Source organism: Borostomias antarcticus (genome assembly GCF_949987555.1).
Source record: "Borostomias antarcticus genome assembly, chromosome: 11".
NCBI lineage: Eukaryota > Metazoa > Chordata > Actinopteri > Stomiiformes > Stomiidae > Borostomias > Borostomias antarcticus.
Window position 1 is genome coordinate 19958407 of NC_140244.1, and position 70463 is coordinate 20028869.

At 42.7% G+C, this 70463-nt stretch overlaps 7 protein-coding genes across 10 annotated transcripts in view; 4 read left to right on the plus strand and 3 right to left on the minus strand.

The window, feature by feature from the left end:
• Positions 1 to 11182, plus strand: part of slc12a5b (solute carrier family 12 member 5b) — a gene marked incomplete at both ends in the record, with an annotated part of 58691 nt that extends 47509 nt beyond the window's left edge. The window contains 17 exons of one of the 2 annotated variants that reach the window (XM_084446010.1): positions 3907 to 4005; positions 4231 to 4288; positions 4458 to 4632; positions 5286 to 5404; positions 5529 to 5627; positions 5915 to 6034; positions 6480 to 6584; positions 6829 to 6997; positions 7416 to 7611; positions 7915 to 8084; positions 8602 to 8733; positions 8831 to 8938; positions 9384 to 9509; positions 10152 to 10369; positions 10596 to 10610; positions 10782 to 10915; positions 11091 to 11182. In XM_084446010.1, the coding sequence (XP_084302136.1) occupies positions 3907 to 4005; positions 4231 to 4288; positions 4458 to 4632; positions 5286 to 5404; positions 5529 to 5627; positions 5915 to 6034; positions 6480 to 6584; positions 6829 to 6997; positions 7416 to 7611; positions 7915 to 8084; positions 8602 to 8733; positions 8831 to 8938; positions 9384 to 9509; positions 10152 to 10369; positions 10596 to 10610; positions 10782 to 10915; positions 11091 to 11182 (2135 nt within the window). The remainder of the gene's footprint in view (positions 1 to 3906; positions 4006 to 4230; positions 4289 to 4457; positions 4633 to 5285; positions 5405 to 5528; positions 5628 to 5914; positions 6035 to 6479; positions 6585 to 6828; positions 6998 to 7415; positions 7612 to 7914; positions 8085 to 8601; positions 8734 to 8830; positions 8939 to 9383; positions 9510 to 10151; positions 10370 to 10595; positions 10611 to 10781; positions 10916 to 11090) is intronic. The other variant, XM_084446011.1, reaches the window with a different exon arrangement.
• Positions 11183 to 22043: 10861 nt separating this feature from the next.
• rh50 (Rh50-like protein) lies at positions 22044 to 23474 on the plus strand (the record flags this gene model as incomplete). The annotated part of the gene is made up of 1 exon (XM_084446135.1): positions 22044 to 23474. One exon carries the CDS (start codon positions 22044 to 22046, stop codon positions 23472 to 23474), a length of 1431 nt encoding a protein of 476 aa, XP_084302261.1.
• Positions 23475 to 24772: 1298 nt separating this feature from the next.
• On the plus strand, positions 24773 to 33985 carry LOC311315270 (RNA-binding protein 39-like). Its single transcript, XM_084445897.1, has 16 exons — positions 24773 to 25116; positions 25719 to 25773; positions 27314 to 27363; positions 27449 to 27634; positions 28382 to 28450; positions 28569 to 28622; positions 28905 to 29022; positions 29419 to 29571; positions 30227 to 30364; positions 30471 to 30536; positions 30656 to 30860; positions 31946 to 32035; positions 32150 to 32276; positions 32361 to 32466; positions 32882 to 32960; positions 33075 to 33985. Exons 2-16 carry the CDS (start codon positions 25723 to 25725, stop codon positions 33173 to 33175), a joined length of 1593 nt encoding a protein of 530 aa, XP_084302023.1. The 5' UTR covers positions 24773 to 25116; positions 25719 to 25722; the 3' UTR covers positions 33176 to 33985.
• Positions 33986 to 36908: 2923 nt separating this feature from the next.
• On the plus strand, positions 36909 to 37841 carry or90j1 (odorant receptor, family 90, subfamily J, member 1; the record flags this gene model as incomplete). The annotated part of the gene is made up of 1 exon (XM_084446136.1): positions 36909 to 37841. One exon carries the CDS (start codon positions 36909 to 36911, stop codon positions 37839 to 37841), a length of 933 nt encoding a protein of 310 aa, XP_084302262.1.
• A 1079-nt stretch (positions 37842 to 38920) lies between these two features.
• pabpc1l (poly(A) binding protein, cytoplasmic 1-like) lies at positions 38921 to 44843 on the minus strand (the record flags this gene model as incomplete). 2 transcript variants are annotated; one of them, XM_084445947.1, is made up of 14 exons in its annotated part: positions 38921 to 38983; positions 39187 to 39317; positions 39489 to 39585; positions 40382 to 40509; positions 40686 to 40805; positions 40902 to 40965; positions 41624 to 41887; positions 41979 to 42074; positions 42180 to 42317; positions 42447 to 42541; positions 42674 to 42813; positions 43964 to 44079; positions 44198 to 44391; positions 44648 to 44843. In XM_084445947.1, the coding sequence occupies 14 exons, from the start codon at positions 44841 to 44843 to the stop codon at positions 38921 to 38923; spliced, it is 1842 nt and encodes a 613-aa protein (XP_084302073.1). The 2 variants fall into 2 exon arrangements, with proteins under 2 accessions (XP_084302073.1, XP_084302072.1); XM_084445946.1 differs by having other exon boundaries at positions 39489 to 39597; positions 40902 to 40971.
• Positions 44844 to 46107: 1264 nt separating this feature from the next.
• Positions 46108 to 51226, minus strand: LOC311315226 (14-3-3 protein beta/alpha-2). Its single transcript, XM_084445843.1, has 6 exons — positions 51109 to 51226; positions 49060 to 49361; positions 48779 to 48902; positions 48502 to 48665; positions 48162 to 48257; positions 46108 to 47891 (listed from the first exon to the last, which is right to left on the minus strand). The coding sequence occupies exons 2-6, from the start codon at positions 49351 to 49353 to the stop codon at positions 47835 to 47837; spliced, it is 735 nt and encodes a 244-aa protein (XP_084301969.1). The 5' UTR covers positions 49354 to 49361; positions 51109 to 51226; the 3' UTR covers positions 46108 to 47834.
• Positions 51227 to 61460: 10234 nt separating this feature from the next.
• On the minus strand, positions 61461 to 70083 carry tp53inp2b (tumor protein p53 inducible nuclear protein 2b). Of its 2 annotated transcripts, none has more exons than XM_084445450.1 (4): positions 69846 to 70083; positions 65977 to 66324; positions 64789 to 64945; positions 61461 to 64610 (listed from the first exon to the last, which is right to left on the minus strand). In XM_084445450.1, the coding sequence occupies exons 2-4, from the start codon at positions 66098 to 66100 to the stop codon at positions 64343 to 64345; spliced, it is 549 nt and encodes a 182-aa protein (XP_084301576.1). In that variant the 5' UTR covers positions 66101 to 66324; positions 69846 to 70083; the 3' UTR covers positions 61461 to 64342. The 2 variants fall into 2 exon arrangements, with proteins under 2 accessions (XP_084301576.1, XP_084301575.1); XM_084445449.1 differs by having other exon boundaries at positions 64789 to 65359.
• Positions 70084 to 70463: the final 380 nt, after the last annotated feature.

A 70463-nucleotide genomic window follows, 5' to 3' on the forward strand; every position in this document is an offset into this window, starting at 1 on the left:
CTATCTACCTACCTACCTACCCACCCACCCTCCTACCTACCCACCCACGAACCCACCCAACTACCCACCCACTTACCTACCTACCTACCTACCTATACTAGGCCGGGAGCCAGGACCAGCCCTAAGGATGTTTTCTGTTTGGATGTTTTTTTCCACTGTTATTTCTTAGCCTATTCTATAGGCCATCACAAGTTGTTAACGAGCACTCCCAACTCGGCCCCGTTTGGTCAAAAAAAAACTTTGGGGACATGTTGCTGGTAAAATTATGTAAATGGTAATATGTATTACACTGGCATAAATAGTCACACAAGTATGATATTTGGCTGAGAGTCTCCTGATACATAGGGGACAGCAGGAAAATAAGATTCTGGGGCTTGCTGCAACTCTATTTTAAGATTGAAATAGCACTTACCCCCCCCAGGGCTAGTGACTGAAAATTCAATTTTCTTTGATCCGGAGTATAGAGAAGACTTTGGGCCACAGAAAGTGTAATCTTTGAGATAGAAAGGTCATCTTGGGCTCAAATTGACACTTATGAACTTCTACTAGGGAAGTGTTCTATACAGTAAGCCAGGCATAGATACTCACCATAAGGTGCTGAAAAATAATAATTCTCATGACAATTTGTCAGGCAGACTGTACTTTTTTTCTGTCTTTTTGAGGATGTTGTGGGTGATATCTTAAAATAGAGTTGCAATCCTCTTATTTTTTGCTTTCCCCTGTGTCAGGTTACTCTTTGCCAAATTTCATAATTGTATGACTATTTATGCCACTGTAGAATCTTAATATTTGCATTTACAGTGTTTTTGGGCCCCCTGAGACCAAACAGGAAGGACTTTAGAGTGCTTGTTATCACCTTGTGATGGCCCAAGATACAGGCTAACAAGAAGTAATGGTGGAAAAAAAGGTCACAGAAAACATCCCGAGGGCTGGTCCTGGCTCCTGGCCTGTTCCATAAACAGATACTATAGACACCTATCTACCTACCTACTGTATACCATATACTACATATGCTTTAAATGTGTGTGTGTGTGTGTGTGTGTGTGTGTGTGTGTGTGTGTGTGTGTGTGTGTGTGTATATATATATATATATATATATAGAGAGAGAGAGAGAGAGAGAGAGAGAGAGAGAGAGAGAGAGGCTATATATACACAGTTAGGTCCAGATGTATTTGTACATTGACACGTTTCATCATTTGGCCCTATACACCACCACAATGGATTTGAAATGAAACAAGATGTCCTGTAAATGCAGACTTACAGCCTTAATTTGAGAGTATTTCCATCCAACGGTGAAGCGGTGTAGGAATTACAAACAATTGTATATATTGTCCCCCCCTTTTAAGGGACCAAAGGTATTTGGACAGTTGGCTGCTCACCTGTTCCATGGCAAAGTGTGTGTTATTCCCTCATTATTTCATTTACAAGGAGCAGATAAAAGGTCTAGAGTTAATTTCAAGTATGGTACTTGCATTTGGAATCTGTTGCTGACAACTCTCAATAGGAAAGCCAAAGAGCTGTCACTATCATTGAAGCAAGCCATCATTAGGCTGTAAATAAAAACAACCCCATCAGAGAGACAGCAAAAACATTATGTGGCCAAATCTACTGTTTGGTACATCTTAAAAAAGGAAGAACGCACTGGTGAGCTCAGCAACACCAAAAGACCTGGAAAACCATGGAAAACAACTGTGTTGGATCACAGAAGAATTATTTCCCTGGTGAAGAAGGACCCCTTTACAACAGTTGGCCAGATCAAGAACACTCCACAGGAGGTACAGTAGGCATATCTGTGTCAAAGTCAACAATCAAGAGAAGATTTCATCAGAGTAAATACAGAGGGTTCACCGCAAGATGTACTGTGAGCCTCAAAAACAGGAAGACCAGATTAGAGTTTGCCAAAACACATCTAAAAAGCCTGTACAGTTCTGGAAAAACATCCTATGGGAAGATGAGATAAAGATCAACTTGTACCAGAATGATGAGAAGAGAAGAGTATGGAGAAGGGAAGGAACTGCTCATGATCCAAAGCACCACCTCATCAGTGAAGCATGATGGTGGTAGTGTTATGGCGTGGGCATGTATGGCTGCCAATGGAACTGGTTCCCTTGTATCTATTGATGATGTGAATGCTGACAAAAGCAGCAGGATGAATTCTGAAGTGTTTCAGGCAATATTATCTGTTCATATTCAGCCAAATGCTTCAGAATTCATTGGATGGTGCTTCACAGTGCAGATACACAATGACCTGAAGCATACTGCGAAAGCAACCAAAGAGTTTTTAAAGCGAAAGAAGTGGAATGTTCTGCAATGGCTCAAAGTCAATCACCTGACCTGACTGGCAGAGCATCACCAGGGACGAAACCTGGCGTCTTGTGGTCTATGGTTTCCAGACTTCAGGCTGTCATTGACTGCAAAGGATTTTATAACCAAATATTAAAAATTACAAATTGCTTTATGATTATGTCCAATTACTTTTGTTCCCTTAAAAAGAGGGGTGCCACATATAAAAGGTGTAATTCCTACACCGCTCACTTGATTTGGATGGAAATATCCTCAAATTAAAGCTGAAAGTCTGCGCTTAAAGCACATATTGAATGTTTCATTTCAAATCCATTGTGGTGGTGTACAGAGCCAAAATGATGAAAAGCGTGTCAATGTCCAAATATTTATGGACCTAACTGTATATATACTTGACTGGCGCACACAGAGCCCTGACCTCAACCCCATCGAACACGTTTGCGATGAACTAGAGCGGAGATTGCGAGCTAGGCCCTCTCGTCCAACATCAGTGTCTGACCTCACAAACACTCTTCTGGATGAATGGGCAAAAATTCCCATAGTCACACTACAAATCTTGTAAAAAGCCTTCCCAGAAGAGTGGAAGCTGTTATATCTGCAACCAACTCCATATTAATGCCTATGAATTTAGAATGGGATGTTATAAAAAATCCTTTAGGTGTAATGTGGTGTGCTGTGTAGGTGTCCCTATGCTTTTGTCCATATAGAGTGTGTGTATATATGTATATACATCTACCTACAGTTCCTACCTACCTACCTACCTACCTACCTACCTACCTACCTACCTACCTACCTACCTACCTACCTACCTACCTACAGTACCTACATATACTATATACAGATATTGTGTATAGATACTGTACCTAAGACTCACCTATACCATACAGATATAGACATCTACAGTATGCAGTTGACTGTATTGTACTGTAAGTGTTTTGTGGAGACCAGTGCGAATTGCTTTGGATGTACATTACAGTATATCCAATTGAAAATGTTTGTCTGATACGTTTGCACTCTGCAGTGACACGGAGGAAGGGGAGTGTCTCACCCTAGTGAGGAAGGATCCAAATATTTTCTCAAACTGATGACACAAGTGAAGTTGAGTGAGGCATAAGGAGAGGAAGTGGACATTTTGCCAAAAACACGTCAGCAGAAAATGTGGGGGAATACATGAGTCACATACCCACTATCAACCCACTGGCATAGCTGCTGAATAGTATCCATCTGTTTTGTAAGGCATTGCGCCATGTCATTATAGCAGTGCTGGTCTACCTTTAGCACAGTGGATGATCAAACCCTCTAGCAGGCATTTTGAATCATGTGGTATTTTGTGAAGCATGTTGTTGTTCACCAAAATTCTCTAGTTAAATTTGGAGACAGATGTTCTTGTTTAACCTGATACTGCAAAGTAACAGCTGTGTTGAGGGTGGAGTAATTAAAGCAAAGCGAAGCATTCTTAGTCAGATGTTGGGGTCTGTTCATCTTTCTCTATGTTATTGATCCTGGGGGGAGGCTGTAAATGTGTATAGATGTAAAATAAAATAAAAATGTACACATTAGGCTATAAACTATCTTCTGCTATCCCCCTGTGTGTTTACCTCACAGGTATCATGGCTGGATCCAACCGTTCTGGGGACCTCCGTGATGCCCAGAAGTCCATCCCCATCGGCACCATAGCTGCCATCACCACCACCTCCATTGTGTGTATCCTTGCCTATGGTCAGGAAGACCAGAAGAGCTGTCCATGGTTCTGAAACGGCTGATCTCTGAAAAGATTGAATAGAGCACATGTAACCTAATCACTCTTTTTCAAAAGCTTTCGTCTTGTAAAGTAGTTTTTGAGTCTTAAAGCTCCAGTGACTGTTTTCATTTTGTCATAATTTTGACCAAAGGTTATAGTTTTTTGTTTTCTTTAACTGTTCGTCCCAGACATGTCATCTGTAGTGCTCTTTGGAGCCTGTATTGAAGGAGTGGTCCTGAGGGACAAGTAAGTCATGTTTATATTACACACGACAAGTACATACACTGCCTCAGTTACTTCTGAGTTTTGAGCTACGTTTTAAAGACTTCTCTATTTACAAAATTAACAGTAGACATGGCTACATGCTGTCATAAAATGAGTATAATTTGCTAATCTGTCCACATCTTCCCCTCAGGTTTGGTGAAGGGGTCAACGGTAATCTGGTGATCGGTACCCTGGCATGGCCTTCCCCATGGGTCATTGTGTTTGGCTCCTTCTTCTCCACTTGTGGGGCGGGGCTTCAGAGTTTGACCGGAGCGCCACGTCTCCTACAGGCCATCTCTCGTGATGGCATCATTCCTTTCCTCAGGGTGAGTACACACACACACACACACACACACACACACACACACCACACATGAGCCAGACACACACATGCCCATGCATGTACAGTACACACACACTCACACGCAAAATATGAGTTCTCACGCTTACTCAACTCAAATAAGTTGATAGTGTTCAGGAGAAAGCAGTGATTACTTATGCACGGCCAGGCTGTGGACCAGCCTCAGGTTGACTGGCTGTGACGGGAGCTGTCTCTCGCCCACTGATTAAATGAGGACCAGCGGGCCAGCCGGAGCAGCAGACCTGTCTGCCCAGTGTGAGACAACAGTGATTAATGACCCTGTATGGGGGACCAATGTGACCTGAATGAGGGGAGGGACGCAGGGAGAAGGACTGAAAACTCCTGCAATCAACTTTTATTCCAGAGCTTTAGAAAGTAACCGGAGGGAGTGGTGTGTGTGACCGCTTGTTTGTGCTTTTGTGAACTTTGTGTGTGTGCGCGTGTGTGTGTGTGTTTGTGTGTGTGTGTGTGTGTGTGTGTGTGTTTGTGTGTGTGTGTGTGTGTGTGTGTGTGTGTGTGTGCGTGTGTGTGTGTGTGTTCGTGTGCGTGCGAGCGTGCATGCGGGCGTGCGTGCATTTGTCTTTATTACACACTGTGTGTGTCTGTTGTGTGTTTCAGGTGTTTGGCCATGGCAAGGCAAATGGGGAGCCCACCTGGGCCCTGCTCCTCACAGCCAGTATCTGTGAGATCGGCATCATCATTGCCTCCCTGGACGCTGTGGCTCCTATCCTCTCCATGTAAGGCCAGCAGATGGCTGCACCTGTCACTTCCCTCCCTGAGGGCTTTCTCAGGACACTGTACGCCTGCAAGACTACTGATGCTGGACGTCTTTCTCATCTTCATCCAACTCTCTCTCTGTAGGTTCTTCTTGATGTGCTACATGTTTGTCAACCTGGCTTGTGCCCTGCAGACTCTGCTGAGAACTCCCAACTGGAGACCTCGCTTCAAGTTCTACCACTGGTGAGTGGGCATGTGTGCATTCCGACATCCATGCTATCAGATTTTGGGATAGCTGTGAACTAGCCTAATAGCCGCCAAGAGAGAGTGTGAGATGAGGCAGGTGAGGTAACTGTTATTTATCTGTCTGCGGTTATATTTACAGTATACACAGCCGGCGTCAGCGCAATAGCTGCGGACTAAATATATACGATTTCCTGTTCGTCGAATCAGTGGTCATAATTATGATTCTCTCCCTCTGGTGTGAACGGAGCAACAGACTGAGAATGTGACTTCCTTCCCCCCTGTAGGGCGCTCTCCTTCCTGGGCATGAGCTTGTGTCTGTCGCTCATGTTCATCTGTTCCTGGTACTATGCCATCGTTGCCATGGTGATCGCCACCTGCATCTACAAATACATCGAGTTCTGCGGGTGAGTGAGCGATCTCCCGGTCCTCTGAGAATAACCTTGGGATGAGGAAATGAGGAAAACAAAGAGTATATTACTGAATCAGACTGTGGTGGGGGGGGGGGGCTTGGCTGGGTCAACAGAGAGACAGTCCTTCTCAGTTTTCTATCGTTTATCTTAATTCTGTTGGCAGCGGGTCAAGTTGTACTAATTTAGTGGTATAGATCAATTTCATTGCTTTAAGAGAAACACAGACTGGCTTCCCTTATCAGCGCACGCACACACACACACACACACACACACACACACACACACACACACACACACACACACACACACACACACACAGACTTAACACAGATTTACCAGCATGTTTAATTCTCCCAACTGAACATCAAGCGTTAGTTATTGCAGCGTGTGGTGATTGAAAGTCTCCTGCTCGTCGGCCTGACTGGTCTCTGTGTGGCAGGGCGGAGAAGGAGTGGGGTGATGGAATACGTGGCATCTCCCTCAGCGCTGCTCGCTTCGCCCTCATGAGGCTGGAGGAGGGACCGCCTCACACCAAGAACTGGAGGTTTGTCGGCCAGATACCAGCCTTATACCCTTGCTTTATCAATTTTGCGTACTTTCTGTACTTCTCCAGTATGCTCCCGCTATCTTTTTCAAGGGGGGGGGGGGGGGGGGGGGGGGGGTTTAAATCAACGAAATAAAGCATAAAAATCAATGGTGGTGAGTTCAGGTCCTGTGCAGTGCTGTGCAGGTTCTTCCTGTCCTGTAGTCAGCTTCAGTAGCAGAGTCGGTGTTCCTTCCTGTTCCAGACCTCAGATCCTGGTTATGGTGAGCGTGGACGCAGAGCAGAACGTGGAGCAGCCCCGCCTCCTGTCCCTGACCAATCAGCTAAAGGCAGGGAAGGGTCTGACCATCGTTGGTACGTCAGTGGAGGGCACCTTCCTCAACAACAGCGCAGAGGCCCAGAGGGCAGACCAGGTCAGTGTTAAGAGGGAAAGAAACAGACAGACAGACAGACAGACGGACAGACAGACGGACGGACGGACGGACGGACGGAGCGGCATGTAGCTCAGGAGGGGGTGGGGATCGCAAGGTCCCCGGTTCGATCCCAGCTTCCGGACTGTGCCGAAATGTCCTTGAGTGAGACACTGAACCCCAAAATCGCTCATGTGCGGCCAATGGCGCAGTACCTAGTACTGTCACCTCACGGCAAGAAGGTCTCTGGACCTTTCTGTGCGGAGTTTGCATGTCCTCCCCGTGTTCGCAAGGGTTTCCCCCAATATTGCCTACTGCAGCACCCTCATCCCAATACACTGACCACCGGCTTTCTCCCAACCATCTTCCCCAGTCTCTGACCAGACGATGACCACCTGCTTTCTCCCGCTGTCTCCCCCAGGCCCTGAGGAAGCTAATGGAGACAGAGAAGGTGAAGGGTTTCTCCCAGGTGGTCATCTCATCCAACCTGAGGGACGGCACATCCCACCTGATCCAGGTGGGGGGTCTGGGGGGCCTGAAGCACAACACTGTTCTGGTCAGCTGGCCGCGCACCTGGAAACAGGCCGAGGACAATCAACGCTTCAGGAACTTTGTTGGTGAGTCGGTGAGGTGGTCAGAGGTGATCTCAACTGTGAAATGCTTAGGTTCTGTGTATTGTTTGTTCATATTCCTAGTACTAATTCAATTGGAGATGAAAGACTCACACACACACACACACACACACACACAGACACACCCACACACTCACACACACAGGGATTTCAAATGATACTCTGGCTACCAGGGCATAGTGAAACACCATGACTGCACAGCGTTCAAAGAGCTTCGCTCAAACTCGAGCAAAGGTTCGAGATCGTTATTAATCGACGATCTCCTCCGTGCGTTCCCGCTCTGAGCAGAGGTGGTGAGGGAGACCACTGCGGCCAGCCTGGCCCTGATCGTCCCCAAGAACATCGCGGCCTACCCGTCCAACGGCGAGCGCTTCACCGAGGGACACATCGACGTGTGGTGGATCGTCCATGACGGGGGCATGCTGATGCTCCTCCCCTTCCTCCTGCGTCAGCACAAGGTGGGAACTGACCTCTGCAACGATGTTATGTTATGTTATTTTTATTTATAATGCGCCCCCCAACCAACTGTTACATCAGCCCGGGGCGCAGCCCGGGTACAGAAACAAACAAACAAGAACAGAGGACTGCAGAGACACAAAATAATCTAGAATCTACCGTTAAGACACACGACAAGGACATGAATTAGAAATCATCAGCGGCAAAGAGGTGAGTTTTAAGCTGTGCTCTAAAAGAGTCCAGGGTGGTGGCGGACTTGATGTTCAGAGGAAGCTTGTTCCATAGCCCAGGTGCCATCACTGAAAATGCAAATGAATCACAAACACACAGACGCATGCACACACATTTTGGGAAATAGATTAAGGCACAGTACTATTTTAATGACAATATGACACATGAAAGGAAAATCAAAATGTTTCAATTCTGGTCAAATAAGTGGAGGATGTGGAGAGCGATGGCAACTGTACATTTCAGCGTTTATAAATGAAGCGTTTGTCATGGACTTCCTTGTCTTGACAGGTGTGGAGGAAGTGCAAGATGCGCATCTTTACCGTGGCCCAAATGGACGACAACAGCATTCAGATGAAGAAAGACCTGATCACCTTCCTGTACCACCTGCGTATCGATGCCGAGGTGGAGGTGGTGGAGATGGTGGGCGGCTCTCATACCCGTCTATTGAAAAGACACGTCTCAAAAGCAACACGGATTTAACAACGGTTTATATTCTCCTATGTCCTCCCTTCCCTAGCATGACAGCGACATCTCGGCCTACACCTATGAGAAGACCTTAGTGATGGAGCAACGCTCGCAAATCCTCAAGCAGATGCACCTGACTAAGAATGAGATGGAAAGAGAGGTCAGACCAGACACCGTACAGTTCGGTTCAAGCCATGTCCTTACAGAAGCAATGTCCTTACAGTATGGTACACACAACTGTGTCGTTGCGTGAATGTATGATTTCATATGACTGTACATGGAACACTGATTGTAGCAAACCTACAAACCCTGTTTTCACTCAGTCATTATCACTCAATTTCAGGATGCCACCAACTAGGCAAGGTGGCAAGGAAATCATTTATAATTACTGAGCCAAGTTGAAAACTCCTTGCCTGCAATTGCCCAATGTGATCACTCTTAATAGTCAGAATAAAGAGTCTAAAAATACATAGAGCTGCCACAAGAGGCCTTTGCTCACATCTCTTTTTTTCCTTGAAGTGCTGTCAATTGCTGGATCACAAACATCCAAGTCGTTGTAGTTTAACCCCCCCCCCCCCCCCCCCTCGTATCGTTGACGATTCTAGATCCAGAGCATCACCGATTCGTCCCGTGGGTCTATCCGCCGTAAGAACCCGTCCACCCTGCGTTCTCAGCACAGCACCGGCGAGGAGCCCGCTGGGGTCAGCGTGGCCGAGAAGCCCGAGGAGGAGGTACTAAAACAACGACATGCGCCCAGTCAGTGGTCCGCCGCTCTGAAAAGAAGCCCGTACTCATCTTTCTTATCTTTCCATAAATAAACTGCTTACTAGCTATTCCATCCGTCTGTTCGTTCTCAGGCTCGGCATTCTTCCCTCTCTCTTATCTGTGTTCATGTTTTGTTGGCCCGTGTGGTTCAATTCTTTGTTTTCTGTGGAATGAGCCCATGCTTTGGCTGTGACAGTATCCTCTAGCTGCTGCAGTATTATTTGGAGACATACAGTGTCACTCCACAACAGATCGTTTGGTGTTTCACCCGTACTAACAAGTATCTCTTTCTTTTTTTTCTTTTTTTCTCTTTTTCTCTTTCTTTCTTTCTTTCTTTCTTTCTTTCTTTTTTTCTTTTTTCTTTAATTCTTTATATCTTCTTTCTTTTCTTTATATCTTCTTTCTTTTCTTTAATTCTTCATTGCTTTCTTTATTTTCTTTCTTTCTTTCTTTCTTTCTTTCTTTAATTCTTTCTATCTTCTTTCTTTTTTTTCTTTCTTTAATTCTTTCTTGCTTGCTTTTTTCTTTCTTTCTTTCTTTCTTTCTTTCTTTCTTTCTTTCTTTCACACTCTCTCTCTCGTGGCGTTGTGCGGTCCCTCCCTTCTTAGACTGTCCCTGTCTCCCGCCCCGAACAGGTTCAGCTGATCCACAATAAGAACGCCACCCCGACCGCTACCAGCCCCACCTCCCCCACCGGGCCCCCAGGGGGCGCTGGCACCCCGGGAGAGGAGATGCAGAGGAGCTGGACGGAAGAGAACGCCGACAAGGGGAAGAACCAGGCGGCGGCCCAGCCAGAGGGCATCAAAGACATCTTCAACATGAAGCCGTGAGTGCGCTGTCCCTTCCTGTTTCACTCATCACATCACTCATCAGTCCCCAGGCTGCGCAGACGTCAGTCTGACATGACTAGACAATTAGAACATCTTGTTGAAGTTCGTGTGCACGCCAGCTTTTTTTTTTATTCATGTAATATCAGAGCGGGCTATAAACAAGTAAAGCCAGACGTTCAATGTAAAGAGTCACTTTGTCCCTTTCTTCCAACTATGCTGCAGGGAATGGGAAAGCCTGTAAGTATTAAACATCATGACTTCTGCATTGTGCTGTAACAACGCCAACAAAGAGATGGCATACATTGAATGAGTATTGTTCAGGCATTCTGTGGAAAGGTTTAATAAAGGCGCCGAGCTTCCTGGCACTGCCTCTCCTGCCCCACGTCATAACTAGCGCTGTCTCACCAGGAACCAGTCCAATGTGAGGCGCATGCACACAGCGCTGAGACTCAACGAGGTTATCATGAAGAAGTCCAAGGAGGCCAAGCTGGTCCTGCTCAACATGCCCGGACCTCCCAAGAACCGCATGGGCGAAGAAAACTGTATCCTACCTCTAATTCTAGCATGTCTTCCGCATGACGTATTTGATAACTGCTCAAGTAGAAACATTTGTATTATCATATTTCTGTATGAAAGAGACAGAGCAATGCATGTAGATTTGGCAGGCAACGTCAATCAAACCCATATCTACATATTCCTTTATTAACTCTCTCTCAGATATGGAGTTCCTCGAGGTCCTGACCGAGGGTCTCAATCGGGTCCTCCTGGTTCGCGGGGGTGGACGTGAGGTCATCACCATCTACTCCTGAAGGGCCAGCCTCAAACACACACCAACCCGTTCCCTCACCCAGCATCTGCATAGATCGTCCCCACACAAACCCACCTGCCCACCCTCTCCTGGAAGATTATTCACACCACATCCACCATCACATATCATATCATATCACTATGTATCATGGTCATCCCCACTACACCACCCCTTAAGCACCAGCTATGTCCAGACCATTGGTGTTCACACACCCCAACCAGCATCATATACAGGCGTATCTGCTCTTGCCACAGTCTAGAGTAGAGATTCGTGCCATCATACCGTCTGTGTTCTTCACTTGTCAGCTGATAGATCACTGACCAATAGCAGAAGAGTTGGTTAATTTTACACCAGGCATCTGAGAAAGTATGATAGTTCCCACTGAGGAATGGACACATCCCAAAGACCAACTAACCCCAACCAAATGGTCATATCTGTTCATCTGACCGGGCTTTTATTTTCAACCCCTACCCCATCGTTGTACTGTATGTTCTATCCATCTTGTGGAAGTTATTTTCTTTCTTTTTACATGTGGGCCACTCAAAGAGAGGAACGGTCAGTCTCTCATTTTTGTTCTGTTTATTTTGTACTATATTTATCTGTTAATTCATTTTGCCAGTACAACTTAACTTGTGTTGTTGTGAGTTTTTTATGTAGCACTAATGAAGGGGTCAATAATTTATCAATCATCATGAACATGTCTTCCTATGGATTGTCACCTTGGGGACAAAGTCAGTTGAGGACTTGAGCATATCTCATATACGACCACGGGAAGCAACTACTGTACAAGGACAGCAATTTGAGGAGCAGAGATGAAACCAATCTTTTGACCAATCTACTTTTTGACCTTATTGTCCTTTACTTTCAGTGTTCAAGCTTGTCATTTAGTAACAAACCATAAGAAAAGTGAGCATGTCATACAATTAATTGTGCTAATTTTGTTCTCTACTGTCTGATGGAGTCAGCTCCTCTGACTTAAACATATTTGATATGCACTCACCATGTGTGATATGCAGTTGTATAATGTTTAATTTGCAGTGCTTTTCCCTTAGAAAAGGTTGGATTATTGAGGCCCCCTGGCTTTGATCCATGCCAAAGAGAGTAATGTTGACAGTTTAAATTGAGGCTTAGGGGGAGTGTACTTTTATCAGGGTTGGTTTTATCTTCATTTGAACTCTGTCAAGCAATTTACGCTTTGTCAAATAATCTAGGCCAATTCAAAAGGTTGCATGCTTGATCAAGTTTATCATCACACACTGTGTGTCAGACCAGTCGTGTGACAAAACTAGAGTTTTCATCAGATATTGTCAATTGTTGACCCCCAACCCTGGCTGTTATACTGTGATGCTATGAGCCTCTGTTGTTTTCACTTGCGTTGGAGATGAGAAAGTACTGTAGAATGACTGATATGCTGCGAGATACACCGTGACCTCAACCTTTGACCCCAGAGCTGACCACTGTAAATAGTGTGTATTGTCCAACCATTTGATATGTATTACTACCAGCGTTCTGCACTTACTGATTCACTTCATCAGGGCCTATTGACATCATTTCTAGGTAGCTACTGGTCCTCTCATGCCGAAAAGTGACCGGCTGCCCAAAACAATTGAATGCCGTAATGATGACGGCCGGTTGTTTTTTGCCAGCCAGTCACTTTTTGGCATGACAGTTCTTCTCTTTATTATAATTATTATACAGAGCTGTACGGTGAATGTCTCAAAAGTCTCTATATTACTTAAGTATATAGTAAGTACAGTATATCCATGCAAGATATTAATGATATTAAAATGCCATGTGGAAGTAATCTGAATACATTATCACAATATGTATCAAAAGCATAAATTGCTAACTGAGGAACACATTGGTGTGTTATTATTCAAAGAGTAATACATTTGTTTTGTTTTTTCCTAATTCCTAAAAATTAATTCCAGTCTAGAATTGTGAATTCTACAATTTTTTGCCAAATAAGAGATCGTGCCATATTAAAAGTAATGCTTTTTTAGTGCTAAAATGGAGCGATGGAGTTGACTATGATACTGTAAACTATGTTTAAAGTTGAATTCAACAGTGAATTTATATCTAATTTTGAATCTATACAAAACTTTTATTCAACCTTTTACTGTAATGGGAATTCCAGATGTTCAGAATGAGTTCAAGGTGGCACAGATTTCTGGTGGCAAAGTACTGTATGATAAATTCCCAAGTTATTCACACAATGTTCATCAACAGTAGATACATTTATTTGATATATATTGTATTTGGGAAGGGAACTGCCAAAAGCATAAACCCTGGACTAATACTTTAGTCATATTATTTTTGTAAACAAATATATATAGATACATATGTACATACAGGTAGAGCTCATATTTACAAGTGTTTCACGTATTAGATTTGTGCAATGGAGGGCACTGTAATTTATTATTGTGTATTAGAAATAGAGTATATGAGTAAAGATATCAATTATTTTTTGTATATTTGTTTTGGAAAAAATCTACTATTACAATTATTGAATTAATTTATTCATCGATAGATTGAAATATATTTAGTGCTTGGTGTTTTCTGTATTTATGTGAAGGTTATGTTTTAAAGATACATGTTATGAAATTTCAAATGCTGCTATACTAATTGATGTGTATATTGAGCCAAAAACGAAACCTGAAAGGAATCCATATCATGGGGGTGTAGAGAAGGTAGACAGGGTTAAGGTTACTTGAATAGCAAGCAGGGTCATTTGACACAAGTGGATACAGTATGTTTGCTGTTTGCTAGATTTTGCTCCAACAACACAAAAGAAAAAAACATGATCAATGGAGTTTACGATAGGAAACAATCTCCACTAGACATTACTTGGTGGGATAGATTGTACTTTTGTAAGAATGTTGAAAGAGCCCCTTCTCAATGTCAAATTTCTATTGGAGCCCCTTTGTAAAACAATACACTGCTGGAACTCGTCTAATCAGGACTGTACAAACAAGTCCTTTGTATGGTTCATTTGAGATGTTATCAAAGACCCATAGATTGCATATCTTGTTAGTACCTACATTATGTATATAGCAAGCTGACGTCAATGAGGAGCTCTGGCTCACGGTCTTCAGTGCAGACTGAATGATCTGTTATTCTATTCCCAGCCCCTGGTGGTAAGAAAGTATCAGGACACAGGCCTGCGATCCTCCCTATGCTTTTATCATGATATACACAGGATCAGTCAGCAAACTAGTTACAAACAAATTGTGTCACCCAAATACTACCTACACTCAAAAGAAGAATACAGTCTGAAAAAAAAGTTTAGCTACACAGACTGAACAAGTACAGTATATTTAAAGTAGAATCATATAATGTAAATAGACTAACTGGACATATGACTATGATATGACTTGTCAAAACGTTCAAAGTTAATAACTGTATTCATATTGTTGTTTGCATGGTATTTGTGACTGTTGACGCATATGGTGTCTACTTAGACAGCGGCTGGTTAGATGTCATGGAGGGCAAGACACTCTACCTTGTTGTTTCCTTAACCTTAAATGGCATTGCAATATCATACACCTATGTATTTTTGATGGCTAAAATTTTATGTGGATTGGTTAAAGAGTACACTATTATTCCAAATGAAATGTTTTGAAACACGGTACAGAAGGAGATTATTGTTTACACTGACCTTATTATTTTGTTGTTATTGCAATGTAGTCACTCCTTTGGTTTCCTTCTGTATATGCACTGCTCTTTCCTCACTTATTTCATTGTGAATATAAATTATGTTTATTGGATTAACATTTTTCTACATCAGTCCATATGATACAAACATGGTTTGGTTGCGGCACATATTTCAGAGAGCATTATGGGTAGTGAGTAAGCTAATTCTTAGTGTTGCTTAAAGTGACTTGTACATCACTTCATACTGTAGCTCCATGATGCAGGAAGAAGTCTGAGATTTTATTATGAGTTGAGAGGTTGGAATCAAAAACCTATGCAATTTGAACAAATTAAATCTATTCAAAGCATAATTAGTCTAAATTTCAGTATTGCTCAACAAGATTGTGATGTAGATAGAGACCACACAACAATGTTTAAGTACACTGTAGGGCCGTCCATTAATGTGGCTAAAAATACATCGCTGCAATCTATTGAGTGGATAGATAGATTTTATGTGTGAGGTTATTAGGTTTTAATGTGGAACATGAGTGTTTTTGTGGAAATATGAGTGTTTTATTTTTGTTTATGTATGGTATGCTGTTTCAGATAATGTGTGTGTTTGGCCACAATGTCACCCTTAGTGGCATTTCAATAGACATAGCATCCCTCAAAACGTGCTGATTCAGGAGCAGTGTGACTAGTTAGATATTATCAGTAATGATCAGTGACTATAAAGCAGGGCTTCCAGCATTGGTTAAGTTAGGCCTTTATGCATCGGTGGTATCAGTTTGATAACGTGAGATGACCGCTGAGAGGCCTGGCAGACTCACTGCCGGAAGCTGCCGTGCACTATTCAGGTGTTTCCAACAACCATGTCCGAAAAACAGTTCCAGTCAAAAAAGAGTTCCAGTCTATTGCAAAAAAAAAGAGATAAAAAAGATGTCAGATAATTGACATTAATTAACAGGGTTTGAAAAGGGCTCGTCAATGCATTTATCCTTACCCTGTGTCATTGGATTTGGCCTTGAGCTCGATACATTGAAGTTAAGTCAATTAAAATTGCACCTTTTTTTTTTGTTTAACCCTATTGAATAACATTAATTAACTTAGCCAATTTAATCACACCAGCGCTTCATCCATTTTACAATATTGCTGAGAAGCTTCATGTGTCAGTCCAAAGCAGGTTCAGGCTTTTCACTGTGATCGTTCTAGCACATACACACTATAGTATGTATGCAGTGCAATGTGAATTGTAATTCTTTTTTCATCCGTAATGCATGTGGATTATGTATTATGCTGTAGTTTCTTTATTACATGTGTTGTGTTTTGTCTGGCCACATGTACTGTATCTTAAATTTTGAAATTGATTGCAGCAGAACATGAACATGCCAACCTGTGTCTACATTGGCTTAAAGGGTGGAAATGGTTTGTATTGTGGTTCATCTTAAAAGGATAATGAAAAAGAATGGTATGTTATGTATGCATTTGATAGCTACTTCAGGTATGGTGTTATCATCTGAATTGGGAAATACTTTATAGCCTTCCCTAGTGATCAATTGTGAATGTTATTCAGTCTTTTTGAGACAAGACCATCAGCAGACCCTTCTTCCTAGTACTGTAGCTCCTGTTATATTGCATCCCAGGTTTATCACCCCTGCTGTGTCAAAAAGAGCACATTCTGCTCAAATAATAATACTTCATATTTACCAGTCCTTGATTGAGAGACAATGATTTTCTGTCTTATCTGAAGACATTGCATCAGAAGTTTTATTTTTTATTTTTTATTTTTTACAGAGAACAGCCTTTTGTTCACATATTATTCTGGTTCCCTCAGACTTTAGAACCTAGTATATGCATGTAGGTGTATTGTTTTCATTGCAGTCAAGTAAATCTCATTTCATTGTACTAATGCTCATTAAGTCTCCTTCTTTAAATGTTGAATTTTGTCATCACCCCAAGACGTGTGAGCACGTAATGCAAGCAAGAACAAAGAACAAGAGCTAGTGTTTCTAAGTCTTCACATACAATACAGTATTTATACTTCATACAAGCATTGTGATGCATTTTAAAGGTAGAAATTGATGTAGATCTAAAATAAATATCTCGCATAGTCATTAGAAGTTTGTGTTCTCAATTTTAAGTTCCCTTTCCCAGGAACAAATGATGTAGAATAAATAAAAGTGTTTTGAAAATGTGTGTGTGCGTGTGTGCATGTGTACATGCATGCATTTCTGTTTGTGTGTGTGCGCATGTGTGTGCATTTCTCTGTGTGTGGTATGCATGCATGTGTATCTGTGTGTGTGTGTATGTGTGTGTGTGTGTGTGTGGGGGGGGGGGGGGGGGGGGGTTTTGTGTGTGTGTGTGTGTGTGTGTGTGTACACGCACAGGCATGCCTATGTATCCATTCATGTGGGAGAGTGCTATGTATGCACATGTATGGGAAAGATTACATGGGACATCTGTAAATATACATAAATGATTATCAAATTAGAGCTTAGATGTTTACTTACTTTGTGTGTCAATGCAAGCTTAATATTTTACAGATATACACTTATAAATATGTATTCTCTATTGTGTTCAATAATGATACAGTATATATATATAAACTGTTGTTTTACCATGTTGTTTTACCATGTCAAACGCTTATACGTCTATGGCTAATGGTTTACCTAAACCATTTTATAGATTTGTCTGCACAAAATGCAATAAATTAAAGTCATTTTACAACAATGTCTTTGAATACATGTGATTTGTTTATTCTAAGCTACACTTAGCAACAAAAACACTGATGCTATTGTGGTATCAAATTTGAGTAATTAGCTCACGCAAAGTATCCTGTCAAAATTGTAAAGTCACCCTCAGGGATAGTGAGAAGCAGCTCTGGCTGTGGGTCAGGTTCCCCCATGGCCGCCGGCAGATCAGGCCGGGGTCCTCATTGTCCCCCATAGCAGCTCTGTCGTGACCACAGGCACTTCACCACAATGACACAGCAGGGCCCTAACACACAGCCCAGTGGTCTACCGACCACACCAACCAAGCGCATGCACTCTGCGTCGACTAGGCAAGGCAAGTTTATTTGTATAGCAAATTTCAGGAACAAGGCAATTCAAAGTGCTTTACATGAGACATTAAAAGCATTAAGACAAAGTGCAACACATAAAAGGTTATATAAAACCAAATGCAAAAAAGGACACTCTTTTCTTTATCACATACTGAAACCTTGTCTCTCTCCACTCACTTACGTACAATGTCCTTCTGTACAGTTGCTCGCTGGCTTTTCACCAGCGCCTCAAACATCCTTTCTGAGCAAGGGACCACATCAGCTGTCAGTGGCCTACTGTGTCACTAGGCACACCTTGCACCAAAAATCCAACTTCTCCATCCAACATACTTCCAACATACTTCTTTCTCTTCCTCCCTCAAGTCGTTCTACTAACATTCTCTTGTACTTTACAGAACATTTAAAACAAAATGCAGGAAAAATAAAATACAGGAATAAAAGTTACAGTGCAGTGTATGAATAAATAATTATTTGATTTAATTAAAAGCAGCGGCAAAAAGAGAAGTCTTCAGTCTTGATTTAAAAGAACTGAGAGTTGCAGCAGACCTGCAGTTTTCTGGAAGTTTGTTCCAGATATGTGGAGCATAAAAACTGAACGCTGCTTCTCCATGTTTTGTTTTAACTCTGGAGACAGAAAGCAGGCCTGTGTCAGACAACCTGAGAGGTCTGGATCTGAAGGCTGCCAACTACAGAGGGAACCCCTCCAAATCAGCGCTGCCTCGCTTATTCCAAGTGTGACACCCGGTCACCACACTGCACCTCCGGGTCACCACACTGCACCTACCGGCCACCACACTGCGCCTCCCGGTCACCACACTGCACCTCCCGGTCACCACACTGCGCCACCCGGTCACCACACTGCGCCTCCCGGTCACCACACTGCGCCTCCCGGTCACCACACTGCACCTCCCGGTCACCACACTGCACCTCCCGGTCACCACACTGCGCCTCCCGGTCACCACACTGCGCCTCCCGGTCACCACACTGCGCCTCCCGGTCACCACACTGCGCTACCCGGTCACCACACTGCGCCTCCCGGTCACCACACTGCACCTACCGGTCACCACACTGCACCTCCCGGTCACCACACTGCGCTACCCGGTCACCACACTGCACCTCCCGGTCACCACACTGCGCCACCCGGTCACCACACTGCGCTACCCGGTCACCACACTGCACCTACCGGTCACCACACTGCACCTCCCAGTCACCACACTGCGCTACCCGGTCACCACACTGCGCTACCCGGTCACCACACTGCGCCTCCCGGTCACCACACTGCACCTCCCGGTCACCACACTGCACCAACTAAAAGGCCGCGCCACAAGCAGGTGCCGTACAAACTTACAAAAATACGTATAACAAACAGACCAATTATGCCTATGTATGATGGTGTTTGGCATGTTGTTTTATAATGAGTAACCTACTAGTCTACCTCTGATATTTTTTTCAATTTACTACTTAAAGCATACAATAACCACTTATAGTTACTTACAACCAGTATAATGTATATCTGCCTATACCACAGGAATTTCCATTACTTTACTTAAAACACACAATGACCACTTAGATTATAATCACATTATAATGCATTAATATATAATGCATTATCACATAATAGTGATTATAATGCATTATAAAATGATGTTTTACAACTATGAGAATTATAATACACTATTATCCGTGCGGTAAAAAATATCTGAGTGACCAGCAATTATGATGTATCACTTGACCTTATATAAGTGATTATAAAATCCTTGTTTTTTAAGATTATTTGTGTGTTAAGATTATTTTTAAGTGTGCTTTAGAGTGCTTATAACTATAATTATACAGTGCTATAAGCAGATTATCATACATTATAAGTACATTTATAATGCGTTATAGACATTGGCTTCATAGAAAGTGTTTATCCATAATAACTAGCCTCGGATGCACTTAACAGTAGTGAAACAGTCACCATAGAGAATGAATGGGGAAATGTATTGTACCAACTGAATGGCGGCCAATACATCAGGTGGTTATTTGCATGCTTATAATAAAAGTAGTCGACTCCATACTGCTCAAAAGCAGATAGCTAGATTGTGTAGGCCAAGATGAATCCAATGATGTCCGCTTCTTGACATTTTGGTTGATTTTACAGAAAATCAATTCCATTAAAAACGTCTGGATCTGGTGGAAATATCCCTCTTTACCTCCGCCCCTGCGCACTGAGCCATGAAATGCATTCATGGGCGGAGGTCTGTGCTTTCTGAGCACCATTTCTATGAATTAATAGAGACAACAATATTGTATTGAGCATCTACAGTATGTTCCAAGATGTGAATGTTCTTCCCTGGGATTCCCACAAGGGGAATGCATTCTGTACACAATCTGAAGTCTGTCCACAGTCCAAACTATTCTCTGGGTAACAACAAAGTGATTATGCACCTAGTGGATAACTCCTCACCATGTTTTTATCATGAGGTCATATCATAACATCATGCTTTGTGAAAATCAAATCAAATCAAACTTTATTTATATAGCGCATTTCATACACAGAGGCAACACAATGCGCAATGGGAGGGTGGGCATAGGTCCCACCCCTACTGTACGTATTCCAGAGGGAAGCAAAAAAACACCTGGGGGCCAGAAAAGTGAGCTGTAAAAATTCTTCCCTGACCTCTCTCAATGATACAATCGAGCAAGCACCTGGAAAATGTTTGTCTATTGGCTAAGAACATATACAGAGCAGTGAACATGGGCTAGATATGTCATAATAGAGACATGACTAACAGGAGAGTGCACAAATAGTTACAGAGAAGTTCCCTGCATGGTAGGCCATTATGTGTTAGCTATCACTGTAGTCTCTAATATGATATTTGAGTGAATCATATAACAAAGCACAGAGCAGAACATGGCTCATAAAGAATGGCGCAAGGCAGAGGTGGGGAAACAGAAAGCAGAGAGCCAAAGGTTAAAAAAAGATGTGTAGGGCTGGCTGGGTAGGGACAAGGAGCTAGTCATGGGGAGGCAGGGGGCCTTTCCAGGAGCCATAGGGTGGACTTTAAGCTGAGGACGGGAGGGGGGGGGATTCTTCAGGGTGGCCTGCAGGATACAGGGAGGTGTCCACAGGACCTGTATAGAGTATAAGAGGGAGAGACATTAGGGAGGACGACAGGGTTAGTGGTTGTACTGGACATCCACAGCAGACACAGGGGTATCTATCGAACTCAGGGTGGTCTGCGGGTGACAGTGGGGCATCCACTGGACCTGGTTAGAAGGTAGGAGAGAGAGAGAGAGGCACTAGGGAGAGGGGAGGCAGAAAAGGGTTAGTAGTATGCAGAGCCATAAAAGCAACACAGATATTGAAACAGAACGTGCCAGTTGCAGGGCAACCAGCATCTGAATACGCATCTAAATATACATACAGTGCATAACAGGATATACACCAATGTATACAGAGGATTCACAGGCAGGCTGGAGGCTGCCTTTCTGTGTCTCTAGGTCCTGGCTAGTGATTGTAGGCTAGGCTGAAAAGGTACGTCTTGAGATCTCGCTTGAAGATTTCCATTGTTTCGGCCCTTCTTAGGTACTCTGGCAAGGTGTTCCAGAGGTTGGGGGGCATAGAAACTGAAAGCTGCCTCTCCGTGTTTCTTGGTCCTGGCTTTTGGAACTGTTAGGAGTTCAGTACCTGAGGACCTGAGGGGTCTGTTGGGCATGTACCTTACAAGCATGTCTGAAATGTATTCAGGGGTGTAACTGTGGAGAGATTTATAGACTAATAAAAGTATTTTAAAGTATATTCTAGAGTTGACAGGTAACCAGTGTAGTGATTTTAAGGCTGGTGTGATGTGTGCCCTCCGTATAGTCTTAGTGAGGACTCGTGCTGCAGCATTCTGTTTCAAAAGGCACACACATACAAAGATAAACACATGTGATCCCCCTACCGTTTAGCTCACAAAGACCATTCAGGAGTCAGGTGAGAGCCATCTTTGTTCCTTTGATACTATTTTATTGCTTGTTGCAAAATAGCTAAAGAATTGCTGACATCTCAGGGCTGTGAGAGGGCTTAAGGGTCAAAGTACTATGCAAGTAAGTGCAAGTCTGTGGTCCTTTCTTATCTATAGTATGGAGAGGTACTTTAAGGAAGACGAAAAATACTTGTTATTTGTCTGTAAGAGCTGTCAGCATGACTAACCATTCCAGCAGTCTACGGATCAGGCTTCCTGTTCTCCTGCTTGTCCTAGAGGTGCTTCTCCTGGCCCTCTTCTCTGCCTTTGTCACCTATGGTGACCATGCTAATGCCAAACTGCAGGGCAAGGAGACCAACCCTATGGATAATGCGCTGTACAAGGACTACCCCTTCTTCGCTGACATCCAGGTCATGATATTCCTGGGCTTTGGGTGCCTCCTGGCTTTCTTCAGACTCTATGGATTTGGAGGGATGGTCTTCAACTTTCTCATTGCTACATTTGCCATACAGTGGGCTATTCTAGTGCAGGGCTACTTCCAGTTTAACCACAATGGTAAGATCCACCTGGAGGTTATTAACCTGATCAATGCTGAGTTTGCTTGTGCTGTGGTGCTCATCTCTTTTGGGGCTGTGTTGGGGAAGACCAGCCCAGTGCAGCTGCTGGTCATGGCCCTTTTGGAGGTCCCCATCTTCTCTGTCACTGAATGGGCCGTGATTAAGTATCTAAGGATCAACGACGCAGGCGGCTCTATATTAATCCACCTGTTTGCCTGCTACTTTGGCCTGGGCGTCACATTTATGCTCTACAGGCCTCGTCTGAATGAGGGGCATGCCAAGGAGAGCACCAGCTACCAGTCGGACATTACGTCTGTGATGGGAACCCTGTTCCTGTGGGTGTTCTGGCCTTCTTTCAACTCAGCGCTGACCCTGAAGGGAGACGACCAGCACAGGGCTGTCCTGCACACGTTCATCGGCCTGAGCGCCTCCACGCTCACCGCCTTCGCCCTTTCTGCCATGCTCAACCAGAACGGCAAGATCACCATGGCCGACATCCAGAACGTGACCCTAGCCGGAGGGGTGACGGTGGGAGCATCTGTGGATATGATGATCTCCCCTGCAGCTGCGTATGCCCTGGGCGTGGTGGGCTGCACCGCATGTATGCTGGGGTACAAGTTCCTCAGCCCTTTCCTGGCACAACGTTTCAGGATACAGGACCAGTGTGGTATACATAACCTGCACGGCCTAACAGGGCTGATTTCCTGTTCTGCAGGCATAGCAGCTATACTGACAGCCTCGGAAGAGGTTTATGGCCCTAGTATGTATGAGACCTTTAGCCATAGGGCACCCATGGAGGGGGACCCTAAACTTCTGGAGCTCCAGGAGTTGATCCCTGGCTTACAGCCCGGCTTGGGTCGTAGCGCGAAGGAGCAGGCCCTCTACCAGGTGGCAGCTGTGTTTTCTACCATTGGAGTGTCAACACTGGGAGGCATCGTCACAGGCCTTGTGTTGAATCTGCCATATCTGGCATCACCGCCAGACGACCTCTGTTTTGATGATGAGCTGTTTTTTGATGTTCCACCTGATTATGACTCTCCAATGAACCTCAATAACACAATCAAAGCTGAAGACTCCATAGCATTGAATTAGACTATAGAAATGTTGGCTATATGCATTTCATTGTGATGCTAGTTCTGACTATATAATTCATATTTCATTTTGCTTTTTTGTTCTTTTTTTATACAAGTGTTCCGTTTGCTAGCTGTGTGAATGTATTACCTTTACCAGTAACAAGAAAGGTCTACCTCGCTGCAAGGCCCCTGCGGTCGATCGACACGGTCACGTCTCTTCTTTGTCCTGGCCCCGCAGTGGTAGAATGAACAGCCCACCGACGTCAGGACAGAAGATTTGCTGCCCATCTTTTGCTGCAGGCTCAAAACTCACCTCTTCAAGATGTACTATGATCCTCCCTCTTAAGCACCTACAGTATTTTTTGTTTGCTATCCTTGCTCTTTGCCTCCAGTACAAAATTATGCTATTAGTCATTTGTTTTAGAAAGGGGATGTACTTGTGAGTTCTGGCAAGTAGTAGTAGCCTACATTGGCTTTTCCTACGCTAAATTACTGTAAGTTGCTTTGGATAAAAGCGTCAGCTAAATGACTGTAATGACTGTATTAGGTAACCAATCTCAAGAGATGTTTATTAAACAAAACAAAAACAGATTGATTGAAGCAAAATGGTAGACGTTCCCAATAATTTAATCTATCCATCTTGCCTTCAGATAGACCATGTAGCCTATGTGCATTGATTTGCACTGAGAAAACTACAGGTAGCCCTTCTACTATCTCAGCAGTAGGTTGCAGTAAAGAGCAGTGGCCCTTTATAGGGAGGGAAAGTGAAAACGTGCGCCCCTAGCGGATTTGTTCCTATCGGAGAGGAGTTTCAATGTAAACTCCCATAGACCGGATTTTCTAATAATTACTACGAAGCCATTTCGGTGAAGTTATCAAAACAAAAACGTGTGAGTGTCTTTACATTAATAATCTACCAACTGTGAGAATTTCAAACAGTATTTCGCCTTTTTTCAAATTTCCTCCAGTCAAAGTCAATGGAATTTAAGAAAAATATTTTCATAATTCGGATTGTGATTGAAAATCAACTATGATCACCAGAATCAATAAAGTTTGTCTCCAAGTATTTGCCGTTTAAGGCATTCTACTAACTTTTCGGTGTCGACCAAGATATAATTTTTCAAAAGACGTGTCTATGAGAAATCCCATTCATTCTCTCGGCATTAGGAACGCTACCATTAGGGGGCGGTGAGATTACTTTCCCTCCCTATCGCTGAGACGGCGGCTGGTTCTCTGGTTCTCTGGTTCTCTCCACCTAATCTCGCGATATGAGAGGAAGAATGCTGCGCCATTTCGCGACTCGCGAGCCTTGCGCAAACAGGATATTGTTTATGTGAGACAACTTTGAACGTCTCATGTGGATTTGGGAAAAAATAACATTTAATTTATAATTGAGATAGATAATCACGCCCCAGAGATTACGAATGTGAATTTCGTCACATTAATAGTACGGAGAAAGCCATCGCAAAACTGAGGAGAGGACAGCAGCCGAACTAGTCCCGAGGTCAAATCGGGCCTAGCTAGCTAGCTAACTAACTCTGTCCATTTTGTAACGAGCTCACATTAGCTAGCCTAAACTGAATTCCTGTTGGTGACTGAAGAGGCAGTCGGTGAAGCGAATCCCCTTGGAACCAGTAGTCGTCACATCATATTCACAAAAGGTAACGTTAGCAACAATACGTTGCAAAAAAGGTAACGTTAGCTAGCTAGCTAACATTTGATGCAACGTTGTGCGAATTGTGTGAAGCAAGCCTGGTTGGAATTGGGAGCTAGCTTGCTAATGCTAGCGAGCGTGCTAGATAGCACAGCTAACGTTAGTTAAAGGGAATCTAGAAATATCGCAAGCTACTAACGTCAGCTAGCTAACTAACTAGCTTTATTTCAATATCCACTGGAATAACAGTTAGCTAAGCTAGCTAACGTTAGCCATCAGACGGAGTTAGCGAGTAGCTAGCTAAACTAGCTAACTACTACTTCCGTAGCTAGCTAGCTACACTGAATAAATAACTCCACTGACAAACATTTAATGAAAAATAGGGTTATGAAATCTTGCAATAAAACGATATAAAGTGCATTGGACATAGCCTAACGTTAGTACGGCTGTGTTCTCTCTAGCCAGCTAACGGTAGCTAGCACACGTTACATAACAAGTAGTTATAACGTTAGTCAAATATATGTAACATTTTGCTAGCTAGCTAATTCTGACTCACATCTGCTTTCATGATCGTGCTTGTAATACGATGTGTTGTGTACCCTCTCATAGGACCATGGCAGATGATTTTGATATCGAGGCCATGCTGGAGGCTCCTTATAGAAAGGTGGGTGGCTAGAAGTTTTAAAGTTTAATAACTATTATACCGTTGAGACCGTGAGACCTTTGTTTGTATTTTATCGGTAAATTACTCTTGTGTTGCTGCTGAACATGTATGGATGTGGTGTGGTGTGATTCTTTCAAACATAATCCAAAACTATGAATAAATGCCCATCTATCTCTCTTTATAGACTTGCCTAATGATATCTCACCTCTACTCCCATGAATTCACCTTTGATTCCAGTGTGAACTGTGAAAAAAAGTAAGGTAGTAATCGCGCAATGTATTGATGTACTGTGATCCCCCTAGGACTTTAAAGAGCCTCATCTTAGAACATCCAATCACCTGTTTGGTTGCAACAAGGTGAATGCAAAATGGATGATAAGCGCATTATACCAGACATGCAATGGAGGCAGTATTCACATTTTCTGCTGGAATGGTAAAGGAATAGTTCTACCATGTTAAACCTCACTATTTCATTTATATTTTTTCAATTGGAGCCAGTAGCTCTTTCCTGACAGAACTATAGTAGCCTGTTTAGCCTAACCTATAGCCTGAATGTAGCCTACACTGACATGACTCTTGCTTGCTTTTTATCTTTCAGTTTAGTGTATTTGTTCAATCTGGCTCCAACGGTATTCTGGTCTGTTCTTTACTATTATGTATCTTAGTATTTTGTATTCTGAAGGAATTGATTACTATGAAATATGAATACTGCCTCTTCACCAAACTATTGTAATTATTTTCAGATTCGTAAATCAGCATCTTGACTTTGCATGCTTCAACAACAGTGATATGTTACTTAATGTTATATGTAAAGTAGACAACATATTTTCCATGATACATACATTTCAAAGTTAATGATTTCACCAATAGGAGTAGTTTTTCCCGTCATGAAATGAAATCCTAAATGGTTTACCTCCATTCATCTGGCTCTGAAAAAAAGCCATGGACAGTTAACATGAGGATGAACTAGTGGATTTTTTCTTTTCAGTTTTTCTTGGGAGTCGATATTACTAAGCAGTGTGAATCCCTGTTTGCTTCAGGGCGAGATGTGTGACAGAGGTGGCATCGAGCTCTTACAGTCCAAGAACGAAAATGGGTGAAGATCACTGGACTGACACCAACCACACAGGATCTCTTTTAGTGGCTGTGGGCCATGCATGATGGCCTCAGTGGGCTTAGGCACAGATAGTGGTATATTGGTACGACTAATAAGAATGGATTGGGTTGAGATGACCAAAGTATTCCCCAAGAGTTACTGTTGTATGCCAAAATGTTATACTTTTCCCATAGATCTTGACTTGATGTTTGGTTGGACAGAGTACTGTACACTGTAGTTTATATGGGGGGAATGGGATGAAAGTCTAATGGGGTCGTTAAAATGCACCCTCTTTTTGTCCAAACATGAAAGTATTGTTAAAAGTATTACTACTAAATGAATATATTCTGTATTTTCTCTGCCCCATCCCCCTCCCCCTCTTATCCTGACGACTTGAAATGTTTCCTCTACGTCCTCATCATGTTCTTCTATCGACCCTGCTTAGGATGAGATCAAGTCATCTAGTGCAAATGGACATGAGGAGCGCAGTAAGAAGTAAGTGCTCTTGTCTTCTTTGAAGTAAAACATCTTGCCAGTCAGAAGGGGAGTCGTGGTGTTGTGACCTGTTTGTGTCCCCCAGGAAAAAGAGGAGCCGAAGTCGGAGCCAGAGCCCGGGCTCTGACAAGACAAGAAGCAAGGACAAGAAGAAGCACCGTGAGCGTAAGAGGAGCAGGAGCCGGGAGAAGAAACTTAACCGCAGCAAGGAGCACCGTCGCTCCCGCAGCAAGGAGCGGGCCGGGCGCTACCGAGGACGCCGCAGCCCCTTGTATGTAACTACTCAGTTGTGATTTCACGTTAGCCCTAAGAAATCTACCAACTGGTCACCGTTGTTTTGAGAAGCTGGGATATTGGCCTGTTACTGTAATGTCACGGTTGGATCTTAACTAGGGATGTCCCAATCCACGGCATCAGTATCGGGCCGATACTGGCCCAGAATGGTGGATCGGAGATCGGAGGGAAGAAAAAAGTCTCTGATCTGTGCTCCGCTACCCGCAGCCTGTCACTCACGTGATGACAGTAGTATCCAGTCACATGCATGAGCGTGTAGAGTGTCGGTACTCGGTTTAACACCGCAAATGTAATCGCGGAATTTGGAAAAATGCCACAAGGAGCAACACCAGGAATGCCTTATGATTTATATAGGACGACAGGCCAATCATTCGTTTTAGACCTAGGCTATTAACGTAGCTATTTGTTGAGCAGGGAAAGGATACTGAAGACTGACATAGCGGAGGGAGGAGAAGGCAGAACGGAACTGCTCTCCCCTCTGCTATGTGCTTCCCTAGATCAATTAAGATATCCACTGGATTTTTTTTTTTTTTCCCATAGACAGATTGAGCTCTAACATCCGCATAAATGCTCAGTGGAGGAGGCAAATTGTATTTGTAAAATTGCCCAACCCTAATGTAGGCTGTGGGAAACACTGCATTAAAACAAGGTGGCATTTTTATTATGCTGCCTGCAAGTTTGAGTTTAAAGTTTGAACATTGAGCTGAAACTTGTTTTTCATCAGCATGGGGCCGAAATTTAACGGCGGTCCAGGAGGGAAGATCGGCCTACCACATCACGCCAACAAACTAAGGTTTGTGGTGTTTGTTTGTTCGTTGTGTGTGGGTGCTTGCCTGTTGGATGTTTTGTCCTTGGAGCATGCGTTTGAAGCTTAGATCTGAACTAGGCTCAAGTGACTTGTGTTATTTCAGCCGCAGACGCTCCAGAAGTCGTAGCCCGTTCAGGAAAGACAAGAGTCCAGTAAGGTAGGACCCTAACGCTTTAAAAAAAAAAAAAAAAAAAAAAATCTCCTCACTATCAGTATCACTCTTTAGATGGATAGATCGATAGATAGGTACGTTATTTATCCCTGAGGGGTCGTTGTTGCGTTACAACAATAAGGACAACAAAAAGGCACAGTTAGGGACTCATTTCCAGTTTATTGTCTATATCACTCCTCACCACCAGTGGATGTCCCCCTAGCACTTTTTCATCTGTCTTTGGTGAAACATTACTATACAGATAATCCTTTATTTTTCTTTATGAAGGCAACCGATTGACAACTTAACCCCAGAGGAGAGGGATGCCCGGACTGTGTTCTGCATGCAGCTTGCAGCCAGAATAAGACCACGAGACCTGGAGGACTTCTTCTCAGCAGTGGGAAAAGTCAGTTTTTACAGCTTATCTATTATCATAATTATTCAACTTAGCATAACTCATCATGTTAAACATGTTTTTTGTATATCTGATGTACAAGGGCTTAGGAGTGAGTTAGGGGGGGAGGGGGTGCATTTTGCTAGGGGGGTCCAGGTTTATGGTCCCCTGGGAAGATTTGTTTTTGTAAAATTTCTATGCTCACCCGGGAAGATATTTTCAAAGGTACATTGTAAATTCCCCCGGTAGAAATATGAATGGGGACAATTCTGCTTCCTACTGAGATTAAATGGGCGATGTCCCTTTTCCCCGCCTTCTGCGCCCATGCTGATGTAAACTCAGATTTTCATGATTGAGTCCAGGAAGCTTGAACTCAATGTGTTCTTACTGTTTTTACCTTTTTTCTAGGTGAGAGATGTGAGGATGATCTCAGACAGAAACTCCAGGAGGTCAAAGGGCATAGCCTACATTGAGTTTCTGGAAGCCACCTCAGTTCCGCTGGCTATCGGTTTGACTGGGCAGAGGCTTCTAGGAGTGCCCATCATTGTCCAGGCCTCTCAGGTGAATAACTATTTTTTATTATACTTTTTACTAATTTAATTACATGTTTTACAAAAGAGAAACATCAGGTTGATTGATCATTATGGTAAGAAAGTTCAGACTGAGGCCGCTGAAGTTCTAGAGCAGATTCTGTTCTGTAGTCCGGTGGTTCTCAAACTTTTTCAACAATGCACCCCCTTTGAAATACTTTTTCAGCCAAGTACCCTCTGACCAGTCCAAAATATTTCGGTAGAGAAACAATTCTATAAAGATGTACAATACGCACTATCAGTGTATGATTTAAACAACAACCTTGTAACTGAAAAACACTATAATGCTACATTCCAAACGTTTAAAAATGTAACTGTTTTTAATTAATTTTTTATCCTTTTTTGATTGGTCTTATGTAATATTCTAATATTTTGGGATACTGAATTTGATTTTCATGAGCTGTAAGCCGTAATCATCAAGATTAAAATAAAAAAGGCTTGAAATATTTCACTTTGTGTAATGAATCTAGAATATATGAAAGTTAAACGTTTTGAATTAAATTATGGAAGAAAATGTACTTTTCCATGATATTCAAATTTTTTGAGATGCAGCCGTAATCATATCAGGTCACACCTGAACCAGCCTACAAAGCTCATCGCCTATTTGGTCCTGTATGTTCCTGTAGGCTGAGAAGAACAGGGCTGCAGCCATGGCCAACAATCTGCAGAAGGGCAATGCTGGGCCAATGAGGCTGTACGTGGGCTCTCTCCACTTCAACATCACCGAGGACATGCTGAGAGGAATCTTTGAGCCTTTTGGAAGGGTGAGCAACAAAACTCAATATGACTTAAAGACATTTGCAACTCCTGTATTGATTGATCGATTCCATTTTTTTTTTTTTGCAAAATGTAATGTTTGTTCCTCCACAGATTGAGAGTATCCAGCTGATGATGGACAGTGAAACTGGAAGATCCAAAGGATATGGTTTCATTTCAGTAAGGGTTTAAAAAAAAAAAAAAAAAAATCAGATACATAGTCATGATTAATGTAAGACGATTGACACTTTGGCAGTGATTGAATTGGCAGCAATGAGTGAGTGTTTGTTTGTCTGAAGTTTGCAGATGCAGAGTGTGCAAAGAAAGCCCTGGAGCAGCTCAACGGCTTCGAGCTGGCAGGGCGGCCCATGAAGGTGGGTCATGTGACCGAGCGCACCGACGCGTCCACGGCCAGCTCCTTCCTGGACAACGACGAACTGGAGAGGACTGGCATCGACCTGGGCACCACCGGTCGCCTGCAGCTCATGGCCAGGCTGGCAGAGGGTGAGCTGCTACTGTACCACTTAGACTAGTCTGTAGAATGTTGCAATACTAATAGACTTTGGCAGTAGGAATTTGGGAGGTTCACCCGCTTGTGAAATTCACATTAAGCCGGCCTTACACCAACCTAATTCTCACCCGATTTCACTGTCGCAGACAAGTTTCCAATGTTGGAATGAATTCATGCGGGTTTTGGTAGAGTCGTAGCGTGCTCCCGTCATCTCGATTTGGTGTAAGGTGTCACTCCGAGCTGTCTTAAAGGAGAATGTTATTTTTTGACAACCTGGACCTTATTTACGGCATATTATAAGACGTTTGACTGACAGAACTTTGGTGTAATTCGGAGGCCTGTAGAAGAAATTTAAAATCCAGCGCGAGCCAAGTATATCCATGTAATGGCGGCGGACGGGGCACTGAGAATGCAGCTTCTAACAATTTTCTGCCACGAAACGGTTTTCATCAATCTGTTTTTATAAATCGCTAGTTGTGCTTACATAGAGCGAGGGCTTGTTGTGGTTTTCACATGCCTCTAATATGATCTTTAGAAACTAAATATAGCTTCCCCACTTGCTCCAGCACGCATGCGCAGAGCGCGCAGACTGGCTATTCTCCGTCTGTAGGCTACACTCGCGGCTCACATTCTCTACGCTACGATCGGCTTCCATCATATTCTAAGTCATCTTCTATATCCTCAAAATCTGATAAATATTCAGCCATATTGCACACAATATTCCAGGCACCAACAAGCCGATCGTAGCGTTGAAAACAACCGTTTCGCGGCAGAAAATGTATTTTTTTGAAGCTGCATTCTCAGTGCCCTCTGCCTTTTTCTCATCTTGACGTTCCGATATTATCGCAATTTTTGTTGTCTTGGCTCATGCCTGATCCCCAGTCTTTGCAAAATCTTAGTCTGTGGCAAAAAAAACAACACATTATCTTTAGATGTGAGACTGTATCAGACTAGTCTTCTAAAAATATTTCCAGAGTATTCTAGTGTATGATAGGCATTCATTCAATTCCATCTAGAACAGACAAAACAGTCTTTTTGTATAATGAAAGGCTGACCGGGTGGTTGTGTGTCCTGTCAGGTACTGGTCTCCAGATCCCCCCTGCTGCACAGCAGGCCCTTCAGATGAGCGGCTCCATCCCCTTCGGAAACATGGCCGCTGCTGCTACAGGTAGGCCCACAGAATTACCTACAAACCTAGCCTACATTTATCAGTGAAAGAGTTCATGTAAATGTTCAAAAGTCTCGATGTAAAACCTGTTGAAATGTCAACTGTCATATTCAGCTGCTGCCGCTGCTGCTGCTGCCGCCGCCGCCGCCCCTTCGCTGAACATGGGCCCTAGCATGAACCTCCCAACCCAACCGCTGGCTACACACTGCCTACAGCTCTCCAACATGTTCAACCCACAGTCGTAAGTCTGGTATCACGATAAGATGGCGGGGTTGGTGACCGATCTGTTTGACATTGTGTAACACCACTTCTGCTGCTTTTCCAGGGAGAATGAGCCAGGCTGGGATGTTGAGATCCAAGATGATGTCATGGAAGAGTGCAACAAACATGGAGGAATTGTCCACATATATGTGGATAAGAACTCCCCTCAGGTGAGAACCTGGTTCAGGTCTCGTGTTAAACAAAACCGCAAGTTGGCTTGCCATTTAGTCAGTTCATCACCCAAAACATGTTGTTTTTTTCAGTGGCACCTTTGGTTATTAGATGGGTACTGACCCCAGGGGACATGACCTATTGTCACATCAGTATAGAAAGCATAAACAAAGCCGCACACAATCAAGAATAAGATACCCCAAAACAATCTAAAACAGATTATAATGCATCCAAAAGTAATCCACAACTCCCGTTAAAAGTGACCTTTTGGTTTTGTATGCATTTTGGAATGTAATACACCTTTAATTGTCATCGTAATAATCTTTCTTTATTTAAAACATGTATTTTGCATGTAAACTCGGTTTCATTCATCATTTCTACCCACGTTAATTATTTTCTTCCCACCTCCTGCAGGGCAACGTGTACGTAAAATGCCCCACAATACCAACAGCTATGGCTGCAGTGAACGCTCTCCACGGACGCTGGTTCGCAGGTGTGTATCAAAGCTCTGCTGCACTCGTAGTGCATCATGCTGAATTGTGACCATGAAGAATATTCTAGTTTGTTTATTGTCTATTGTAATGGATTGTTTCTTTCCCTCTAACAGGTAAAATGATCACTGCTGCATACGTCCCCCTACCTACCTATCACAACCTCTTCCCTGATTCAGTCACAGTAACTCAGCTACTCATGCCAGCTCGTCGATGAGGATATGGATAGGATGTTGCGGATCAGTTCAAGAATGTACATAATATGGAGAGGATGTCGTTTATCAATTCAAGAATGTACATATTTTGGGGTGTGTTAAACTCATTGAACTGACTAGTATAGATGCTAGTTGGTTCTGAGTAGCAAATTACAGCATCTGTCCATTTATCCAAATTGGGCAGGCAGAGGTGAAGGAGATTTCCTGTTTTCCTGTAATATCAATGCTCTTTTGTAGATTTCTGTAACTGTACTGCACTTGTACATTAGTTCATTACATTTGTGCTTTTGAAAATGCATTGTAACAAACTCAAAAACGAGACAACTGTTAAGAGTACCAGCTCTACCACCCTCTCCCCTGTTGAAAACTACCACGGAAAAGCAACCGGCTTTGAAGATGGTGTAGTTCCACCATCTATAATTCCGAAAAATACTGTTGTTGATTGTAGCTTCTTTTTTGTCTCAGCCCTTTTGGCCATTTTGTCATTATTTTACATTTAGAAATTCGGAATGTTGTACTTTATAGATTTCAGGGAGCAGGTACAGTATATTGATTCTCTAGTGTTGAAAGACAAAGCCTACAAACAGCCTACAAAAAGCTGATTTTTCCTGCCAGCTGTTTTGATTTAGTTTGACACCACTTCACATTTGTACATTTTTGTAAACATTGGACTTTGTACAGAACCTCTTTGATTAAATTAGGCTAAATTGTCCAAATATGTGATCTGGGTAGTCAATGTGATGTTCCGTTCCTTTGATGAATTGTTTCAATTGTAACAGGGAAATGACATGTATTTGTAATAAAAGCTTGGTTTGCGACAGCTGGACATCTATTTTTTTTATGGCGAGTGGCAGTCGCTGTAGCAACATGATCAACAGAGGTGCTGTATTTCTGAAAAAGGAAGTCATGTCAAGAGTTCAACCTTGACATGGCTTCACTCAAACCAGTCTTCAGTCAACCTTGATTGGCTCCGGGTAAGAACCAGAGTTCTTACTAATCATAACAATTCATGACCTTTCTTAGCATCTCATGAGAATAACGAAATACATATTTTGCTAACAGCCTATTTGTTGTTTGGAGTCGGACTCCGAGGACACATGAAATGTCACTGGATCCATAAAGCCCCATTATGTTTATCAAGTGAGTCTGTCTGTACTAGTCCCAGATTAGCATTGATCTGCAGAGAATGCACCATCAGACCATGGCATAATAATGTTGTTGATAACAGAATAGGCAAAGGTAAAGGAGTAGTAAAGGGAAAAATCATGTTTAGCCCTGTTTTAAGGTTACTTATGATCATATACAATGGTTCTTTTGAGAAAGTGATAACTGCTCTACCACCGTTTTGGTCATACAATGGATGTGGGTGGGCACCGTGAAAAATCATTCAAAAACATGTTAAACTCTCGATTTCAAAGACAAGAAACTCACCTAAGTGTTAGTTGGCGTTCTGACAATTTCGCCATAAAGTAAGATTCTAGTTCATCTGGAAAGGCTTTTTTAAATATTTAGCATAGAACTATTTATTCACAGCACATACGTGTGTAAACTTCCGCAAACTAGGTAGCCTAGCAACATAAACAATAACAATAGCTACCGTAAGTAGTTCCGCGTCCTGAATCCCCTCTGCGGATTGATCTACATATCTACAACGGTCGCATCAATACAAGTCAGTGTATTTCATAAAATGATCAATAAAACCCTACAGGATTCATACTTTGCGGCAAATTTGATGTCAGAACACCAATGGACACCAATTACCCCCTCGGTGAGCTTCTTGTCTTTGAAATCGAGAGTTTAACATGTTTTTGAATGATTTTTCAAGATGCCCATCCACATCCATTGTATGACCAGAACGGTGGTAGAGCAATTATCAACTTTCTCGAAAATGCTAGCTTTGTCAACGTTTTGATCTGAACCATTGTATATGATCATAAGTAACCTTAAAACAGGGCTAAAGATGCATTTTCCCTTTACTACTCCTTTAAGGTCAGGGGTAGGGGTCTCCCGGGCTGGGTCTGGGTTGGGGTTAGGGGACCCGGTCAGTCAGTAACATGGAGGTTTCATCAGTTTCCACAAAATGTTTGTTAAAGGAACCACAAGGGGTAAAAATTAAACCAAAGGCTAAACAATCAAACTAAAGTACACACCCAACAAGTGGAGAACAAAAGACAAAGCTTACAAACTTACAAGATGGCACAGGAAACACCAGGGACAATGCAGAGCTACAGCAAAATAAATGAAAAGACAAAGAACAAGAGGGGAACTACATGTAGGCCATACAGTATATACACAGACCAGGAAGACAGGTGGAAACCAATCAAACAATCGGTGGCAAAGGTGTCCTCCTAATCAGAGTCAATTTAGCCAGTTGTAGTCCTAGGGTCCGCTATTGGGGCGGGGTTGCCAACAACATCTCTGATTGGTGGAGACATTGCTGTTGCACTATAGGATTGTGGGTAGTGTATTTTTTCCTGCATGAACAGCAGTAGTTTGAGGGGACAAAATTAGGACATAAAAATACTGTCAAAAATTCAGTTTTTGAAATAAAATTCAGAAAAATGTGACACTACATCTACCATGTGGGACCTATGCCCACCTCCCTTGTTCTCTGTAAAGTACATTGTGTTGCCTCTGTGTGTGAAATGTGCTATACAAATAAAGCTTTGATTGATTGATTGAAATCTTGTCTTTTTTTCATGAACATTGGAGATTTATTGAGTATTTGCAGTAGCTGCATACAGTACTGTTTACAGTAAAACATCTCGATGTGCTGTGGGCTCAATTTTTGACATTTCAAAAATCTGTGAACATCATTTGTGGAGGACAGGATGTAGCGTAGCAATTGGGGTGTCAATTGACCAAAAAAAAATGTGGGAGCAGTAGGGTTCAATAGGTTTTACAGTTTTTGAGAAAATAAGAGTGGACTTCATAATTCCTGCCAGAACAAAGCATATGGAAGTTTCTGCTCACCTGGGCCTACATTTTGGTGGTAGTTGCAAAGTGATGGCACATATGGCTGATTTGTTACGATTTCTTTACGTTTTACATTTTAGATGGTTGCTGTAGCGCCACCATCAGGACTATTGGCCCACAATATCAGTTGAGGACTTCTGGCATAGGACTGGACCTATGTGCAAAGTTTGGTGATTTTTCATGCATGGGAAGTCAGGCTTCTTAGGAAGAAGAAGAAGATTCAAAATATTGGGAAACACAAGAAGAACCGGCAGCTGAGGCCCCTAAAAGGGGTAGGGTTGGCTGGATAGGGACAACTGGCGACAGAGTGGGAAGGAGCTGGAAACGAGGAAGGCAGGGGCCCTCTCCAGGAGCCATGGGGAGCCATTTGGAGGACCTTGGCCAGGGATGGGGGGAGGCTCTCCAGAACTTTGAAAATTTTTATTTTGTCAAATAAGATGTGTTTTTAGATGATCTAAAAAAGAGTAAAATCAAAATTCAAATCAACAGACAGTTTTATTCTGTGAAATGGTGTGAGGGAAATGTCCATGAAGTGCTGTTTGCATAAGTCTTTACCTCTGGGCCTTGACATTCAGGACATTCCCTTGTGGAAACATCATGTGTATGCACCTTCTATCATCAGAGAATTGCAAGATCTTTCTTCGCTGATCAGTGAGTATAAGAGAGCCTCTTCGGCCCCCACGAACCGAAGACAGCTCCCACCCACTCAGACAACACAGTGATGGGTGAATGGGACAGGTTAACAGTGAAGATACAGCTATGAGGAACTCATCAGAGTCAATTTGGCGGAAAGATTTCTTTGCGGAAGCGTTGTTCAAGAACCTCACAGCGGCTCTGTTAACCATCTTAATCAACTACATTAATGGGACTCTGCTGTACACCTACTTCACCAATCCAACATTCAACAGCAACTCCAGGTACATCCTGTACATCCAGCTGATCTTCAATGACATGATCATGCTATCAGTCTCTGAGCTCTTGTTAATCGCTGGCTATCTCTGTCCTTTCATGAATGTGTCTGTCTGTATCATTCTGCTTCTAATAGCCAACAACACTTTTAAGAACACTCCTGTGAACTTGGCAGGCATGGCTATTGAACGTTTTGTTGCCATTTGTTATCCCTTACAACATCCTCTGATCTGTACGGTACGCAGGACTTACATCCTGATAGCCTGCATTTGGATTGTAGGAGCCCTGCCCGGATTCATAGACGTCATTATGACATTTGTCTTTAATCCTTTGACATATTTTTCTACCGGTAAGCTGTGCTACCAATTAAACATTTTTAACTCAGTTTTCCATTACCATAACAGTTATGTAACCAACATAATTTACATGAGCACTGTGTGGATTACACTGATCTATACTTATTTTAGAGTGATGTTTTCAGCTAAAGCCGCTGCAGCAGATCCAGCTTTGGCCAGGAAGGCCCAGAAGACCATTCTTCTGCATGGAGCACAGCTGCTTCTCTGTATGCTCTCCTTCGTTGCTCCTCTACTGGATGTTGTTCTCTTGTCACTTTTTCCTCGTTTCCGCTCTGTCATTTTCTTTTGTACTTACATTGTAACTAGTATGCTACCCAGGCTCCTAAGCCCTCTCATCTATGGGCTGAGAGATCAGAAGTTTAAGAGGCATATGAAGGGATCTCTTCTCTGCAGACAAACTCATTTAACAGTGAAACCAATTGACTAAAACTGTCTTTTTCAGGCAAATATATACATGTTGGGCAGCACTTTGCAATGTTCTACGTGTGCTCAGCAGTAATAAGTAACCTTTCATTGAATATGTTGTAAAAGCAATATAGATGCACATGTTGGTATCATGGTGAAAACCTTATATGAAATTACCCTGCTTTTGAATCCCCTGCATGGTAAACATTTCTACAGGACACCAGCTTTCTTGTATTCTCATCTCATTCAGCCAAGCTTTTTCATCATTGTATAATTTCAGGTATGTTTTACTAGGAAAATCTGTAATGAATCAATGAGTTATTGGATTACAACACCACTCCTATGCCAGTGTATGATGTTCCTTGTCTCCGATTTGTCAACTTTTGGGAAACTATTTTATGACATTTGTTCCTAAAATTACTTCTTTTTTTTCTTTTTTTTTTTAAGCAGTGCGCCTAACTTTATCTCAAAAGGGTGAAGCAGGAACCTCATCGTGGAGGACAACACTTCATTGTAAATAAGACAGGCTTAATGCACAAACTTTTATTTTTTCCAGCTCTATTCTTTCTCTTTAAACAAAAGTATAATGAACCCATTGCAAACAGCAAGGTGAACCCATTGCAAACAGCATGGTGGTTTCTACAAAATTACAATCAAAAGTGCTATTTTACAAACATTTTCCTTTTTTGAACATTTTTCTCTTTTTTTGTGATTTTCTCTTTTTCCTCCTTCAGGCATCCTTAATATCCTATTCATGTTGTTAGAGTCCTGGAATTGAAAAAAAGATTTTGCAATTATATAAAATGTTACAATTATTACACAGTAAGTGTATCATGAATGTTGGACCTCAAAACTAAATTGCTAGCCAGAAGGAAACAGTACCACCACTTGTTAACAGTGTGGTCAATTTCCTTAAGTCCAGATCAAACAATAAAACTTTGTGCCAGTGCACATATTTTCAGAATTAAGTGGCCAAATGGCAGAACATTAAAAAGCTCTGAATTATGTCTACCCCCCTTTGTGTCTGTGATCAATAACTTGCGTAATAATAATGTAACAATAATAATACTACTATCTGATAAGCACACCTGAAGGGGTTGGTTACTTCTTACAAGAGTTTTCCTTGGCCTGGTGGGCCTGCAGCACAGCTACGGCCTCCTCCACCTGGACAGAGAGGAGGAGTGAGAGAAGAAAATAAAGAGGGACAGAACTGTAAAAGGTACTGTATAGAGTTAGAGCAAGCAACAATAGCACTGACAGGGGTTAAGCTCATTGGACAGGTTCAAGCTCAATGTTGACTCCCATTTCATGCTTCTAAGGGCAAACAGCCCCCTCCTCCCAAGGAACGGAGCAGGGGCTTACTGTACCTTAGAATGCAAGGACTCAGGGGACTCCAGCATGTGCAGCAGCTCGGAGTTGTCAATCTCCAGCAGCATACCAGTGATTTTTCCAGCCAGGTTTGAGTGAAGGGCATGGATCAGTGGGTACAACCGCTCACCTGCAAACCAGAAGGGTGGGTGAAATAATACATTGTTGCCCAACAGTCAGAAAAAAAAACAGCGAGCCTCACCACTAAGAAACCAAAGACTAAAAGCTCATGCCCCCATTTACAGGATCTGGAATATGTTTTAAGCGCTGACGGCTCAACAGTGTTGCTACTGAAACGTACCCAGCAGCTGTTTTTGCTCCATGAGTGGGGCTGCAGCCAGCATGGAGGCAGTGAGGGGCTCCTGGCCTCGGACATGCACTGCCTGCTCCATCACAGGCTGAGACGCAACCTTAGCACACAGCACCAAACATTAAACATACGCTAATCCTGACAGATTTATACAACAAGTCACTGTGAAGAATACTTTGTAACGTCAAACTCGGCAACAGACCCAGCAATTAATTTGATTCTGCCATTGTGGACACAGAACAGCTACGGCTGTATGTTCCTTCTTAAGCCCAATTTATGCTTCGTCGCTCGACACCTTTGACGTAATGGGCGACACTTTTTTGTGAAAAAGTGTCGCCGAGGGCTGTCGCGCACCAACTGATTTTTCTAATGTCGCTGACTCCCGTCACATATTGTCGCTCAAGTGTGATTGGATAGCTAGATAGAAGGCTCGGGTGTTGCCATGGATATGCTTGTTCCGCAGCCTTGTTTTAGTTTTGGCTGTCACTTGACGTTAGGCTGTCAAGGACTAGAGGAACGGCTCTCCGAGCTTGTGAGGAGATATCCCCATCTATACAATTCATCCCTGCCCCTTCACATATGCCCAAGTACTGCAGAATTCGTGGAAGGGAATCTTTCCCGATCAGAATGAATACAAACCACAATGAAAACCGCTCTCTGAACAACCTCTTTACCTCAGATTAAACTATTTCCCTCAGAAAGCCGCTTCTCTCAAAATGACAACAAACGCTCAACAGAATGACAAGCGTGCGGCTGATTGTTTCCATAGAGACGACGCGAAGTGTCGCCCCGAAGCATAAATGCTACATGTCATGTACATGTTTTTTGTCAAGCGACATTTGTCGAACGACACTTCAAGAAGCATAAATTAGGCCTTAGATTACCTGCTGCAGTACCATGGTGTTGACCTGCTGAACGTTCCTGACCCCAGAGGAGTACTTGTACTGGGTGCCTCTGACCATACCGCCAGACATGCCTGTACGCCCACCCACGGTCTGGGTGCCCATATTCGCTGGAGAGCAGGAACAAGATGAGGGAGGGGCCACGACAGAGGGGACAAGAGAGACAAGGGACACAGAGAGTGGGGGACACAGAGGTGGATAAGCTACTGGTTTACAAACAAACTGAGAGAGTAAAGAATTAACTGTAAGTACTCCCTTTATCAAGAAAACAAATTAGAGGTCTTACCCATCCTCTGGGTGTAGTTCATGATGCGTGGGGCCTGGGTGGAGGCCTGTTTGACACCTCTGATGGGGGTGGAGGCACGCCGGGGAACAGCAGGCCTCACAAACTGGGCTGAGTAGGAACCTGTTGACACCAACACAGAAAGGGACAACATACAATAAGACCAAGTATAAACACATACACACACACACACACACACCACTGAAAACTGCCACTCACCCTGTGGTCTGGGTGGCTGTGTAGTCCAGCGAGGTGACTGGTTGGGGTTGTAGAAAGAGCGGCTAGGCGGCTGCAGGACACGGACACAAACAGCTCTTTACCGGACAGAACAAAAGCCGCGCTCATAAAGCAAAACCCCCGTGCTGATACACCTTGTGTATTAGAGGAGTATTGACATGTTCAGAATCAGTCGGGAAAACGGAAGAAAGACACGAGAGCAGCCAGGCTCCTCCGGCACAATCAACACCACAGGCTCTTCATAGGGCTGCACGATTATTTGCTTCAAAATGGTAATTGCGATTAATATTTAATATATAATATTTATATATAATAACCAAAATGCTCCCAAATCGCAGATGTTGATGCCTTTCTTGCTGATAACTCACTGACCTCGTCTTAGCTCATTTTTTCACTAATCACAGCTGTGGGTACTCTTGTGACACTTGTCTTGACCTACTGCTATCTGTCTTCTCAGTGAAATTGCTGCGCACAGCGCACTCAGCGGGAACGTGATTGGTCAGACAGCATAAGCGCCTGTGATTCGACCGTGTAGTCCTAGCACACTCAATTCAAAGCAAAATTATTAATCACATTAATTGCGGCCTTTTGCGATTAGTTAATCGCGGAGGTCATAATCGCGATTACAATTAATTCACGATTAATTGTGCAGCCGTAGCTCTTCAGACCTTGAATATGATCACGACCGGCTGTGCCGTATATACCTGAGGAACGGCAGACAAGTAGTAGCCTGGCTGCTGGTAGGAGTCGATGACCGGGCCGGGCATGGTCCTGACCGTGGAGAGCCTCTGCATGTACTTGTTGGTGAGGATGGCTTTGCGCTCCTCCTTGCGCTGGGCCAGCGCCACGTACAGCGGCTTGGTGGCGACGATCCGCCCGTTCATCTCGGTCACGGCTTTAGTGGCCTCCTCGGGGGACGAGAAGCACACGAAGCCAAAGCCCTTGCTGTGGCCACCGTCTGTCATCACCTGAGGGAGGCATGGGAGAATATGTACCGCATGCCGGCAAATGGATCCTTCGCACACCTGGATGCAGTGTATGAAAATATGAGGGGGTCACCTTGGCACTGGTGATGGTACCGTAGGGGGCAAACTCCTTCCGGAGTTTCTCATCATTTATCCCATCATCCAAATTCTTGACGTACAGATTGACGCCCTGGAGTCAGACGGATGTTAGAAAACATGAGTACCCAGAGTATCAATTAATGTTTTTGAGTCAATATTGAAGCTTGTGTGTGTGCTGTGCACCTTCCCACAGCACCTGATAGCGTTGGCTGCGTTCCTGTTTTATCTGTTCAAACTTCCGTTTGAGCTCCCCCTGACGTTCCAGCCTCTTCTGAGCACGCCCGACATAGAGCACTCTCCCATTCAGCTCTTTCCCATTCATCTCCTCAACTGCCTGGAAAGAAAACGCTCGTTTTCAATCCAATTTCACCCTTTTCCAGGGTTAACAGGGGTAGCATGAATGAAGACTTAAGAGCGTAGTCCAACCAATATTGTATATTTAACCCCATAATGGCCTCTTTACCCTTTGAGCATCCTCGTGGTTTTCGTAGTTCACAAAGCCGAAGCCGCGTGATCGTCCTCGTTCATCCATCATCACCCGTACACTCAGGGTCCTGCCTAAGAGAGATCATGTCACTCATATTAGATTAAAGCTTTTACATCCTACTATTGAATCAATCTAGAATCTTCATTCAATCAAAAAAAGGCAATCAAACTGATACAGCCAGACCTCTGCCAGGTCGCTCTTACCGAATTCAGAGAACATGGCCTTGAGTCTCTCATCGGTGTACTCCTCACCAAAGTTCTTGATATAAACATTGGTGAACCTCATGGCTTTAGCCCCAAACTCCGCTTCTCGCTCCTTTCTGGACTTGAAGTGCCCAACAAAACTAAACACCCCACCCACCACCAAAAGCAGGTCAGAGGAAATCAAACACATATTAAATATCATAATTGTAAGAGTAGAGAACGTATCAGTGTACATGTGAAACAAAGTCTACTTAAACCATAATCATGTTATACCTACATGTCAACACTAACTCACTGAACATGGATCCACTTAGCTTCATCTAGACCATTATTTGACATTTTGTAGTCAATAAAAGCATTCTACTAGGGATGGGCAATCGATCAAAATTTCTTTTCTTTTTCGATAATTGAAAGAATTAACAATCAACTATCGATTAATTGATAAGCTTTTTTTCCCATTAAAACAACGTCTAAGGCAGAAATAACAAATAAAGTATGTTTCCTTGAAAATAGCTTTATTTCTTGTGTTCTGATAACGTTAGCCTACATTAGGCTGTCCACGCATGCTGACGCAATTGCACTCAAAACGGCATTCAAACTAGACACTTCAGTCCAATAACAATCCTCTAAGCCGTGTCACCTGTTAAATATAAAAATGATCCCACGCCAAACTTCGTTTTGCTCGTTTCGTCTTCAACATGGCTAGGCTGTTCTGCTGCTGCTGGACTGGCTAAATATTAATATGCATCAACTATACCGTTACTTCGGGAACCTGTTGCGTCATCGCGTAGCCTACTAATTCAACAAATACATTTCTCACACAGAACGTAGACAAACTAATTTCCACTGAATTTATTAATGATTATCGAGCACATTTTTTTGTGATGACCAAAATCCTTATCAATCAATTATCGATGCCCATCCCTACATTCTACACTAGCAGTTCACTCACCCACAATGTTACAGGGCTTTTACAATGCTTTTCTCAGAACTATTTTGCTTTCTGGCACGTTCTGTCAAACCATATTATGGTCTACCATTTCCACTGACCTAAATAGGGACAACTGACATTTTTTCCCCAGGATACAGGCCTTTGTGTCAGCAATCCCAGATTCCAACTCACTACCTGTCTCTAGGCTGAGTAAAAAGCATGAGGAAAAAAAAAAAAGTAAAATGGTCATCAAAGTCCTGTTTTTTTCCATTCACTATCTACTTCCATGTGCCTTTAATACTGCTTTAAGAAACTACATTTATAGAATCATACAAGTTAATATCAATATATTCACTCACACTTTCCGGTCATTCAGTAGCATTCCATTCATGATATCAATGGCGCGGTTTGCCGCCTCTTGTGTCTCAAAGTGAACAAAGCCATATCCTTTGGAGCCATTCTCATCACACACGACCTGATATGAAATTACACCCAATCAGGTACTGAAATAGGGTCCTGCATCTACTTCCCAATGCTCCCATCAAGGACTCCTCACAAGAGGAGACAGGGGTTAGATCTACCATTAACCTTACCTTGCAAGACAGAATGTTCCCAAAGGCTGAGAAAGTATCATACAGGGCCTTGTTGTCAATGGACTCATCCATGTTCTTGATAAAAATGTTCCCCACCCCAGACTTCCGTAGTCCCGGGTCACGCTGTGACCACATTATCCTGATAGGACGACCCATGAGGACCTCGTAGTTCATGGTATCCAGAGCACACTCGGCTGAAAATATACAAGAGTACATCATTCATCTGCTCATCAACGTTTCCCTGTATTATGAACCTTGCAGCAGAAAAAGCCAAGACCTAAAGTACATGAATAGAATGAATAGTATTCACATTTTTTTGTTAACTGGCGTAGCTATAATTCAGAGGGTGATACTTACAGAACACCTCTGATTAAGGGCTCAGGACTGAAAGCTTATCAACTACATATACGAAATATGTTTCAGTACAAGGTAGAAAGTGGGAAACTTTACCGTCTGCTGGCTGCTGGAAGTTGATATAGGCATATCCTAGAGATCTGCGAGTGATGACATCACGACACACCCGGATGGACATGATGGGCCCAGCAGGAGAGAACTTCTGATAGAGCATGGTCTCTGTCACATCAGGGTGCAGGTCCCCTACGTACAGAGAGGCCAGCGGGAATGCTTGTTGTCCACTGCTGTTCATGCTAGTTATGGTCGAGACAAGAGGGAGTGACAAGTGAGAACGTCTTGACAACACAATGCCACAAGAGGTTTTGAAAAGAATGTCCTTCAGTGACTCATTGACCTTAGCCCTGTAATAAGACAAGCCCAATGGACCTAGCTATATATGCCATTCCATTTTATTATCCCTCTCACTAGCTACATCTTTATTTTCTAAATGTAAAAAAAATGAAACTGCACAATAAAGAAGTTGTATCAATGATATACGGTCCTTTGTGTCAATACAGAAGTGAAGTTCAATAAGTTCGAAGGGCAATGGAATTTACTTTTACTAAGACAAAGTATATATTTTTTGTGTACAAAGCAGTATGAATCCGCAATGGGAAAATGAACTAATGGCAAGCACCCCCAGTGACTGGCGTTGGTACATCTCGTGTGAAGGCGCACGAACAGAGCTTTGAAAATCCCCCTCCCTCCAATTTCATGGGGTGGGAGGCAATTATCAAGTCATCTTCATGGCTATTACCAAACCACTTATTAATAATCGATGCATACAGCTAGCTGAGGAGGGGGCCTGTGCTAAGAATTGTCACGTGGGATGCTTTGAAGGGTTAACGCAACTAACGTTAACATGTTAGCCGCTAGCTAGCAGGTAAATATTCTTTGGCCAGGTAGAAATAACGTAATCCGACTGATCAATTATTAATTATTAATACAAACACATGTTTGAGTGCAATGACCATAATAAATGTACATGACAGCGTTGTACAATTCTTAGAAGTTCAAACTCGCCTGACTTGTAGGCTAACGTTAGCCCAATTAGCTAGCTAGGCTAAATGTAGCTAGTAACTAAAAACGTGTTCGAAATTAATTGCTGAACAAAACCTTACATGGTAAGAATTGTTTCAGAGCGAGCTAGCTAACGTTACTTACCTTACTTATTGGAGATCGAAACAGCACCTACTTTTTTTTTTTCAATTAACGTTAGCTACGTCTCTCAGACTTTGTAATTGTTTTTGTTTAATGTGGCTAATTGTTGCCAAGGAACACCTGCCTTTTCACTCACACGCGGCAATGAGCTTTTGTGCGGACTTTTCCTCCTCTGGGAAAAGTAGTTCTGTGTGCTTTGTTTGAATTAAAAAATAATAATGCGTTGCCCTAGCTGCATTTTAAATATGTCCAGCTCAGTTTTCGTCATGTTTCACATAGATATGTCGGTCCATTAGATAGTACAAATGAAGATGAATACATATTATGTCTGTTATCTTTAACGGAACTTTATTTCACTTAATGGTCGACACTTTCCTATCATTACATGTAAAGTGAAACTATGATGGTTTAAAAGACCGCTACACAAATCTAAAATTACACCAATATTAACCATTTCTCAATTTTATCATTAAAGCTATTCTAATTTCTCACAACAACTGTGCACGGGGCAATAGACTGTCACAGAAGCAAATTTTAACCATTAGACTGGTCAGTAAAAACAAAGCATTTTGAGATACCTGATATACAGACAGGCTCTGTTCCACATTCACTAACTGCATTTTTATTAAGCATAAGATATTGACAATGATTACTTCCTTTTAGCTGAAGGGGAGATTCTCTCTCAATTCATTGGAACATTGTCAGTAAACTGAATGTCCTCTAAATGTGGAATGGTATCAACTATAATGTATGGGTGGTATATGGTATTGTGACACTGAGCCTCTTTGTTATGAGATGGGGTCTCCAATCTAAACAGTGGTTTGTTTAGAGGGATTGGCTTCATGGACATTATCTTTAGAGGCATAAAACACTGGCATTACAATTTGGAAACCCTGATGCATTAGCATACACTTGGTTGGTCCAAACTTCCCAGTCTACTGACTGATCTTTTATCCATTAACACTGACAGAAGCCATGTAAGAGAAAGCCAGGCACAGAAACTTTGGAGAAAACAACCGCTTTAAGAGGAATATTTTGCAAGCAGGTTTGATACAGTGTGATAAGACATTTTCAATTAACATCGAAAAAAGGTTCAGTTACTTTAGGTTTTACAGAAAGATGATAGTCAATCTTGCAAAATACATGGAACAACATTTAAGCACATACAATTTTCATTGTACTGAATTCAAGCAGCACTTGATCTTGAAAAGTGAGTTCACACCACTAGGACAATAATCCACACTTTAGTTCAAAGAGTACTGCCTTTCAGAAAGCCTAATACAACTCTGGTGGAATGTCTTATGATGGAGAAAAACTAACATGGCAAACTTAATCAACTTTGAAAGTGTGAATTTGTGAACATGATTTAAGAGCAAAACGCCCAGATGCCAGTGTCACAATACAGCCTGCCTCCTTTCTGTATGAGCCCACAGCAGAATTGCGCTGTTAGTTAAATAAAGGATTGTACTTCTGTCTGAATTTTAAAAGGAATCAATTTGTGGCGTGGGGAAAAAATGCAACACTTAGCATCACAGTGTTTGGTGAAAATTAACCGCCAGTTTAATTACCATACGATAAAACCTGCAAATACCATGACGAATCACACACAAAAAATGACCGTAACAAAAAAAGGATGAAAAATGCACAACCAGCTAGGTGGGACAAAGGAATTAAGGAAGGACGATTAGAATTCACAACCCCCCCCCCACCCTCCCCCCTAACACACACATTTACAATCATACGCACAATCATTCACACACCCTCTCCCTCTCACATTCACACGCACTAGCGCACACACACACACACACACACACACACACACACACACACACACACAAAGCCAACATAAACAACAGCAACATGGACTTGCTACAACATTATTTCACAAACAAAATGACTGAACCTGCTAACAACTGAACATTACCCTGTCGCCTCACAGTAACCTGAGAGGGGTAAACTAGTTGATCAGGAGCAATTCAGGCTGCTTGTCATACAGAAGGGGGAGGGGCTGATGGAGTGGAGGGGGGATGTAAGCTGTTTGTGTTTAAGATCAGAGTGTAGGTGGATTAACAGTGCAATTCCATTAGTTTTCCCCTTCTCCGGTCTCTCCCTCATCTCCCTGGTTTTCCGATGTCCACAGCTGTAAACAGAGCAAAAGGTAGCATCCACCAATTACCAAAAGCGTGATTGCATTGACATGAAATTATAAAATTGATGAAGCTGTTATGTACATTGGGCTGTGCATTTGTACACAATGTGTGCATTTTCTCCAGGTCCCTCCAAATTAATTTGTCACCATCATCCTTTTTGTGCCATTGTCCCTTTTTGTCTTTCCCTTGAACTTCCTGGTACTTCAATAGATTGAAATTCTCAAGGTAGGTGGAGTTAAACAAAAAATGGCATAACTTACAGTCAGGTTGTCCCTTAGTAGTTGCATGATCAATGTGCTGTCTTTGTAGGAATCCTCATTTAAGGAATCAAGTTCAGCAATGGCTTCATCAAATGCCTGAAAAGAGAGTAAACTATGAATAGAATTCACAATATCCAGAAGTGTGTGGTGTAGGGCACTAGTGCAATAGGAGCATAACATCACACTTTGTCACAATTAACGCTCCAATACATATCCAAGAGAGAAAACATGTCACATTTACTATGTACTCTTCGAAGGAAGCTCTTTGATATTGATAGTCTCAGGGATGAAAGATGAGGAAGCATGACTTGGCATTCTAAGAATTTTCATCAGCACTCACCGTCTTGGCCAGGGTGCAGGCCTTCTCAGGGTTGTTGAGGATTTCATAGTAGAATACGGAGAAGTTGAGGGCCAGGCCAAGCCTGATGGGGTGTGTTGGCTGCATCTCCTGCTTGCTGATGTCAAAAGCATCCTGGTATGCCTGCTGACTGTTGTCCACTGTGGCTGTGGAAAAACCATGAAACAAAAGGAAATGTAAACTATGCAGGGGTATAAACCATTGTGCACGCTGAGTCTGAGGCCAGTTTCAAATGATTTTGTAGAGCATCTTAACTTACTCTTCTTGGAGTCCCCAGATGCTACCTCAGAGAGGTATCTATAATAATCGCCTCTCATTTTCAGGTAGAACACCCTGCTTTCGGCTGCAGATGCATTGGTAACAAGGTACTTTTCAAGAAGCCCCTGAGCGACAAAGATTGAAAATCACATTAGCCAAACCAAAGAGGAGTAGAAGACTATTGTTGTGTCCTACATTTCAACATATCAAAATTTAATTGAACTATTGAATCAGCTAGATATGCGCTTGAAAACTGGTACTTTTCATATCCTCAGATCTTACCAGCACATCGTTGCAGATGGCCTGCAGCTCAGTCTCAATCTTCTCGCGGTACTCGCGGGCCATCTCCTGCTTCTTCTCATTTCCCTCGGTCTTCTGCTCAATGCTGGAGATGACACGCCAGGAGGAGCGGCGTGCCCCCACCACGTTCTTGTAGGCCACAGACAGCAGGTTGCGCTCCTCGTTGGAGAGCTCCCCACCCTGCTCCGTCACTAACTTCATGGCGGCAGCCATGTCGTCATAGCGCTCGGCCTGCTCAGCAAGCTTGGCCTTCTGTACCAGGTCGTTCTTGTCCATTCTTTAGTCTGTAAAGAAAAAGAGAAAAATATAGGAGCATGTCCCAGTTGTCCGATTAGGCCTGTCCATCTTGTCTGACCTCCTCAACCTGTTTCTTATCTGTAGACGGATTGGGGGGGTAAGTAAATGTTCTGCTATCAGCTATCCAGATCTTACACACTAGTGTAGATTATAGATGACACCTTTTATTAGAAAAATAGCAAAGGTCCATCGTCAATGTACTCAGGTTCGTTTCCATTATTTAAAAAAACAAAACAACGTAGTTTAAAGTTAGCCTACTTTAAAGTCGCACAGAAACGGATGTTTGTGATCATCTAACGTCCGTAGTTTGATGTATTTCCGATGCAAACAGGCTATGAGGGTGGGACATAATGTTTAGAGGAATTTGATTGGAACATTGACAAGTGGACGGGTTTTAAGAACTTTAGACAGATTCGATAGAAGGATAGCGTTGATTGACGGGTGGATGTCGTGAGATTATTGGCCTAAAATCTAAGGTACCCGTTGTCGTCATTGCACGTGACCTACCGTTTTCCAGGAAGTAAGAAATGATATACAGTACTTTGATCATATTCTATTAATACATCCATGATCAGATTACAACAAAAGTAGAATTTTGTATTTTGGGGGCATACATCGTTGAATAGGTGAACACTATTACCAATTATGTGAACCAAAATGGGACAGAATGCTTTTTTCATTTCTGTGCGACTTTAAATCATACTCATTAAGGATTTATACTTTATTGACTAATGTCGATTTTGTGGTTTGTCATATTTCACGAATATCAAGTAACGCTACTGAGCTAGATACGATTTTTATTTAAATATTTCCTGTAAGACATTTAGTATTTTGCTAGATAACGTTGGCTAGCTAGTCTAGCTATTTTATCTTCGTGGGTGAATCGGGTTGGAATGGCTAGCTAGCTAACGTTAGCTAACCAGGAAGATGTTAGTGAACGTTAACTGGAACTGAGAACCAATCATCACAGTCCGAATGCTTTGGCTAGCTAGCAAGCTACCGTTAGCTACCCGGCCCAACCCCAATCGTAATCACCACACAAAACACATATCGATCTCGAAGCAAACAATCTTGCCGAATACTAAATGGTCGCTGTACCAATGCCAGGCTAACGAGATTTAATGCTGGCTATTGGCTAACGCGGTATCTGCAAAATTGACGAACGTTAGTTAGCTAGAGGCGGGTCAAAATTTGACATCAGCTATCCGCAGCGGCCTGTGCTCTGTCAGAGCCTGCTACTGCTACGCTAGCCTGCTGTAGCTAGCAAGCAAGCTAACTTTACAAGGCAGTGCTATGGAGGTGAAGCTGTCAAATGTGCTGGTACACTGCTAGGTAGCTAACCAGATAACACTCGCAGAAAATATATGAATGATACATCGAAGCCGATTAAAACATGTATGACGACGACTGCAATCGAACGTAATTTCCATACGATGCAACAGCGTCCATGTCTACCATCTTGCAATAAAACGATTTTATTTCGATCGCTTCCATGGCCTACATTAGCAGTAGCTAGCTCGCTAGAACAAAGTGTCATGAGCTTAGCTACGTTAGCAACCTAGCAAGTCCTTGTTCAGCCTTCATGACGGCGCTGTATAATTAGCTACCTAGCTCACATGATAGCTCGCGAATAGAATTGCATCTCAAATGTGAACATTACGTCATTTTGAACATAAGCACTGAAAATCTAAGAAAACGAGACACATTCCCCGAGCATCAGATTTACGAACTCACAGTATTTAGGACTTAAATTCCTGCTTTTTTCGCTGGACGATGCAACCTCCGTCCTCCGTCTCGCTCCTCGTATCGTTCAGGGCAGTACCACTTCCGCTACACTGACACTTCAGTTTCCTCTAGCAAAGCTACAGAATGGAACATGAACATACAAATCTAGGATCTGTGCACCTCTCAATGATTTATAGATAAACAAACACCGTAGGCACACACTGTTAAATAATAGACCGATTTCCAATTTTCTAGATATTAGGAGACTCCATATGTAAAATGGCACCAGAGCGCAGAGAAAACTTTCTCACTAGTGCACATCAGATGTCCACAAATGTGCCATGTCTGTGGGAGCTCGAATTCTTTGATATTCTATAATATTTGTCCACCCTTTAGTTCGACTCAAACCATTATGTTACACTCAGGACTAATTGTTCTCACGTTAAACTGAACTGAAAAAGGTGACAAGTTACCCGATTTGAATCAGATAACATCTTAATTTGAGGCATTGAGATATAGCCCATCTGTTGCATTTAATATGTCACTGTCACACAGGTACGAGGCACGAGGTATAGCCTACAAACATGAAGCTTGAAACCAATAAAAGAGGCTGTAGAAGCTGGCATGAAGCAAGAAGCTAACACCGTGTCAGAGGCTATAGAGGTTAACATGAAGTTAGCTGTAGGCCTATGGTAGAAATGAATAGCCTACACTGATTTTGCCACAGGCATTAATAGGAAGGTTAGGACCTGAGGTACTGGACCTCACTGTTAAGCACTGACTATGTGTTTCGTTCATTTAGTTGAGTTTTGATGTAATTTAGTAAACAAAAGAAGGAGAAAGATAACGCACTGCATTTCAATTAATTTACCTCAGTATAGCACAGGGGTGGGTCCAATTAATCGATGAATTGTTCATGACGGTCAAAGTCGATTTTTGGTCACTAATAGATTTTGGTCAAATTGAGGTCATTCTTTTTTTTTTATTCAAATAAACACATCCTTCAAAAATATTTAAATTGAACTGAACTAATATCGTGCATCATCCATTCTGTAGCGCTATATTGATTGGAATGGGGCTAAATTACAGCGTCAAAATCAATGGAATTGTGGTCTTTACATTTGTCATTCAAATGAACACTTCTTTTAAAACGTTGGAATCAAATCTTTCGAATGTCGGACAAAAAAATGATCTATTAATCGTTCATACCACCCAATGATTAATCAACTATGAAAAATGTGAGTTGTGCACATCCTTAGTACAGCAATGGAAAAGCCTGCCTAGTCAAACTGAACATCTCATCACCGGTCCTGTATAACTCTTTAGGACTGTATACCTCTTTAGGACTGTATAATACTTTAGGAACATAATGTGGATGGAATGGATTAGGAACAGAACTGTCAACATCATGAATCACTGTACCAACTTTTATACGAGCCTACAGCCCACACTGCAGCTAAGCACAGTAAGAAGCAGCTTTATAGGAAGCAATAGTACAAAAGGATGATGCAGGTTGTTGTTTTTACTGAGAAGTTGCAAGTGGGCTTATGGTACTGTGGTCTTGGGCATTTACATACAGTAGGTCTAGAAGGGGGTAGGACAAGTAATTTCAGACATTTTAAGTGGGACTCAAAAGTTGCATTCAATTAGTATCAACTGACAAATAGACATCACACTTTTCTGAGATATAGAGTAGCACTGAGAGTAGCATATTCATACACATCACTGCCAGACTTATTATACAACAGTAGTTTATGTAATGTTAGAAAATTTGAGTTTTTGAAATGAAATGTTACACACCACCTACAAAAAGCCATAGGGCCTACTATAACGTGTTATCAATTAGAGGTTTCCATTTTCAAATGCTTTTCACTTTTCACTGCTTTGCAGTGTTGATCCCATATACAATTGCCTGCAGGTCCCAGTGATTATCGTTTTCCTGGTTGACATACTTCCTGAGGGCATGCTTAGGCTTTGGTTGGTGTGCTGCTCGTCCTTCACCATAAAAATAAACAATGAAAATGACTAAACACACACTCCAAGCTTTGTGTTGAGATTTATGTTCACTTTATTTTCTCTTTATCACACCGACGACCCTGTTTACTTTACGCTATATCCATCACCCATATTCCACTGTGCGACACTGACAGAAACTCTGACCTGAATTCTGAAAAAGTGCTATAGTTGCATGTAAGTTCCAGTGCACAACTGCATGTGTGGGTCACAGGCCGTCTGGAGAACTCTGACATGTCTGTGAATGTAACCTTGATGGTCTTTGACATAAAAAGGTCTGATCCTGTGCAGAACCTAAGGAACACTCTAATCTTCTGGTCATTGTACATTGAACAGTCCAATCTCCTTCTGGTCATTGGATAATGCAAGGCACAAAACTATTTCAGCCTGTGTCAGGCCTTGATTGAATTCAATTCAATTTGTACACCTGTTCATTTTGTAAGTGTTACAAAAATGATGTTTCTCCATGATTGAATAAATAATGTATCGTATCGTAGAAATGTCACGCGCTGACTGATATTCCCCGACATTGCTGTACTGCACTGAATCGTGTTTCCTGCAATAGACCATGTCAGTGACCCCCTGTTTGTTCCACCACAATAGCATCACATTGTAAATTCAAGAAATTATTATTTATTTTATTATATTTTTTATTTCTGACATCATGTCCCGGGCCAGATGGAGGGGTGGGACGGGCCGCAAATGACCCGTGGGCTGGGAGTTTGAGACCCCTGCTTTAAACAAATAGGTGAACTAGTACAGCAAAACATAACATGATGGAAATTAACTTTGACCTGGACAAACTTTAGCAATGTTATGTGGTCCTCACTGTTTTGTCTATAGGAGGCTTTACTGACAATGACTGGGATGTACAGTATATTTCACTTATTCTAGACAATTGTACTTATTGTAAGTGGTTTTGGAATAGTGCCAGCTAATGATTTAAATGTAAATGTAAACGTGGTCTTACATAATACATTTTCACTGTTTTACCACCAGGTGTCAGCATTGGAGTGGTGGCGTATTTGACATGAGGGTTGGGGTCTGTAGATCAATGCTGTTACCTGACAGGGCATGTTGTAGGCTAGCTATGACCAGACCCGGCGATAGCTATTGCCTTGAAGCTCTTGAAGCCCTCGGAGACAGCTTTGGCATTGGCGTTCCTCTCTGCACACACCCCATAGGTTGTAACAAGCATTTTCCACATTGCATCCTGTGAGGGAGACAAAGCAAGCACTTAATGAATATGTCTTTGACTTTGAAGATTGTATAACAGCTTTCACATTTGTACAAATTAACTCCTTCGTCTGTTCTTTGTCTAAAATTGGATTTTTGTCCATACATTGCAGAAAGAAATTAGTAAAATGTCATCTGTATTTATTTTCTACTGTCTTATTTTCTGTCTGTAAACAAACACAGTAACAAAGAATAAGTACAAAACTGGTTGACTATTGGTTACACTATAGTCTGGATTTCCTTACAACAGAGAATTAGAAAACACATCTTTGTGGTACAGGCTTACAAATTCATCATTGACCGATGAAACTAATCTTTAAACATTCAACAACATTAGGTCATTGGATTGTTTAAATGCAGCTCCCTCACCTGAGAACACCTCACCTGTCTGTCAGGACAGCTGCCTCCACCCTGAACTTGCTGTCAGCGTGTTGTTAGGGTCTGTGTCCATGTGACTATCTCTGCATGTCAGTATCTGTTTGTTCTGCGCCGACAGGAAGGAGGGGGAAGGGGTTGTTATATGTAAACATAGTTGCATACAGTAGATGTTCAACCTTCTGAATTATTACTGTGCTGGGCCTGGCAAAGGTGGGGTGACCTCTGGTCTTATCACATTCAGTTTATCTACCTGGCAGTGTGGAGGGGGTAGGGATTAGATGCTTATGTGTATTGTGACCAGGGGTGTGTTTATTAATTTGGGGGCCACAAGCACTTTCAGTTTTGGGGCCCCTCCTTTATCTGTCATGACCTGGTTCTTTTTCCAGTGTCTGCAACTATTTTAAAAAGGATACTTACTGATAAGAATAATAAAAGGCATGGTCTTACCTACTACTAGCTCTTCATAGCAATACGTGCTTTAAATTTACAGAAATGTTAACAGTAAACTATTATATTAGTCTACATTATATAGGCCAACTGTGGAATACAACATGGAAGATTGTGTAGCCTTTCTTAATCAGTAATTTACTTAAGAATGCATCATATGTGAGATAAAAAAACAAATTTGGGAGAAAGTGAAAAGAAAATATTTATAGAATCAGTATATTTTTTAACATTACTTAATATATATTTTTTATTTAACAGATTGCAAGACTTCACACGGACACAGCAAGCACAGAATGTTTTCATAACCTCAGCTCAAGTTCTCTTTTGGTTTTTGGGAACCTTCCCAGAATGTTAAGATATGTTTTGCAATTAATAAAAACCATTACAATAATGTTCAAATAACTACAACTAACTAAAATAATAAAATGTGTACACAGCCATTTTCAGCTCTTTCCACAGATGTTCAGTTGGATTCAGATCTGGCTGGGCCATTCAAGGACATTCACAGACTTTCTCTGAAGCCACTCCTGATAGAGGGAAACATGAATGCAGCTAAGTACACCGAGATCCTTGAAGAAAACCTGCTCCAGAGCACTCTGGACCTCAGACTGGGGAGAAGGTTTACCTTCTAACATGACAACGATCCAAAGCACACAGCCAAGAGAACAAAGGAGTGGCTTCAGAGAAAGTCTGTGAATGTCTTTGAGTGGCCCAGCCAGAGCTCAGATCTGAATCCAGTTGTTCCATCTGTGGAAAGAGCTGAACATGGCTGTGAACCGACGCTCCCCATCCAACTTGACGGCACTTGCAAGGATATGCTAAGAGGAATGGGCAAAATTTACTCCAATTAAGTTGTAGAAACATCTCAAGCAGTATCAGTGGAAACAAAATGCACCTCAGCTCACTTTTGGGTATCATATCAAAGTGTGTGCCCACTTGTGTACATATGATATTTTACATTTAGATTTGTAATAAATTAGCACAAATGTCTATAAATGAGACAAAAAATGAACTCAATATATTGTAGAATAAGTCTGTAACATAATAAAATGTGGAGAAGGTGAAAGGGGTGTGCAGACTTTCCGGCTTGACTGTACTTTCTACATTTTCAAGGCTCTCTATGATTGCAGGAAAGTGTGGTTATAGGTGATCAAAACTCTGATACTAACCTATGAGACAACATTTTGAACAAGCATAAAAAGAGTTTATAAAAATCTCAAGGTCTGAACTTTAGATTTAGAAAGACAAGCTGCTGAGTATAATAGACTACACTTTTACTGAGACATCAAGCATAGTTTATTATGTACAAAGCAAAATGTACTTGGCAATAGGAAAAATGTATTGTGGTAAGCGCCCTCCGGTGTCAGGCTCTGGTACATGTGTGATGGATGCATGCACTAACGTACAAAAGTAGATCTAAAATCAATAAACACAGGCCTTATCGTTATAGCATTGAAGAGTGTTATAGTCCACCTACTTTGGTTAAAGCATTGGAATTGGAGGCCTATTTTAGCACAGAACTAATCCCAGTCTCACTCCTATATCCTAGATAAATAATGTTCTATAGACCATCACTGAGTCTGTATACCAGGTTTACTCTGATGTTGACTCTAGTGTTTGCAGACAGACAGACAGACAGACATGTGCAGGGTCAGAGTCCAGTGGTCTGGGTGGACAGTCCAGACACAGTGAGAGGAAAAGTGCATCAAGTGCGCACAGTGAACCGATTGTCCCCCACCCATGATGCATCTCATCTTCATGCATACAGTTGTTGAAATTGGTCGTCTTCTCGTCGATCTAGCAATCAGGAAAATGTATAACATAACAGCTCCCTTAACATGGGGCTAAGAAGAAGAATCTAAGAATGTGTTTAGCCCTGGGCTAAGTACAACGTGAAAAGCCTTAAAGGACAATGCTCGTTTTTGACAACCTGGACCTTATTTACGACATATTATAAGACGTTTGACTCACCGAGATCACTTTGGTGTAGTTCGGAGGACTGTAGAAGAAATGTAAAATCCAGCGCGAGCCAGTATATCCATGTAATGGCGGTGATCGGGGCAATGAGAATGCAGCTTCTAAAAATCTATTTTCTGCCGCGAAACGGTTGTTTTCATCAATCTGTCTTGATGAATCGCTAGTTGTGCTTACATAGAGAGCATAGGCCTGTTGTGGTATTTCCCATGCCTCTGTAATATGATCTTTAGAAACGTCGTTAGACACGAAATAGCTTCCTAACTTGCTCCAGCACGCATGCGCACAGCGTGCTGGAGCAACGATTGCGCGCTGTGCGCATTAGTGCTGGAGCAAGTGAGGAAGCTATTTCGTTTCGAAAGACGTTTCTAAAGATCATGGCATGTGAAAACCACAACAGTTATGCTCTATGTAAGCACAACTAGTGATTCATCAAGACAGATTGATGAAAACAACTGTTTCGCGGCAGAAAATAGATTTTTAGAAGCTGCATTCTCGTTGCCCCGATCACCGCCATTACATGGATATACTGGCTCGCGCTGGATTTTACATTTCTTCTACAGGCCTCCGAACTACACCAAAGTGATCTCGGTGAGTCAAACGTCTTATAATATGTCGTAAATAAGGTCCAGGTTGTCAAAAACGAGCATTGTCCTTTAAGGTCACAAAGTACAGAAAGATCCTCTGCACTGTCTTATTCAACCTCATAGACTCCCCATCTAACAGCATAACTAAAATGATCACGGTTGAAAGCATGTTCATACTCTATCTCTGATCTATACAACATGATTGAACTACTTAGATAAGAGTCATCTGATCAATGTTGTGGGTATAACGACTATAACTAGTGATAATAGGGCTGACCCCCGAAAGTCAACTAGTCGAATTATCAGTTGGAGACCCTTGAGTCGACTGAGATTCTTTAAGTCGAGCAGTCGTTTCTTTTTGCTCCACTGTCAAGATGCGCTGGTTGGGCTAAGACCACTCATCTGCCTTGTGATTTACGATGCCACCGTGGAGCTCTCTGAAGAGAAACGAGTATCTGGGTCAAAGGTCATACCTTTACTCTGAATGCTGGATCATTCTTTAGAAGAAATGGCAAAACCACCATCCATCGTTAATTTGCAGAAAAACTGAGATTGCTCCTCAGAGAAAAGCTAGATAAGCTCCAGTGGATGAACATCATGTCTCTAGCGAAACTGTTGGACCCAAGATTCAAAAACATTGTTTTTTTTAGACCAACAAGAGCCAGTGATGCAGAAAGAAGACTCCTATCTGAATGTGCTTCTCTCATGAGAACCACCACCAGCTCCTCCTCACCAGCATCACAACCATCAACGTTACAAGCTGTCGAGCCTGTTACCTAGGTAATATTTTTATTCCATTTGAGTTGCATTTGTATGAACTGCTACACTCACAAACAACCTCAGTTTATTTCTTAGGTAACAAACTGTGGCGTCCCCTGGATGACACTGTAATGCAGTCACGAGGACAGAGCATGACTGCTGATGCAAACGTTGGGTCCAGAGGTCCAGAGGTGCATGATGGAGCCGGAGGACCCCCTCAAATACTGGGAGGGACAGAAATGTGTCTACCCCAATCTACACAAGTTGGCGATGGCATTCCTGATCACTCCTGCCTCGTCTGTGCCCTGTGAAAGAGTCTTTTCAAAAGCAGGCGAAATATTGTCCACATTTTTTTTGCCTGAGCCCCAATACTGTGGAGAGACTCTTGTTTTTTAAACAAAAAACAATAAAAACCAATAAAGTCTCACCTCAGGCACATTCATTGCCCATATCCCAAAGTTACACACATACAACATTTATTCAAATTATGATATACTGCTCCGTAAAATAGACACAATATCTTAATAAGTGCACTGCATATTTCTTGACATTGCTGAATTTCATTTACAAGCTTTTAGCAAAATACCACACACTTCAACCTGATGTCAACTGATCTTTTGCCTGTTATACACTCTTTGTCCAGTAGATGGATTAGTAGAGCAAGGTTTCTGAGTCTGCTACCACTGTGAAGTGGAATTGATCTTGGATTATGGGTGGTTTCCTTTAAATATCAATCAGAAATGTGAGGTAACACAGCGGGTATGACATTTTAGAGCACCTTTATTTTGAAATGCCACGTCAGAATGTCCTGAAAGTTTCTGAGTGACACTCTCAGGTGGTCTGCTACCACTATGAAGTGGAATTTTTCTTGGATTATGGGCCGTTTCCTTTCAATTCTAATCTGAACATTGAGGAAAAACTGTGGATGTGTGTGTGTGTGTGTGTGTGTGTGTGTGTGTGTGTGTGTGTGTGTGTGTTGGATGCAGGTATAGGTCCCTGCCCCTCATTACCAGGAGGGCCACATCAAGTTTTGTACCAACCCTCCACTGCCCTCTTAAACCACCCCCCCCCACACCTGTTCGACCTGATTAACAGCCCCCTCCCCTCCCCCTTTAAATGTAAATAATTATCACCACCTTTTTTTTATCCTTAGCGTTATATTTTAATGTGTGTAGTAGGTACTGTATGTATTCTGTGACTGTTGTATCTGATGTGTCCACAGCAGTTCCTCACAGAAAATAACAGAGGTTACTGAATTGTATTATATACGGTTTCACAATTTCAATTACCCTAAAATTAACAAGTTGTGTTGTAGCAGCTCCAGTAACCTGACCTGCGACCCCACCCTCGTAACCTGACCTGCGATTCCACCTGACACCAACCCGACCCCTCTCATCCTCACCCGACACTACTCAGACCCCTCTCATCCTACCCCTCTCATCCTCACCCTTTCACTTCCAGCCTCCCTCCCACCACCATCTGCTAGGGCTGCTGTGTCACCTTAGACCCCTAGCCACCATGCCCAGCTCTTATCAGAAATTCACGTCGCTAACTATTCCTTCACCTCCAGAACCATGACCCTACTTCTCACTCCTGCCTCTGGACCTCCTATTATCTAAAATGGCGCATTTTCACCCTGGTGGGTGGGAAGAGCTCTTTCAGCCCCACCTCTGTAATATCCCCAAAACCTGCCATTATTGTTCAATCTCTGTTCTCCTCCCTCCCACACACATTGAAATGATGAGACAAGATTCAGGTGTCAACCTGAGTGTTTATTGTTGTTGTAGTTGTTGTTGTTGTTGTTGCTGTTGTATGGTACCTGTTTTTTTGCAGAATGGATGCTGGTAAACCCATTCGTTTGGTTTTGCATAGGTCTCGACTGCCAATGGACCCAGGCCCATTAAGGGCTGGACGATTCACATCACAAACACCATGCAGAACTAGTGAAAGGCACAATCACCATAGATATCAAATACAACAAATCTTTTTTATATGTCTAGCCTATATATATATAAGTATATATTAAGTTTGTTTTTTTAATGGGGGAGGGGGTACTCGTTGAGATGTTACAAGGGGGAACCCCGGTGTTTTGAAGCTGCCATCATCATCAGAGCGCAAAGCAAATAATAATAAAAAAAACTCCCAAACATTCAAAACCCTTTTACTTTTTAACATCATACTGTGTGAACAATCGTTCTAATAACTACATGGGAAAATACAAACATATTATTTTTTTGTTGTTGTTGATACATTTCATCTCAGACTTTTTATGATCCGTTCGCTCCCTCCCTCCCCAACCAGAGCTCTGACATCACACGCCTGTACACCTGGTGGCTCCTCCCTCTTTCTGCATTTGGAGGGTGGCCACACCCAATCAACGCCTTTCGTGAGTCACACATGACCTCACTCAAAGCACAGCACCTTTGAGACAACATTTTGGAGAGAAGGGTGAAGGAGAGGAAGGGTACATAACAGAAACAGACTGAATCCAAAACACATGAGTTTACACATCACACTTGAGACCCCCCCCCACACACACACACACACACACACACACACATGTGCTTACATACATACATACATACATACATACATACATACATACATACATACATACATACATACATACATACATACATACATACATACATACAGTACACACCTGTGATTTCCTTTTCCCTTCTCTTCCTGTGAAGAGTTTTCCATTGTGAGTAATAAGAGTGACTCGAGAGGCACAATGGTTTGGGAGTTGATCATGGAGATCCAGGTGTGTGTGTGTGTGTGTGTGTGTGTGTGTGTGTGCGTGTGTATGTGTGTGTGTGTGTGTGTGTGTGTGTAGGAATTGTTACAAAGATCCATACACTGCATCATTCAAAGGATTAAACGTAACATAGTAATTTTGAAACAGCAACAGAAAGAAATATATAATATTTATAATCATAGTATAAATTATAAATTCTAGCTGTTTCTAAAAACAATTTACACGATAGTTGGCAACACTGCAAAACTGCCGTTTGTCATTAGTGAGAAAATAAAATAATCTGACGTTTCTTTATGAACTGAACAGCATACTGTAGTTCTGCTGAAATTTAATGAAAAGACATAATCCTCACACTCTCACTGTATCCCTCCTCCAAACATAATCATGTTAGGATGCACTACCGTGAGCTCATCCTTATGATCACGACCATGCATCCTTCTACTTTAGCCCTCTAGAGGGCAGCATCTACTTATGATCCAAGCACTGTCTTTTGGGGGTGCATATTGAATGGGGTGCATCCCAGTGCAAGTCCAGTTGAGGGAGGGACACCACTTTAGACTATTGAAACATACCATTGGGAGAGGATTCTCATTAGTCAAACTGGGAACAACTAAGGATTGAAATCCTGAGCGGCTCTGACACTGAACATTAAGGAGCATCACAAACTGCATTCTAATATTTACAAGAAAAATATTTGACCCTTTTTTTTTTTTAGCTTTTGTGTCAACACACAATCTCTCACACACAGACTTCATATAATGATTTGATTTAAAAACAAAATGAAAATAAACATTCCAACGCACACAGCTAAAACTTTGACTGATGACAGTGTCAACTCACATCCATGTCTCAAATAATTTACAAACTTTAGTATATATTGATATACACTTCAGCACCATAGTAACTAACATAGTTGAATACATATCAGTAAGCTAGATCTTCAAGATGAGGACATTGTTAGGGATCGGTGTGCTAAAGAAAAGAGAGAGAGAGCAAGTGGCAGGTGGAGCAGTTATAGGGCTCAACTAAGTTGTTTTTCCTTGAGCAAGTCCTTTAAAACACTGAGCAGTACCAGAAAGAGGACAACTCTGCGCGTGTGTGTGTGAGTGTGTGTGTGTGTGTGTGTGTGTGTGTGTATGCGTGATACTATTGAAAGACCCTGATGTTAAATCTTCCCGGTTTTCCTTTGATTTTAATCGAAGAGATGATGATCCTAGTCACAGCACACCTACATTCTTATGATCACTATGGAGTGGGTAGTGTGTGCTGGGCAAATGATAGTTTTCTCTCATCCTTCTCTTCTTTTTAGGGGCCAGATGCTAATTGTTGCCTATTCATAGCTTCACAGTATACTTCCACAGGAATACCAGGAACAGGCTTTCTAAATGTCCACAATTGAGAGAGAGAGACCGAGAAAAACTAATGCTAGATTCTTCAGGACCTCAGAAGCACCAATAGCAAAAAGAACTTGAGCAAAATAAAATAAAGAGTTGCCATCTATACCGCCCTGCGCTGACTTTGACTTATCACACCCCTGTGACCTGCTGGCAAGAACTGGAGGCTCACACCAAGTCATATGCAGGATGTTATTTCACATGGGGTGAACTCTACAATGGTGTCCCATACCCAATAGATATTCGGTAGTTAGCCTTAAATGTCTCCCATTCTGTCCTAAATGCTCCTGTATGTTGAGGGTCACTGTTGAGGAGATCATAATGGTCGTGGCTTGTATTTTTGCACAACATGGGTAAAGATTTTTTATTTTTAATTTTAAAAAAAAAGAAAGAAAAAAACAAAAAAAAACACAATGATGATAGTTTCCTGTCTTGCAAAAGCTTCCCAACACTATATTAGTTGATGAGATTCTGTTACACTGACCAGATTGTTTGCCAGCGTGTCTGTGTTTGCCAACTACTCGTGGTTGCCAAGGAAGTTTGCAACAATGTAGCATTTGGTTGTGCTTTGAGAACACTGGTTGTTGAAGTGGGAAACCTGACCTGGGGCTGCACAGGAAGCTACACCACACGTATCGATGTTCTACCCTCTCTGGATCTACGCCCTCACTTTACTAGCCTCTTCCTGTCTTCTTTGCTCTTTAGTCTGTTCTGTCCATCCTCTCACCCTCCTCTACCTGCTTCTATCCGTCAAGGAGCGTGAAGAGAGAGAAACTGACCTTCTGCCTTAGGTGGTGTCAGTGGCTTTCTTTGCTATACTGTATCTCTATTATACAGTCCTAGACTGGACAGGACGAGACAGAGAGGCAGGGCAAACATATTTTATCTTTCTCCTCACACTGCATACAGTATTATCCCTGCATACAGGACATATTAAATCAATTATTGTTTTCTCTGAGCTGTACCTTTAAAGCAAAGGACATGGTGAGATTTCAATGTGGGGTGGCTAAGCCTGGCCCTTATACTAAATGCATACTTAATTACATGTATCCAGTGGTGTGTAGTCTAATACATATTCCCAAGGAAAGCCTGTTCCAGCAGACCAGGTATACTGGGTTGTTTTTGTTTCTGTCTCAAACCTACATTTCGAGGATCAAAAGAGGAAAGGACAAACTGAACATGAAAAATAACATAAATTTGAAAAGATTCAAGTGTGAAACGTCAAAAGGAAAAGACAATGGAAGGAATTGACTAACATGCATATTTTTGGACATTTTTCAATGGTTAGGCTACTATTAGCAACATCTAAATTAAATATTTGTTTGTCTGATCTTAAACGACAACTTAATTATGGGGAGTTCGGGGACAACAAGGGAATGGTGAGTAAACAATTAAGTTCAATTCTGTGTAAGCCTATAACTATCTCGGAGACTGTTAACTCTGTGTGTGTGTGTGTGTGTGTGTGTGTGTGTGTGTGTGTGTGTGTGTGTGTGTGTGTGTGTGTGTGTGTGTGTGCATGAACGTGTGTGTATATGTCATTGTATAGTTGTGTAGTGTGTGTGTGTGTGTGTATGTGCATGGATGTGTGTGTATATGTCATTGTGTAGTTGTGTGTGTGCGTGTGGGGGGGGTGCGTATATATATTCTACTAATGCCCTCAGAGTAAACACACTGCCCCCTACAGGCAGGTGGGCTCAGTGGCAGACTTTGCGCTGGCTGGGCTGGTGCAAGAAGGTGTTCCTGGCGTGGGCCCCGTGGCGAGGGACCTGCTCCCTGGTGCGGTTCTGGCGCTGGAGGCGGTTGCGTCCCAGATGGCGCCTCTCAGTGCGGGCCTTGCCCCTCTGGACCCGGGCCACCTGGGTGACCTTGGCCAGGGCGCCGGTCTGCGCGGCCGCCCCGCGGGTCACCCTGGTGGGCAAGGCGCCTCGGGAGGCGGGGGCGGTGGCCGGCTCAGCAGCCCGGCTACGGGAGAGGAGCGACAGAGAGAGATCAGACACCGTACGTGGTCACTGAAGGATCGTTTACATGATCGTTTTACAGGATCGTTTTGCAATGGTATACTAATTTTGCAAGAAGATAGAAAGCTAAAAAGATAAGCTAAGCTAAGCTAAGCTAAGCTAAAAAAAGGTGTACTTCTCACCTAACGCTGCCCGTCAGGCTAACGATGCTCTCCTCTCCCACCACGGACAGGTTGCCGTTGGAGATCATGGACAAGCTGGCGGGGGAGACGTACACGGACATGCTGGGGTGTTCGATCAGCAGGTCCTCCATGGGGCTGGTCTCCGCCGTGGCTCCCTCTGCAGTGAAACAGGGGGGAGGGGTGACAAACCAGCTCTCGTCCATGCAGCCTCTCTCCGACCCCGCCCCGCTGCTACCGCCCCCGCACTCAGTCCCAGAACCAGGGGACACGGATGGGGTGGAGCCGGCGGACAGCCTGGCCCGTCTGGGCCCGGTGGCGGCGGGGGGCGTGGCCGCGCCCGAGGCTAAAGGGCGGGAGCTCGGGCGGAGCGGGGGCTTCGATGACGTCACCGCCACTCGCGCCCGAGGTTTATGCATCCTGCAGCGCTTGTGAGGTGGGGGAAGGGCGCGGCCAGAACATTCAGTCTTTGAAAGCGCATCTGGTCGACCTGATTGGTTGTTTTGAGGGGGCAGCTGTGCGATCAATGGCACTCTGGCCCCGCCTTCTACCAGCATTGCGCAATCAGTCTCCACTGAGAACGTAGCAGGGATGGGATCAGACGAGGTGCGTCCAATTAAAAAAAAGGGCATGTTCAGGACAGGGGGATGGCACCAGTAAGGAGGGGGTGGTACAATATATGTGATGCCATGTGGGTTTTGGGTGGGGGGGTATTATGAGAGGCCATTATAAGGGGGAGCACATACACACACACACACATACCAGTGTGGGAAATGTGAGGATGTTTAAATAAAGTTGGAGAAGGAGAAAAGGGATAAGGAAACGAAACAAAACATAGAAAATAGGAATAATATCATTAGTTACTTTGAAACCTTGAGTGGTTATGTCCGCTACATGATATATTGACTGTACTTGGCATTATCATGGGGCTTTTGTTTGGTTGTGCAAGGGTGTGAACAGAGTGGATGGTGATTTGTGTTTAGTTAAGACCCGGGCATATCTAGCTAGACAGCATAGAACATATAGCACCAGTCTAGCTACCTAGAAAGTACCACCGGTGCCACACCCTCCAACACGCTCCTCCACCCGCCACGCACGCCGCCACCCTCCCCCGTCTCCGGCACCACCCCTTCCCAACACCCGCCGCAAACACAAAATGGCTTCCGTGGCCAAAGGGGACAAGGGACTCACCCGGCAGGTTGACCAGCATCCACCCCTCCTCGTCCGCCTCAGTCACACAGGGGTTGGGCCCCTTCAGCTCGGCGGACACCTCCTCCACCTCCCCGAAGAACAGGCTGCTGAGACGCTGGAACATGGCGATGGTGGTGGGGTCGAGGGTCGGGTGATACGTGCACTTGTCTTCCTCGGAGGGAAAATGGTAGCTGCCTTTTGGACGTACGTCGTTGTGTATGACTTTAGCACGATTTTCTCGGCCTCGTTCACTTTAAGCCCTTTTTTTTGCGTAGGCTGACTGTATCACGAGAAGATGGGATTCTCTAGTGCAAATATAAGGTTTCACTTGGTCTGGACTGCAAAGGCCTGGAGGGAAAGAGAGAGAGGAGACAGTGTGCTCAGTATACAGAATGTGTACTAATGTACTAATACAAATACTAATGTTTACTTTACCTATGTTTTCTAATCCTAACCTCATGTTTTTGGAGAAAGATAATATCACAAAATGGAGTGAATGGAACTAACTAAAAGGAGGAGTCATTTTAATGTTTCCATGCTGAATTCAGATGGACATTTGATCATTAGCCTAGTAAAGGTAAAGCTAATAAGAAAGAGCTGGGCAATGAAAGTTTGACACAACAAAACACAGGTACCTTCTGACACTTAAAGGGGTAGTTCAGAATTTTGGACATCCTCATTTACGCCTTACCCATCATGTTGATTGATGGAGAACAACGTTAGCGGCATGCTAATGCTAGCACAATTTAACCGAAACGCCAAACTAGTAAGGATCACCAGATAAACTTAACTCCTAATCAAAGTCAGATATTTTTTTCAAATGTGGCCATTGCAACTTGTTGTGTTGATAGTAAGAGAATAGCTGGTTACGTATCGCTCCGCCTCCCTATTTACAGAGAGAGAGAGAGGGCCATAGAAGTCCAAACAAAATAATGGATTAAACGATAGTCGGACTTCAAAAATGATGGCATAAAAACTCAAATGAGCCCCCGGCAGACTGTCCTCATATTTGATTTGATTTGGGTGCACTGTGGAGTGTTTAAGTGCGCTTGCTTTAAATGCTAGTCGTTTGTACTGCATTGCGCTAGCATTATCATGCCACTAATGCCGGAACCAAAGACATAGAATCTGCTGCCAAATAAATAGAATCTGCTGAAAATGTTTTCCAACACTTCTGTTTGTTTTCTAGGATAGCATATCAGACCAAGATTAGATTGGCAGGGATATCATTCTAGAATTGGGCACATCGGTCAGGCTATTTGGTCTAAGAGGATCAGTGAGGATAAATGTTTTGGTTACTTCCATAGTTTGTTTTTGCACTAGGCTTGCAGGAATTACGCAGCATAAATAGCATAGTGTTGAGTGGATAGATGGGACCTCTCTGAGACGTTGACTGCTCGGTAATAATGAAGGAAACTAGATTAGGAAAGGTAACTATGTGAAATATAAACGAGTTAGGATCAAGCAGGACATTTTGCTGATGAGAGAGGAACAATGCTTTTACACCCCCCCTTCTCCCCCTTCTTTACTGTGAACAAAGACTGGACAGATGGACAAGGAGGAGGTACGACTGGAGACTTGACAAAGCACAGTCAACAGCACGCACGCACACACACACACACACACACACACTGGCATATCCTATCATTTCTCCAAGTGGGTTTCTAGATAGGCACTATGGAGGAACACTGGGAGTCTCCAGCCTACTGGACAGTGTGTGGATGTCCTAAAATAGGTCAGGAGAAAGGAACAGAGAAACAGAAAGACAAGCAGACAGAGAAGGTTCACATAATAGAAAGGACTGACAGAGAGAAAAGTATAAAGGGAGTTGAGATAAGATACATGACAGAGCATGAGGAAAAGAAGAAAAGGGTGTGAGAGATTCATGTAGGAGCACTGAGGTTTTCCGTGCATTCCTTAAGTGTCAGACACCAAGTCACAAGACTAGCACAGATAACAAGTCTAACCAGGAAAGAAAGCTCATACTGTAGGAATGCATGAAGTTCATCCCTAAAACACATGCACACACACACACACACACACACACACACACACACACACACTTAGGCACGCATACATGCACCTACATCTCCTGCCCCCGTTAAAGGACTGCTAGTGCAACAACATCTTATCAGTTGCTGCAGTTCTAGTCTCCTTTTGTGTAAAGATAATATGTTGTCCACTGAAACAGACATGATGAAAATGCAGCAATACAACCTCTAATTAATCAGATAATCCAGGATCCCATTCAGGTCTCATTCAGGAAAAACATGAAATGAGGTATTATCTTATCATTCATGTCTCATTCAGGTTATCATTTGATAAGGTAATATCTTATTATCCAGGTATCATTCAGGTAATCATTTGATAAGGCAATATCTTGAAAGTACTATTTAGGGGCTCCGTTTTGGTTCAAGAGAAGCAAACATAACACAGTATCTTTATGGCCAGTGTTATACAAATATGACAGGTAACTATCTCATCTGAATGGCTTGATAAAATGTTACCTGTGAAAAGATCAACATCATCACCATCATCATTATCATTATCATCAAGCTTCCACATCTGGACACCCAAACCCTGTGCAACAAATTGGCGTTTGACTTGTGACACTCTGACATGTTAGTGTTGGCAAATAAGGATGAAATGGGTATTGATGAACACGGTTGTGATCTATGTCAACTATGACAGGCCCTATGCAGGCCTGTAGATTCTCTGCTCCAGTCATAAGTACAGTATGCAGCTTTGAAAAGGTTCCTTTAATAGTGGGCGGAGCAAATGGGGATGGGAGGGGATATGCAAATGAAAACAAGACTGAATGACGAAAGAGTCTGACGTCACTGATGCTGCCAGTCGGTCCAGCCTACAGGACCAACTAAGAAAAAAAGAAAGAGAGACGAACAGGAAAGGGGAAAAAAGGATTCTTTGACAAAATCATAGGATATCTTTCAACCTGTATGGATTTTAGTACCAAATCACCTTCAAGAAGTTGGCAGTAAATAAAGAATTCGTTGAGCATTCTCAATGGTTTTGTGTGAGTTCTTTAATCCACTTGATAGCTGGATGTCGATGAAAAATCTAGGCTACTTTTGAGGAGATAAGTGCTTACATTTGGGAGGTGATACTGCTTATAGGCTATACGTTGCAAATATGTTGTTGCTTTTTTAAAACGAGACACTTGCAGGGTCACGGGCAGAAAAGAGCAGTAGCCTAGTCCAAAGCCAATAATAAGTCCATAGCGGTCAGGTTCGACATGAATTATCCGTGTAAGCTCCAGCCGCTCTGACAGGGCTATGGATAGGCTGGCTGAAGGGTCAACGCAATGACAGATTGCCTCAACAGTAGTGACCCGAAGCGAAGGAATCGATGTATGTTACGACTGTATATTCGTACTATAGGCTAATACGACGCGATAGAGAGGAAACAGCTGTATATTTTGACTCGGTGAACACATAAAAGATAGCATAAATCAACAATATATATTTGCAAAACAGGGGCAGATGTAAACAGGGTGTTTCATTTTTCGCAGGCTACCATATTATCGGAAAACCATCCTTGCTACAAGAGCATTCAAATTATTTCATGACCTATAAACGGATGCCCATATGCATAGCCTACCATTCGAGCTATGAATGTCTGCTCTGTCAGCCACTATTGGTGTAATTGATTATAACCTATCATAATATTTACTGTTCAGTTTTGGATACGTCTGAATATGACAGAACAATATGATAAGCGTTAGCATTTTCCTAATGCAGATATGCACCATTGGCAAACACTGTTGCCAGAATCCACTGACACCCATTTGCATGTTTTACTGAACTGAAAATGCTCAAAGTAGTAAAAGGAAAGTAAATGGGATAGCTTACCTGCCTTTGCAAAAATATTCAAGTTGTAAACGAAAGCACACAGTGGAAACGACAACAATTCTTAAAGCATAGCTTTAGGTAGCCTTTAGTGAGGTAGTTATAACATAATAATACAAAATAAAAAAAGGCTTTCTTCTTAGAAGAAGGACTTCGTGTAAAACTTTAATTTACACTAATGTCAAGATGATACCATCTGCAGTTTTTTTCTTCGCTCGTTCTATGTTTTGCCCCTGCAGATTTCGCCTGTTATTGCTGTGTCCAGCTGATCCGCGGATCAGAATGTAGAACGTACAAAACAGCTGATTGTGAGATCACAATACTCCCGGTGACGCCCATATCCCCGCCCACTACAACCACGGGCCAATCAGAATATTCCACAAGAGCCAAGTCGGGCCTCTTGGTAACAGGGTGGGGGTTGGGCAATGAGCTGGATGGAGCAGGGCGAATGTACTTAGCGGCTGGTCTGAGGTCAGTTTTCTGTTGGTATTATGAAAGAGAAAGGTCAGTATTACGGGAGGGTAAGCTGATCCAGGCGTGTGAGGGACTCAACCTGCTTTAGAATAGAAGAGAGCAATAAAGTGATGAAGGCTGTCTGACAGCTGAGTGCAGAAATACACT

Excerpts from the sequence above, each read along its gene's own strand:
- LOC311315270 (XM_084445897.1), top strand. The coding sequence starts at position 25,723 with ATGGCAGATGATTTTGATATCGAGGCCATGCTGGAGGCTCCTTATAGA. Across the intron at positions 29,023-29,418 it reads TCTTCTCAGCAGTGGGAAAA|GTGAGAGATGTGAGGATGAT; the intron begins GTCAGTTTTTAC and ends CCTTTTTTCTAG. Across the intron at positions 32,467-32,881 it reads TGGATAAGAACTCCCCTCAG|GGCAACGTGTACGTAAAATG; the intron begins GTGAGAACCTGG and ends CACCTCCTGCAG.
- LOC311315226 (XM_084445843.1), bottom strand. The coding sequence starts at position 49,353 with ATGGACAAGAACGACCTGGTACAGAAGGCCAAGCTTGCTGAGCAGGCC. Across the intron at positions 48,666-48,778 it reads ATCTGGGGACTCCAAGAAGA|CCACAGTGGACAACAGTCAG; the intron begins GTAAGTTAAGAT and ends GTTTTTCCACAG. Across the intron at positions 48,258-48,501 it reads CCTGCACCCTGGCCAAGACG|GCATTTGATGAAGCCATTGC; the intron begins GTGAGTGCTGAT and ends CTCTCTTTTCAG.
- tp53inp2b (XM_084445449.1), bottom strand. The coding sequence starts at position 66,100 with ATGTTCCAGCGTCTCAGCAGCCTGTTCTTCGGGGAGGTGGAGGAGGTG. Across the intron at positions 65,360-65,976 it reads GATGCTGGTCAACCTGCCGG|TGGAGACTGATTGCGCAATG; the intron begins GTGAGTCCCTTG and ends CTACGTTCTCAG. Across the intron at positions 64,611-64,788 it reads AGCCTGACGGGCAGCGTTAG|CCGGGCTGCTGAGCCGGCCA; the intron begins GTGAGAAGTACA and ends CCTCTCCCGTAG.